General features: G+C 38.1%; 1 protein-coding gene across 8 annotated transcripts; it reads left to right on the top strand.

Moving 5' to 3' along the window:
• Positions 1 to 13,741: 13,741 nt before the first annotated feature.
• On the top strand, positions 13,742 to 57,003 carry Nf1 (neurofibromin 1). Of its 8 annotated transcripts, none has more exons than XM_073968718.1 (24): positions 13,742 to 14,207; positions 15,075 to 15,221; positions 15,293 to 15,819; positions 15,890 to 15,995; positions 16,058 to 16,524; positions 16,593 to 16,914; positions 16,986 to 17,538; positions 18,809 to 18,956; positions 19,022 to 19,501; positions 19,558 to 20,109; positions 20,172 to 20,306; positions 20,365 to 21,033; positions 21,103 to 21,329; positions 21,398 to 21,812; positions 23,730 to 23,921; positions 23,990 to 24,251; positions 24,318 to 26,141; positions 26,203 to 26,469; positions 26,530 to 26,805; positions 26,870 to 26,968; positions 34,276 to 34,365; positions 41,360 to 41,562; positions 41,626 to 41,981; positions 56,450 to 57,003. In XM_073968718.1, exons 1-24 carry the CDS (start codon positions 14,148 to 14,150, stop codon positions 56,455 to 56,457), a joined length of 8,385 nt encoding a protein of 2,794 aa, XP_073824819.1. In that variant the 5' UTR covers positions 13,742 to 14,147; the 3' UTR covers positions 56,458 to 57,003. The 8 variants fall into 8 exon arrangements, with proteins under 8 accessions (XP_073824819.1, XP_073824813.1, XP_073824790.1 ...); XM_073968712.1 differs by having other exon boundaries at positions 26,867 to 26,968; XM_073968689.1 differs by lacking the exon at positions 56,450 to 57,003 and adding an exon at positions 42,392 to 42,688.
• Positions 57,004 to 64,939: the final 7,936 nt, after the last annotated feature.

The following is a 64,939-nucleotide window of genomic DNA, read 5'->3' as shown; positions in this document are numbered from 1 at the left end:
AAAACGGACGCTACCGGTGAAAAGCATAGAAGGGAAGCATTCAACACAAGTTGACGAGCAACTAAAGAGATAGAGACAACACTTTATGGGAGTACTAAATGTGTACAGAGAAGATACCGTAGTAACCAACAACGACACTACACCAGTTCTTCCCATCGAAACCCAACCGCTGTCGAAAGAAGAAATTGTCGATGCCATTAAATCGTTAAAAATGGAAAATATGCGGGAATTGACAACATTTCTGCTGAAATTTTAAAATGTGACCCCCGTATTCTTCGGAAACATTTTACATCCACTTTTTCAACAAATTTGGAATGCGGAAGTTTTCCCAAGAGATTGGTTAAAGGGTATAATTATTAAAATCCCAAAGAAAGGTGACGTCACAAACTGCAATAACTGGAGAGGTATTACTATACTGTGTATAATAATGAATGTTTTCATGAAAATACTGCTGGAGCGAATCGTCAAACAAGTTGACAACAAACTGCGACCAGAACAAGCTGGATTTAGAAGCGTACACTCATGCATCGATCAAATCAACACCCTGCGGATCATTATCGAACAATCAATTGAAATGCGTTCCCCTTTATACATTCTTTTTGTCGATTATGAGAAGGCATTTGATTCCATACATCGAGAATGCATTTGGGCAGAACTAAAAACCCTGGGGATACCACAAAAAATAATTTCGATTATATGTAGCAGCTACGACAATTTCGAATGTACAGTTATGCACGAGGGTAAAATGTCAGAACCCTTTAATACAATCTCGGTGTTAGGCAAGGATGCCTTCTGTCACCTTTGCTCTTCTTGCTTGTGATCGATGCCGTAGCGAGAGGTGCCTACCATGAAAAACCTAGAGGTATCGTGTGGGACCCACTAAAACCTAACGAAAGGTTGGAAACTCTGGATTACGCTGACGACAAATGCGAACTCTCGCATAGGCTTTGCGATATGCAGCAAAAATTAAATGATCTTGCAAGAGAATCCAGCAAAGTGGGTCTTAAAATCAACACGGCAAAGACCAAAGAAATGAGAATAAACTCCACATCCACGGAACAACTAAACCTCTTTGATGCATGTGTAGAACGAGTACAGGAGTTCACGTACCTTGGAAGCTGCATATCCGAAGACGGCGGTGCCAAAAAAGACATTGAAACCCGTATTGGCAAAGCCCTCGGATCATTTACACAATTGCGGTATGTGTGGAATGCAAATAGTTATAGCACCAGGCTATAAGGCTTGTATTCTCTCTGTGTTATTATATGGATGCGAAACATGGTTTGTGACAGAAAGCATACAGAAGAAACTGCGTGCGTTCGTTAACAGGTGCCTACGTAGAATTTTACGTATTTTTTGGCCAAACAGAATATCTATCTATCGAACAGGGACGTACGCAGGGGGGGGGGCACAGGGGGCCCGGGCCCCCACCCCGAAATGGTTTGGTCGAACAAAATTTGTGAAGCTACTGTAACTACTTATTATATTTTTTTCTCATAAAAATGTTTGTATGTTTGAAGATTTCAAATTAAAACTTATGCTTTTCTTAAGTTTCTAAACAGAAAATGTTCATCATTAACAAGTTTTGTAAGAAAATATTTGAAAATTTTTTGTTTGTATGCTGTTTTTGAGAGAAACTTCCAATGAAATCTGAATTACTTCTTCATGTCATATCATTCCACTATCAAATGCGAATTCCATAATGAATATACTCCAACTTTATGTCATATTCGAACTATATATAGCTCTCGAAGCTTAAAACTCATTCTGTAACAACAAAAATAACGAGTTGAGTATTGTGGAAATGGAAGTATATGAAAAAATGTCTATTTGATAAAATTTATGATGAGTCGGTCCTTCGTGGACTACATCATGAAAGCCATTTACAAATTTGTTTTACTGGCATCGCTAAAATTTTGTTATCCTAGTTTAGACAAATTAGCTGCTAAACAGTATGAGAAAATAATGAAGACAAATGAATTTTTTGCGTCACTTTATTTTTTTCCTTATCATCACCGAAGAATAATTGTAGCCTCAGACTTTAAGGTTACGAGATTATATACACTAGGATACGAAACAAATAGGTCTCATCAAAATAATGAATTTAGACTCCACATATGTATGGACGATATTCGTTTCAGACAAGATGGAAGTACTTACCACCGTCCGTCCGTCTGTATCTCTGTTTGTCTGGCAGGTTGCATAACTCTCACACGGATCAACCGATTTGTTCCAAGATATGGATCTCGTAATGTTTTGTCCAAATTAAATGTAAGTTATATCGGTACCTCTGCCATAAAAGTTAAAAAATGTTAACTAAAATGGTGGAAGGGACTAACCGATTCAGTCTAAAATCGAACCTAGTATGGACTAATTGGTCCACTCGCAAATTTACTTCCAAAAGTACATCAAGTTCCAAGAGAATTTTTTTGGACAACATCTTCAGGTCCCTCATACAAGTCTAACATAACTGCAGTTTAAGGACTGTTCGAGGATCCTTTGGACATTTTGTAGTCTTGTTTACAGCGATATCCTATTTTTCGTGGACAAGTTCATGCTTCCTGACAAAAATGTAAATACTACGGTGACCAACTAAAAAAGCTTATGGGCGCGGTAACTGTCGAGAGGAGTGTCTCTCAAAATAAGATCCGTTTCCAAAATTAATTATCTTATTATTAGTGAATAATTATGTGGGGTTCAATAAGGATCGATCGTTATTTGTCAAAACTGTATAGAACTAAGTCCATCAAAGTATTTGTCATCGAGTCCAAAAACTTCTAATCGTACAATTAAGAAGAACACAAATTATAACGCTTATTTTGTAACATTATATAAAAAGTAAAAATAATCCTGGAATCAGACTCTATCTCCTCCGGTAAATAAGATTGTACAACATTTTTAAGGTAATCTTGTGCAAACAATTTGAAGTGAGGATTTTGTGAAAGTACAGACCCAAAATACAGAAGCCCTTTTTGTTGAGTCAGATCCAGCTCGGATTATCCAAACATTGTTAAATATTGACTTTTTAAAGCAACTCGGGGCTATATCTCTGAAACCAATGAAAATCTTCTTCTGACCTCTGAAGCCAATTTGTAGATAAGGGCCAGACCAAGGCAAATTTATATAAGGTATATGCATGAATTACAACAACTAACAAATTTACAAAAACAACATTGTTGTTATTGGAAATTAATTGTCAAAAATAAATATTGAATAATAGGGTCGTTCCAAAATTTTTTTCAGGAAAGAAAATAGAACAAATTTGAATAAAAATGTAAATATAAAGCATACCGAACTGTCGTAATTCATTGTTATTACACGTTTGTGGTGAAAAGAATAATTTTATAGTAGCGAATTTCGAAATTTCAAATTTCATGAGTAGACCTTATTACATTTTGAAAACTAAATTTACAGCCTTTACCTAATTAACTGCGTGTTGCGTGTGCGTTCAAAAATACAAAAACAAAATACATGTATTTCAAATTAAAAACAAAAACAAATACATGTATTTTGTTTTTGTATTTTTGAACGCAACACGCAGTTAATTAGGTAAAGGCTTACAAAAAAAGTAAGAATACAGCAGGTTGTCACTTCTACCTTGTATAAATATGCCTTGGGCCAGACTAAAATATTTGGAGAAATAATGAACTGGAAAAAGTACATTTGGAAACATATCAACGACAGACGATATTCTTAAAAATTAAGCTAAGATCATCGAAATAGTGAAAATCTTGCTATAGCAGAGATAACGGCAATTCTTTGTGTTTGTAAAATTCTGCGATAAACCATAACGTGGACCTATAGATTATATTCTATTTTCAATTCTAACAGCCTGGTCATGTATGTCGACCGAAAGTTTTTTTGCACTTCGGAAGTGGAAAAAAAGTCATTTTCTGTTCATGTAAACGCCTTTGAAACGAAAATATATGCTACCGACAAGCCATACGAAATAACACGTAAACGTACACTTTTCCATTAAATTTGTATTTAAATAAATAAATATGTATTTCGAAAGGACTGTCTCTTATAAATATAAAGAGAATGTCAAAATCACTCACTTGCTTTGTAGTTGCCGAGTAGAACGTAAACTCGGGAACAACACCGAAAATCTTAATACAAATTTATGCAACCCATTCTTGAAACAAAATAAAAATTGTATAGACAAAATAAAAATTGTATTGTATAATGGCGGTTTCATTCATTATTTTGAAGAAATCAATAAAATAAAATAATTCAAAATACTGACACATTTTATTTTTCAAACAAAACAAATCCCATATATTCCAATGCTTGTATGTATATGTGGATTTTGTTTTCATTTCTCATTTGGCTCTCATTTATAAACATAGTTGTACAAATGTTCATTCAAATTAGTAGTATATCGCATAGGATACGTAACGGCAGTCGCACGATAGTTTGCGAAATACATGAACGCATTTTTAGATGGAAGTGAGTGACTGCTTTCCTTTCGTACAGGTTTCCGTACGACATACATGAACAGGCGGTAAATATCCTACTCTGTAAATATTTAAAATTGTATCCTTAATATTATGAATTCTTTCTATTGAATTTATATGCTATGTATCAATATTTCATATAATATTCGAAAAATCTATTTTTTTTGGCTCATTGTACTTTAACATGTAGAATAGAATATGTGTCAAAATCTCCAGTCCATCGGACAAAAATTTACCGAGATATGAGCTTTCGAAGGGAAACATTTATTGTGTTTTGTATGTAGCATAGAAACTAAAAACGTCTTTTCCTCGAAGAGACACTTTTGAAAGCGGTGCCCAATGTAGCTCGAAAAAGGATGCTCCGGTCTTTATATGTTTTTGTGGGACTATTATACACATAAAGCATGTGATTAACCGAGAGAGTCTTTAAAAAACTGCTGACGGAGTCCAACAAAAATATCAATTTTTTACAGTTTTTTATTTTTGTTAAAATCGAAATTTCGATCTTAACTTTTCAAAAATGTTAAAAATTATTTTCTTTTTTTAATTCCGTTTCGATAATGGACAAGATTATTAGGTTCGTAATGATCCCATAAAAATATATGCTGTTCGGTTTTTTCTTTTTCAAACTGCAGTGGGTACCGTAAACTGCTTTAGTGAAAACAGTGCTTTATAGGCGGCATTTGTCAGAAAGATTTTTTCATAAAAAAAAAAAAAAAATACATAGAAGGTAACTCAAGGCTTAATAGATTTCTTAAACAAATGCATGAAAATGGATTCTTATAAGTGGCCATAACCCATTAAAATAGCTTTACGTAACGCTACACAACATTTTTTAATTTCATGATTTTTAGTCAAGTTGGGCCCCCCCCGAAATGAAATCCTGCGTACGTCCCTGCTAACGAACATCTGTGGAGGAAAGCAAATATGGTTGACATTAATATCGAAATCCGTAGAAGAAAATTTGGCTGGATTGGCCACACACTGCGAAAAACACCAGAAGAAGTATGCAACCGTGCATTAGTCTTCAACCCGAAGCCGAAAAAGGGGTAGACCGAAAACCACATGGAGAAGGTCAACGATATCAGAAATTAACTCTATGTCCCACAGTCTTGGAAGATCCTACAATAACATTGCAGAACTGAGTGAATTAGCTACAAACCGGCAGAGATGGAGACAATTTATAGACAGCCTATGCCCAGTATAGAGGCAGCTCGTAATCAGAAGAGGCGTTATATATATTTACTTTAATCGACGTATTCGATCAGTACGTTTAGGACTAAGGTTAAAATATTATGTTACCAACATCTTATCTATAACGATGTTGTTGTAGCAGCATTTCAACCTACGTAGAAGCACAGGTTTAATGCTGGGTTGGCAGCCGCTGGCCGAAACACTATGGTTTCGGGTCAATCCGGTACGAAAGAACCCGCTGCCGTGGGATTGTATCTATAACGATCGGCAGGTTATATGGTTCTTCTACTTGCTACATTATTTCAATAATTCGTTCAATCATGCTTTCAGTTCTGTTCATTTATAATTTCAGTAAAAACCTGTCGATTTTTTGGCTCTTGTATTCGCTATTTAAAATTAATGGCGCATTTGTTCTTTTGGTTCATTTTATCGCCGTTTCCATGAATGACACTAAGCCAATTGATAGCAATTACTATGTTGGCTCAGCAACAGGAATGATTTGACTTATTTATATCAAGCATAATATTGGATGCATCCTTCATTGGACTTTAAAGAAGAGAATGAGCCACATCGGCAGCAATCGGTTTTTATGTCTAATAATTTGGATATTTGTTCTATGAATTGGAATATTGATCAATCAATGAACAGCATACAAGTATAGATCGTAAAGCGCCATCTACTTAACTACTCGTTAATGTTTACATTAGCAGTGGCACCCACCAGTGTTCAACTAAACTTTTTTATTACTAAGTATAGAGAGATGGCAGCCTGGTTGTGAGTGGTGATGTATACTTCCTTGCACAGATGTATAATATTATAAGATGAGACATATCAATTGCTACTATACATCTGCAGATGGCGCTAGTGGTCTAACATAATGTGATGTTATAATATTGTGACATGAATTATGTTATATTTAACATAGTTCACATTGGTGTACGCTTTTGTTTCCGTTAATTGTCTGTCATACATAAACGCCCTCTATGCTTGAATATGAAAATTTAAAAAATTTTGCATGATGTCCAATCTTTAAGATTGTATGTCTTTGTTCCTTGTTACAAAGATATATAACACAATATGATGGGATATTTCCATTGCTACTATGCATCTGCAGATGGCGCTGGGGGTCTAACATAATGGTAGTTTACAATAGGTCTGTTCCTTTACTTCTGAAAATGGTAAAACCGGCAAAAGTAGCAAAAGTTGTAAACTGCCCCCATATGAATTGTATGGTGTCTGAAGTAAAGGAACGCTTTCCGAGTAAAAAGTGGTAAAACTTGAAGATTCTTGAACGTAAAGGAACAGAGCTAATATGTATGTCCAAAGACAGAAAATAGCTTTGTTCCTTTACTTTTTTAATAGTAAAAGTAGCAAAAGAGAGAAGTTTTCTCTTCTCTCAGAAAACTGTGAAAATTGCTCTCACGTAACAAGTTTTGCACAAAAGTAAATGACTACGCTGTCTGGTGTCTTCTACGCAGCCTAGAGCACGAGGAAAAGCATTTTCCTATTTTTTAATGCGTTTTTGTCACACTTAAATCACTATAACTTAACCATTTGTTACCCGATTTTTAAAAATTGTGGCTTTTTCGAAAGCAATGATTTTCGCTTTTTAAATAAAAAATAGGCTGCAAATTCCCACTGTGGACAAAATAAGTTATGGCTAGGGTGTCCAAAACCGGTTAACCGGTTTTGAGTTACAAAACCGAAATCGGTTTTCGCCAAAAACGTCATTTTCGGTTAACCGAAAAAACCGGTTATTTGTGTCGGTTAACCGGTTTAAAAAAACAGTAATATTTTTAATATTTCATTACAATTGTATTCTTGAAGGTAAACTAAATTAACTAACACAAGGTACGGCAAAGTTTTAAATGTCAGATACCTTTAAATTTGAAAAATATTGCGTGTAAAGTGTAGAGTTGTGCCAATTTAGTTCACTACGCAGTTCCAATGGTACACACCATTTGTATGAAACATCTGCGTATACGTTATATCACACGTTAGTTTTTATGAAGTTGCTCATACATTTTGGAACTAATGCAGTGAACTAGGAACTATAGCTATAGTATCTACAATATAAAACGAATGTTTGGTTCAACTTAGTCATTAATCAAATTGCCGCCGAATTTTCAATAATTTTACGATAATTTGAGATTGGCAAAGCAAGACGAAGAATCCGAACATAATAAAATGTAAACTCAATTCTTTTGGTACACAATTTTATATTTGTAAGAGCTTTTACTATTCATAGGCATGGTAGAACAAATACAAGGTAAAGTTAATACTACAACAAATACAACTCGAACAACAACCACAAAGGAATTTGTTTTTGTTTGTAAACCTTAGTGTCAACGTAAATGTAAACAAAACAAGGAAATGTCTATAAATTATTGGAATTTAAAAAACTAATATTTTTTCACATTTGATTGAATATTTTGGAAAACATGAATGAAAACTCGTTAGATTTTCAATTTGAATGTTTCCATATCATTCCACTAAATGCATAATTTCTCGCAGAAAGTAGAATACTTGCAAAAATGTTTCGGGTCGCTGGTAATTCATTGAAAAAAGAGAAGATGTTTCAATCATTTGCTTTTGAAAACAAAAAAGCACATGTTTATTAGGGCTTTATTCTTTTCAAGTTTAACAAAATACCACACATATTAACAAATATTGTACCGCCTCTATAAGCGATGTTTTAGTGTGCGGCATGTCGTTCGGACCTGGAGGAGGTTACATGTCAATGATATGAAGCCGTCTTTATGGGAAATAGTTTTTTTCTGATGAATAAATTTGTTCTTCAAAAATATATATCCCTAATATACATCAAACATAGAAATAAATACATAAAATGTCGAATGGAATTTGACACTAACACTACAACCCAGTTCAGTCAGCTGGGTATTGCTGCTACCTTTTCTTGTTCTACCATGATTCATAGGGCAGAATTTCGGTCCTAATTTTGCTGTCCCCACTTCGAGGTTTATTGTCAAATAACAAGGATATTATGAGATAATTATATAATAACGAAGTCGTTATACTTAATTTACCTCTTGCCGCACAATTTTAATCAAATATATATCAATTATGAGCAAATTTGTACCTATTTAAACAAAACCGGTTTAAACCGGTTAACCGGTTTTGAAAATTTTTGAAAACCGAAAACCGGTTTTTGAAAATATTGAAAATTTCGGTTAACCGAAAACCGTTTTGTTTGGAAAAACCGGTTTTTTGGACACCCTAGTTATGGCCGTTTAAAGTTGAAAATCCAAAAAACCCCGTTTTTCACTACATTTACCGTTATAAAATCAAAAAACGAAGTGACCCAAAGAAATCAAAGGTATTTTCGTCTTCCATGGACTCCCACAATACCGAATTTTTGCATCAGAACCCCTGCAAATTTTCACTGTAGCACAGTGTAATTACTCAGTCAGTTCCAGCAACCTCTCTCAGTGCAAGAAAAATTGCAGAAAGTTATCGAATAGCGTTTTGCAAAAACTTGCAAGAATGCCAGCTGTTTCCGAAAATGTATGAAATTTGTTTTTGTTTCTTTCGATATTTTAAACCAAACGGAACAAAAACATAAATTTTAAAATTGCAGTTTACTTATTTAATGCTTTAATCCTATCCACAACGCTTTACTAGGCGTTTAAACCAGACAGTTTGTCTTCAAATACAACTCTGATTTACTAACACATGCATATGGCCTGTTCCCGAACTTTATAAAGTGGTAAAAGTCGTAAAAGTTGTAAAAGTCGTAAACGATTTTCATATAAATTTTGTGTACGGGAACGCAAAATGCGTAAAAGTGGTAAAAATTGTAAAAACTTTTTAGTTCTGGAACAGAGCTATACATTTGTCGTTTGTCTCTCAGCTGTCCATCATTTTTTCACAGACAGAAAGGAATACAAATTTTTGGCATTTTTGTAAAAATAACTGAGATAATAATTGAAATGTGTTGAAAACAAAAGAACATGAACAAAAACAAAATATGAGAAAGGAAAACAAAAATAAATCGATGATTTTCATTCAAAATTTTACAACTGTTGCAGTTGTCGGGACGCCTACGTCACACAAGCAAGTTGTGGGATTTTAACAATCAATACATGAAGTCAACTGTCCTGTCATTTGTAAACGCAGGGTTAGAATCTAAAAAAATGTGCAATTGTGAAATTTTCTTGGCCACAAATCGTCGGTGTCATGCTTAAGTGTTCCATATGCCATTTTTGACATTTTGAGTTACAGGTACCTTTCAAAGTTTTCAACCCTGCTCTTTCTGAATTTCTAGTCGGTTTTCCTCAATCTCTTTTAGTTTTCGAGATATAGAAATGCCAAAATGTTCCATATCCACTTTGGACGCAAAAAAGTCTGCTTTTTTGTTCCATATCCATACCGTTTGGCGTATGGAACAAAAAAAGACAAAAACGAATTGTTCCTCACAAAAAATGATGGCGTTCGGAACAAAAAATTGCCCAATTTTGTCAAGTTACGAACAATGTGGCGTATGGAACAAATTATTTTAAAGGACTAGGTTTAAAAACTGAAGAAGAATAGTTTTTAAATCAAGATATTTTAAAATGTTGTATTGTTATATGAAACTAAAATTTATTTTTGCTTAAATTTAACGCCTCGCGCTTAATAAAAGACATGTAAGGTAAATAAAATGTCAGAAAATGAATTAAAATATAATTCTATTGCCACTACCAATAGTTCAAAGGACGATTATTGATTTTTTGAATGAATTAAACGATGAAATAAGACAATAAGAATAAGCTAATAAAAATTGTATTGTTCGATAGTGGAGGTGTCCACTCCTTAAATAAATGTAAAGGAAACATATAACAATGGTCCCTAAAGCATTTATTTTCTACTGCAACTGTCTTACTGAAGCCCCCGAATTTTCAGCTCACAGCAGCACTTCACATAACGGAGGTGGAACACAATTGATCAAAGGTTTGTTTGTTAAAATGTGACAAAAAGTATTCCATGTCACACAAATTGCCGAAAACACGATAAAAAGATCCTATGGAACAAATCTACAACCTTCTGCATTTATAAAAATTGGCTATAACATACCCTGTAGGAAGTGTGGGGTCATGTGTTGACATGTCGCCACTTTGTCTACTAATATGGTGACAAAGTCAACACTTTGTCACCAGGTTGTCAACTATTGATACCTTTACCTTTATAAGAAGAAGCATTGTGTATATTGACTGATGATAGCCCAACGAAGCATCCTTTCTTTAATTTTCTTAATTGTTTGGCGTACAATAATTTTTGCGGTTGGTGAAAAAAGTGTTTTTGTAAAAATCAATAAAATATCGTGAAAACTTAAAGCATATAATTTCAATAACAAGTATGAGCAAAAGAAAATATAAAAGACATGTAAAAAATAAACAATTCTATAGCAAAGTACGAATTCTGAGGCGACTAACAACATTTGTGGTGAAATTTCGACAATTAGACATTATGTGGAACCTTTAGAGAGGATTATGGAGCCTGATGTATATATTGTCCCGTCTCGCTGGAAATGCTGAATGCAACTAAACATAATAATGAATTACAATGTTGAAGAATTATTTGGCAAAACTCGATTGTGAGATTTTTCCAATGTTATACAGCTGTAATAGGCAAGGAAAAATTTAAGGACATATTTTATATTTATGTTTATTTATACATGTTTATTATTTTCAATTCCTAGATGTTATATCAACATTCAGCGAATTGCCTGATAAAACGTTAAGTGCAACAGAAGAAGAACTATTTTAAGCAGACAAGTGATTGGTGCGAATTGGCCAAGAAAATAAGACGAAAACGTTTTTTATTATTGCTATGTTAAAATCTTTAAGCAGCCTTGAAAACATTGCCGTTATTTACTAATTTCTACTTATGTGGAATCTTTGGCTTAGCCATTTAAAAAGATAAAAATACTGTAATACGCAATTTGTACATTTTTAGCATTTTCAAATAATTTTTTTATTCTTTAATGAAATATAGTATTTAAACAAATGTGTAGCTTCATCTTCTTATTAAACGTACTATATAGCTGTTTTATCTATGAAAAGTTCCAAATAAGCTAAAAAATTTAGTATTGAAAATCTGGTACTATTGACTCACTACCCCCAATGTTTATACTGACTCTCTACCTCCATTGTCTATACTGACTTACTACCTCCAATGTCTATACTGACTCACTGCCTCCAATGTCAACACATGGTTCCTCAGGAACTACTGACTTACTATTGACATACTAGTTCCATTGTCAGTACTGACTTTCGAATGACACGTTCATACAAAATGTCTATAGGAAATTACATTAGTTGTCTACAGTTTGTCAGTAGTACTGTTGACAATGTCAGTAGTAAGTCAGTATAGATTCACTATTGACATTTCCTACAGGGTATAGACTATAACAGATATCTGACTAAAATAAACTCATAATATATTCTTTGAGTTTAGTTAAGTAGAATTGAGCTCTTAAAGTATTGGATTTTGGCACCACATCTAGCCTGTATGGACTAAAACATTAACTTGAGTTTTTCTCGAATCAGGCAAATGGCGTATGGAACACTTAAGCATGACATCGACGAAATTTTAACATTTCGAGTTGTTTACATTGAACAGGTGATTAAAAGTCAGCTGATTAGACTTGCAAATTTTTGTGGGACAAATTTTCCCAGCAAAAATTTGCAAGTTCTCAGTCACAAAACTCTCCAAACTCGCTCTCTTTTGCTGGATAATTTTGTTATCGAACAGCATTCAGTAAAAATTTGTACGAATTTGTACAAATTTTTGGGTTATCCTACAGACCTATTGTCAGTTGCTTTGCATTCGTGCATGAAACTAGGGTTTCTTAAATCGAGTTCCATACTAGAGTAATTTTATGAAATTGTAGTGGGGAAATCGATTTAACAACCCCTACAAAGCAACTGACAATACGGAAGTCGGCCGCCAAGTACTACATAATTAATATGCAACCTTGCATTTCTTTATTATTGTACATAAATTATGGCTTGGATAAGCATGAATTTTCCATTCTGTTCGCACCTTTAGATCGAATTCCCCACTACAGCAATTTCATGATTTTACTCTACTATGAAATTCGATCTAGAAACGCATAATTTTGTAAAATTTTTTAATGAAATTTACGCTAGTGTGGCCCAGGACTTATAGTACGGTTACACTAGAGTTTTTTGCTGGGTTAACCCACTTAGAGAGGATTTAATTGACGTTTGCGCTATGGAATTGACATTTGAAATCCAAACCCACTGGGTTAATCCGTTTTAGTGTAACAGGGGTATTACAAAAGTCATTTCATTAAATTGTTGTAGTGGGAAACTTGATCTTGAAATTATTACAATGTGGCCCAGGTCATAGAGAATTATTTTTTTACTGTTGAAAATCAAAATCCTTCGAACAATAATTCGTAAAAATTTCAGGCAGTGGTCAGTAAAAGGCTTGCTGGCGTATATGTATTTCCACATATGTATTTCCATTAAATTTTAATCCCAACCAAATTAATTAAAGATAGTAAATTTCATTTAAATTTGTGTTATTAATGAAATTTATTTTCTTTTCGTTTTTTATAATTAACAAATTTCGTCAGTAATGTTTAGCATCTTTTCCTCTAGGTAAAAATTTTTGTGATATGTATGGTATGTTCCTTTACTTTAAAAAACTGTAGAACTGGCAAAAGTAGTGAACTGTTCTCATATAAATTGTATGCTTACATCAAGTAAAGGAACACTTTTCCAGTAAAAAGTAGTAAAACTAGATGATTCTTGCACTTAAAGGAACGAAGCTGTAGTTACGACGCGCACAGTTATTATTTTTAAATGTTTTAAATAATGCCAACAGATCTCTTTAATGCTTTTGTTTATTTCTTTATTCATTTTTATTTTATTATTTATTTTTTCTTTAGTTGTTTTATCCTGTTGTTTATTTTATAACTTACAAACGTATTTTTAAAATGCCCCTCAAACCCCCCTCAAAAATACAAATTCACCACGTAACTGTTGCAACAGCTGATTGAATTTACCCTGAAGTTGGTTGCAGTTCTTTACTCTCTTCTACCATCCGCACTGCTCTCCTTATCCACAAACATTCCACCAGCTGTCAAAAAACCAACAAAAAACGAAGAAGCAGAAGATACACACCAACTCGAAAAAGAAAAAAATCCTAACTCTGTGAAAATTGTGAAAAATTTATTGGAAATTGTACAAATTGCAAAATTCAAAAACGAAAAAACGAATGTGCTCTCTGCGGAGCACACAGCGAAAGTGGATGTGAATGTGAAGAATAAAGAATTGCACATAAAATTCCTATAGAAAAATACGCGTCATTTGTGTAGAAGAAAAATTTGTGCTGCATCTGCTTATTGTCTGTATATATACATCCGTCGTTGGTTAATATTTTCTATGGAGAAATTATTCCATTGAATTGTTGTGATTATTGTTGTTGAAAAAATGCTATAAAAGTTGATAAAATTATAAACAAATAATGGCTACACAAAAACCCGGAGAATGGGCCAATTCATTATTGGCCCGTTTTGAAGATCAGGTAATTTGGAATTTTGCAACATCTTGGTATGGATCCTCCCAAAAAAATTGCTTTGGTTGTATAGCAGCAAAAGAACGCAAAACGCAGAAAAAAACTGACAGCTTGTCCCTCAAATCGATTTAGAAAAAAATACATTTTGTGCGAAAGTGATAGCAAGAGTGTGCAAGTGAGACGGGACAACCAAATGTTTATTGTTTTGGGAAATTTTTTGTTTACGTTTGGTTGTGAGGGATTTTCATGAATGAAATGTCCCAGAATTTATGAATGAAATTTCACGTGTGTTTTGGGAAATTTTGTGTTTTGCTATTTCTCTCTCTGGCTTTGATTATTTGTTTGTAAACAAAACAAACTCTCTCTCAGTTGTAAAGGGAAAATTTTGTTTTGGAAATGAATGGCTGCGGATTTTTGGAGGAAACAAATATTTGGGATCAATGGCCCTATTTTGACAATACTACCTCTAATATAATTTTAACGAACCAGAGTCATATTCATAGATACATATACATATAAAGTTTGTTATATCTAACTGCAATACAGGGAAAGGGTCAAAAAGAGTCACAGATACTATAGATAAAAGCACTATTTCTTTCAGAAAGAGTCTACAGAAGCACCCTTTCTTTCAGAAAGGGCCTATAGGACCACTCTTTCTTTTAGAAATGGTCCACGGAATCACCCTTTTCTTTTAGCAATTGTGTACAAAAGCCAGCTTTCATTCAGAAAGTGTCTACATAAGACCAGTCTTTAGAAGCTCGCTTATTTCCAAAATGGGCTATATATGACTATATGACTTCCATCCCGAAGGCCTAATTGTCCTTTAAAATTATTCTTAATAATACAAAGTTGTGAAATTTCTTTTCATCATTTCAGCTTCCCAACAAAACAAATGGTCCTCACGGTACACAGGCTCGTATGAGCCAGGATCAATTGGTGAACTGTTTAATTCACATATCACGTTATCGCTTTTCATTGGTGATATCGGGGCTAACGAAAATGTTACAACGAGTTAATGAAGCCGTAAGTCAGAATAAAGTTCCCTTTAGCCATACAAACTAAATAATACTCTCTTCCCCTTTCTTTTTTTTCAGGCCATACAAAATCGTCACGAGACAGATCGTTGCTATTTTGAATCTCTTGTTATTATCCTAACCACCCTGGAAAGATGTCTCACAAATCAAACCAAGGATACAGCACGCTTCGAAGAGGCTATGAATGTGAAATTGTTATTACGTGAAATTACCCAATTTATAGATGTACAGAGTGATAGTAACCCGAATGCCGCCCAATTGAAAATTTTAGCCTCCAAAGTTTTGTTTGCCTTGTCGCAGAATCATTTCTCGGCTGTATTTAATCGCATATCGGCACGTATCCAGGAATTGGCTGCCTGTTCAGATGAAAACCCCGATTATTCGGATATTGAACTGATACAGCATATTGATATGGACATGACCAAGTTGACAAAATTGTTACAGGAAACTATAACAAAATTTCGTTCCAAACGGGCGCCACCTTTGATCCTATTAAATTCAATAGAAAAGGCCATATGGAACTGGATAGAATATCATCCGCAAGAGTTCCAAGATCTGCAACGGGGCATGAATCGGGATATATCAACGTAAGTGGTGGTGGTTTTGAATCAATTGGTTTTATATAGAATTTTATGAGACCTCCATTTTGTTTTACAGCTGCTGGGAACCTTTGCTGGATTTCGTGGAGGCCTATAAAGCTGAAAACAAAAAGAGCAAAACCACAGTTTGGCCCTTGCAAATGTTGTTGCTTATTTTAAATCCTGTAAGTATTTCCTCTTCAGATTCTATTTGGCAAATATTTTAACATTCTCCTCTTGCTTTTAGACCTGCCTGGAAGCCACCGTGAATGAACTGCAACAATGCGAAAAGGAAAAGGACAAAATGGCCTCCAAGACCCAGTCGAGAGACAAAGATTTCTCAGCCAAGCAATTTATAGAAAGTGTTAAACGTGGCTTGGGACCACATTCACCCTCCAAATTGGTCACTGAATCCGCAGCCATAGCTTGTGTAAAATTATGCAAAGCTGCCACTTATGTGAACATCAACGATTCGAACAACGTAATCTTTAAATTGGTACAATACATCATCAACGACATCAAAGCTTTACTTTTCAATCCTGTCAAGCCCTTCTCAAGGGGCCAGGGTTATAATTTTGCCGATATTGAGTTAATGATTGATTGTTGGGTTTCCTGTTTTCGCATAAATCCCCATAATATAGAGGCTCTAAAGGTGTGTCTGAATTTAAATTCACCACAGGCCTATCATTTTGTCATTGTTTGTTCGCTATTAAGGTAAGATGTCATCATCATACTTAAAGACCTCTCAACATCTCTAATAATTCCTTTCGATTTCTTTGTAGATTGGCCCACATCTATGTTGATTTTAGATTACAAAACAAAAATCCATTTCGTGTGGTTAATCAACCCAGATTACCATGGTGGCCACAAACCGATGTGGTCCACTATCGCTCTGCTGAAATGAGAGCTCTCTTTACCGATACCTTAAATAAGGCCACTCAGGGTTATATTGCCCATACGCCACTAAGAATGATTACCTCTTTAACTTTAAAAACCAAAGATACCCAAAAAGGTTTGGCCAGATCTGAAGAGGGTCCGGCCCATAAAATGTTATTGTTGTTGTTAGTACGTTTAATACATGCCGATCCCACCTTATTGTTAAATGTAAGTAAAACACACATTCAAATCCATTCCAATTAAAATAATTTCCTTTTGTTTTTGTTTTCTTTACCTAGACCCAGGGCAAAGTAGCACATGAAGTACAAAGTTCAACCCTTGAACTCATCAATGGTCTTGTTAGTTTGGTTCATCAACCGTCCATGCCAGATGTGGCCCAGGAGGCCATGGAAGCCCTGCTGGCTTTACATGCTCCCGAAAAGATTGAAGTATGGAATCCTGAGGCTCCAATCAATACCTTTTGGGATGTTAGTTCCCAGGTGTTGTTTTCAATATCACAAAAACTCATACAACATCAAATTGCGAATTACACAGATGTCCTAAAATGGTTGCGAGAGATTTTAATATGTCGCAACACCTTCCTACAAAGGCACAAAGATTATGCCCACGTTGGTAGCCAAATTGCAATATGTAAACAGGCCCACATCAAATTGGAAGTGGTATTTTTTATGTATCTATGGTCAGTGGATTTGGATGCGGTGTTGACCTCATTGTCCTGCTTTGGTTTGCTGTGTGAAGAGGCAGAAATTTGCTGTGGCTCTGATGAGCTTACTGTCTCAATGCTCGTACCGAACTATATGATTTATCAAGAGCTGGCGCAATTGTCATCTGGTAAGAAAGAACAAATTTTCCAAAAGGTGGTGTATTCTATAGATGGCAGAACTCCCAAAGGGATATTCTGTATCCAGAAGACTTCCCAAAGGGGTCTTCTGTACCTAGAAGGTCCCCCAAAGTCTTCTTTTTATCTAGAAGACTTTCCAAAAGGGTTTTCTATAGATAGAGGAACTCCTAAAGGGGTCTCTATAGGTAGAAGATCCCCAAAATGGTGTATTCTATAGAAGCCAGACCTCTCAAAGGGGTCTTCTGTATATTGAAGACCTCCTAAAGGCCTCTTCTGTATCTAGAAGACCTCCCAAGGGGACCTGCTATATACAGAGGACTTCCCAAAAGAGTCTTCTATAGATAGGAGACCTCTCAAAGGGATCTTATATATAGAAGATATTCCAAAGGGTGCTTCTGCATGTAGAAGAACTCCGAAAGGGGTCTTTTGTAACTTGAAGACCTCCTAAAGGCCTCTTCTGTATCTAGAAGACCCCCAAGGGGACCAGGTATATACATAGGACCTCCCAAAAGAGTTTTATATAGATAGGAGACCTCTTAAAGGGATCTTTTATATATAGAAGATATTCCAAAGGGTTCTTATGTATCTTGAAGACCTCCTAAAGACCTCTTCTGTATCTAGAAGACCTCCCAAGGGGACCTGCTATATACAGAGGACTTCCCAAAAGAGTCTTCTAGAAGACCTTTCAAAGTGGTCTTAGATAAAAGACCTCCCAAAAGGGTTTTCTATAAATCCCCAAAATGGTGTATTATATAGATGGGAGACCCCTCAAAGGTGTATTCTGTATCTTGAAGACCTCCCAAGGGGACCTGCTATATACAGAGGACCTCACAAAGAAGTCTTTTATATATAGGAGACCTCCAAAGGATCTATGTATGGGAGACCTCTCAAAGGGATCTTCCATAAATAGAGGATATTCCAAAGGGTCTTTCTGTATATAGAACACCTCCCAAAGTGGTCTTATACAGATAGAAGACCTCTTCTATATGGGGGTTTCTATGTAAATGTCTTTCATATATAAAAGACCATGGATGGAATACCTTCTATATGTCTTCTATATGTAGAAGACCTTTTATAGGTCTTCTATGGGTGGAAGACCAACTGTTGGTCTTCTATGGGTAGAAGGTATTATATGGGCAGAAGACCTTCTATAGGTGGAAGACCTTTTATAGGGTCTCCTATGGCTATTTGTCGAAGACCATCTATTATGCGCAAGACCTCGCATAGACGCTAATAAAACCAATTTATTTTATCTTTCAGCTGCCACGGATTCTCGGATATGCTTCTATGATAACAGTCATGGCAATGTGCTGAATCGACTCCACTTGCAGAAACGAATAATGCAGCTGCTAAGGAAGATTGAGCATTGCGTGCATGGTGTACAACCGGCATGGGAAGAAACTTTTAGGTAACGTTTAGCCAAATTCTTTTTCTATTCCTCGCATATCGCTTTAATCTCTCTCTACCTTTAAGGAATTGGGAAATTATGAGTAAAATGTTGCAAACATATCCAAAGTGCAAAACAGAAGATGGCCAGGCAGAACTATTTCATCGCGGTGTTGGAAAACGACGAGCCAGTCATCAAAGTAGTGAGCATGATATAGAAGAGCAAATAACAGAATGGGCAAATATGACATGGTTCCTACTCGCATTGGGTGGTGTTTGTTTAATAAAACGACGCCAGCAGGTTGTGGCGGCCCAAGCCTCACAACAATTTCTCGGGCATCCGGCGCCCTTTCATCCATACTCACAAAGTTTTGGTTCATTTCAGCAGAATATCCCACCACAAGTTCACATACATCAAGGTTCGATAAGCTCTCTGGCCCAGAACTCATTACATTCTCTATCAAGTTCCTCAAGTTCGGGTAGGGGATCACTGAATCCGAATTCGGTATCATTGGCTGGGGTACCACAGGGTCCACAACAGGAAGTTCAATATTGTCCGGTGACACAGTAAGTTCTTCAGTCCATCTCTTTCACCATAGTCTAATTTTTAATTTAATTTTCAGATTTATTGGACAACTCCTAAGGTTATTAGTCTGCAGCAACGAAAAAATCGGTTTGAATATTCAAAAGAATGTCAAGGAATTGGTTGGCGAGGAAATGTCCACCTATCTCTATCCGATTTTGTTCGATCAAATTCGTTCCATTGTTGAGAAATTCTTCGATCAACATGGCCAGGTCAATGTTACCGATATAAATACCCAATTTATCGAACACATAATTTATATTATGAAATCAATTTTGGATCCCAAGCCGAACAAAGATCCCAATAATGAACAACCAACAACATCTGAAAATCTGGGTGTAACCAGCATCGAAGGCATGATGTTGGGTATTGTGCGTTATGTACGTCATCTGGATATGACAGTTTATGCGATACGCATTAAAACCAAACTATGCCAATTGGTGGAGGTTATGATGAAGCGTCGTGATGATTTGGCTTTTAGGCAAGAAATGAAATTTCGCAATAAATTGGTAGAATATTTGTCGGATTGGGTTATGGGCACATCACATCAAATTGCACCACCCAGCTCGACGGATCCTTCGATGATCACAAAGTAAGTAGCATTGACTTTTCAAATCATATTGAATTTGATATTCATTTTAATTTTATTTTCAGTACCTCATTGATATTCCGTGATTTGGATCAAGCCTGCATGGAAGCTGTGGCTGCATTACTAAGAGGTTTACCTTTACAACCTGAAGAATCTGACAGGGGTGATCTAATGGATGCCAAGAGTGCTCTGTTCCTCAAGTAAGAAGCAAATTCAAATATGTTTTAAGAAATGCTAATCATGATTTTTTTCTTTTAGATATTTTACTCTGTTTATGAACCTCCTCAATGATTGCATCGACAGCTCCGAGGCTGAAAAGGAGCTTAACAATCCACCCTTGCTTCCACCACGACCCCGTTTAGCTGCTGGCAAGCTAACGGCTTTGCGCAATGCCACCATACAAGCCATGTCTAATTTGTTGGGGGCCAATATAGATTCCGGTCTTATGCACTCCATTGATTTGGGTTATAATCCTGATTTACAAACTCGTGCCGCATTCATGGAAGTCCTGACACAAATTCTACAACAAGGCACTGAATTTGATACCTTAGCTGAGACGGTATTGGCAGATCGTTTTGAACAATTGGTACAATTGGTTACAATGATAAGTGATAAGGGAGAGTTGCCCATTGCCATGGCTTTGGCCAATGTGGTAACCACATCACAGATGGATGAATTAGCGAGGGTGCTGGTAACCCTATTTGATGCAAAGCATTTACTTTCTCCTCTCCTGTGGAATATGTTTTATCGTGAGGTTGAGGTTTCGGATTGTATGCAGACACTATTTCGTGGCAATTCGCTGGGTAGTAAAATAATGGCGTTTTGTTTTAAAATTTATGGTTCTGCTTATTTGCAGCTGCTATTGGAGCCTTTGATAAGACCGTTATTGGATAATCCTAATACCTCATTTGAAGTGGATCCAGCAAGGTAAGATTAACTACACTTATAAAAGATCCATGAAACATTATGGGAGATTAAATTTAATTCTTTAAGCAGACTTGATCCTGGTGACGATTTAGATGTTAATCGCCGTAACCTAATAGCCTTGACGAAAAAGGTTTTTGATGCCATTACAAATTCAGCTGATCGTTTTCCTCCCCAATTGCGGTCAATGTGTCATTGCCTTTATCAGGTGTTGAGTAAGAGATTTCCCAATTTACTGCAGAATAATATTGGAGCTGTGGGTACTGTGATCTTCTTAAGATTTATCAATCCCGCCATAGGTAAGTGATAATGGAATATGTCTACTAAATATGATTCGAATATCCTTACTTTCTTTCTCCTATTTAAGTCTCTCCCCAAGAACTGGGCATTGTTGGCAAACAAGTCCCTAGCACGGTTAAACGTGGCCTCATGTTAATGTCAAAAATTCTCCAAAATATTGCCAATCATGTTGAATTCTCCAAGGAACAACACATGTTGTGTTTTAACGATTTCTTGCGCGAACATTTCGAAGCTGGTAGGCGTTTCTTTATACAAATCGCTTCGGATTGTGAAACTGTAGATCAAACCTCGCATAGCATGAGTTTTATATCGGATGCCAATGTTTTGGCCTTGCATCGTTTGCTGTGGACTCATCAAGAAAAGATTGGTGATTACTTGTCAAGTAGCCGAGATCATAAGGCCGTGGGAAGGCGGCCGTTTGATAAAATGGCCACGTTGTTGGCTTATTTGGGACCACCAGAACACAAACCAGTTGATTCACAGTAAGTAACATTTGGAGAAGTCGTCTCAGAGAATATAAACTTGAAGTCCACTAGCTCCCCTCAGAGAAGGCCAGTAGGTATTCTTAAAGAAGACCATTAGGTCTTCCCAGAAAAGCCCAAAGAATAGCTTTTTCTTTCTCTTAGTCCCAGGGGTATTTTAGGTGACCCAATAGAATATCAAAAGGTCTTCTCACAGCTGAAAAATAGGGGTTCATACAGAAAATCTACAGGTATTCTCATAGAAGACCAATATATGGTCGAATTTTTTCCTCTCGTATAAGACCAATATCTCTTCTCATTGATGGGTTTCTCATATAAAACCAATAGGCCTTCCCATAGAAGACTGATTTTCTCATAGAAGCCTAATAGTTCTTTTCAGAGGAGACCGATAGATCCTTTCATAGAATACTAAAATATATCTTGCCATTGAAGACAAATAGGCCTTCTTTTAGAGGCTTCTCATAGAAGACCAATGGGTCCACTCATAGAAGATCAAAATGTTATCTCATATAAAAAACCTATAGGTTTTCTCATAGAAGACCAACAGGCATTTCTATTTTTTTTCTTTCAAAGATATCAATGGGTCTTCTCATATAAGGGCAAAAGATATTCTCAAAGAAGGATAATAGGTTTTCTCATAACAGTTCAATACGCCTTTGAACGAAGTCCAAATGGTTTTCTCATAGAAGCAGGTCAACAGGTCTCTCGTAGAAGAAGTATAATGTTCTATCTGTAAGCTAATTGGGTTTCCCATATATGATGAGTGGGTCTTCACGTAGATGAACTATTGGTGTATTAAAAGAAGAACAATTAGTGATCATAGAAGATCAACAGGTCTTCTTAAAGAAGAGCAATACGTGTTCTCATAGAATAGGAATAAGGTTTCCTATAGAAGGTTAACTGGAAGTCTCCAAGAACAATCGGAGTTTTCATAAAAGAACAGGGGCTTAAATTTCCTTTAGAGGCACCTAAGGTAGGAAGACCATATTTCTATTCTGATTCCAACGGTGTATAACTTTTGTCCCGGAAATGTATACTTCCAGAGATATAGGCCTCGAAAGTTCCACCAAAACCCCAAGTTGGACTTAAGTTAAACACATTTATTAAACTCAATTCGTGTTAAAATTTTGTTAAAACGCATTTATTACACTCAATTCGTGTTAAAAAATTGAAAATTTAGGAGAAAATTTTGTTACCATTCCTGAGATTTGCACCTGTCCATAGGAGAAAGTCTTAAATTCCGGCCAAAGGCCTGTTATTTAGAGAAAAAATTGAAAATTTAGGAGAAAATTTTGTTCCCGTTCCCAAGATTTGCACCTGTCCATAGTAGAAAGTTTTAAATCCCCGGCCGAAGGTCGGCTATTTAAGGAAAAAATTGTAAATTGAGGAGAAAACTTTGTTCCCGTTCCCGAGATTTTCCGGAACTTTCGAGGCCTATATCTCGGGAAGTATACATTTCCGGGACAAAAATTATACATCGTTGGAATCAGAATAGAATGGGCTATATGTTGGGAAAATGCAGATTTTAACTAACAAGATTTCTGATTGAAGACGAATAAGTCTTCTCAAAGGAGGTAAATAAATTGAATAACCGCCTGTTTCTGTACGTCGATAGGAAAATAAGTGCGTACGAAATACTACCAAACTGGAGTGTGTTTTTCAAATTTGGTTTTTGTTTTGAAGTAAAGGCAAATGAAATATTGTTTCGAAAACCAGAGTTTGGTTGTGATTCACTTAACCATATTTTCGTTTCAACATACATAAACAGGCTTTTCACAGGTCGTCTCAGCGCAACACTTCCTCTAACAGTAGATAAGGGAATTTAGAACGTCACATTGTCTCCTCTTCTCTAGAAGAACTTCATATATTGTACATTATTTTAAGAAAATAATAATAATGACATCTCCCCCTTTACAGCATGATGTTCTCATCATATCCTCGATGGAGTTCCATTGATATGTCCTCTACGAATTTCGAAGAAATCATGGTTAAACATCAAATGCATGAAAAAGAAGAATTCAAGGCTCTAAAGGCTATGAATATTTTCTATCAGGCTGGTACCAGTAAATCGGGTTATCCGGTATTCTATTATATTGCCAGGAGATACAAGTAAGATCCATTTTAATCCAATAAATTTCCATTTCATTTTTATTTGTATCCCATTCTTTCCGCCTCAGGATTGGTGAAACAAATGGTGATCTTTTGATCTATCATGTTATTCTAACACTGAAACCCTTTTGTCATTCCACATTTGAGGTGGTCATTGATTTTACCCATGTCAATTCGGATAATCGATTTCGGACAGAGTTTTTGCAGAAATGGTTTTATGTTTTACCAGCGGTGGCATATGAAAATGTACATGCGGTTTATATTTATAACTGCAACTCTTGGGTAAGGGAATATACCAAATTTCATGACAGGATTTTGGCCCCGTTGAAGGTAAGTTCCTTGTCTTTATAGAACTGCAGATTTATATTTAAAATTTAATTATGTTCTTCATTTTAGGGCAATCGCAAGCTGATGTTCCTCGATTCTCCCAACAAATTAAACGACTACATAGATCCAGATCAACAAAAGTTACCCGGTGCCACCTTATCTCTCGATGAAGATCTCAAGGTATTTAGCAATGCCTTGAAATTAAGTCACAAAGACACGAAAGTGGCCATAAAAGTCGGACCAACAGCATTGCAAATAACCTCCGCCGAAAAGACAAAGGTTTTGGCCCATTCGGTGTTGCTAAATGATGTCTACTATGCCTCGGAAATTGAAGAAGTTTGCCTGGTGGATGATAATCAATTCACCTTGTCCATTGCCAATGAAAGTGGTCAATTAAGTTTCATACACAACGATTGCGATAATATTGTCCAGGCCATAATACACATACGTAATCGCTGGGAATTAAGTCAACCCGATTCGGTGACAGTACATCAAAAAATACGACCCAAGGATGTACCGGGAACTTTGCTTAATATGGCCTTACTTAATTTGGGTTCAGCCGACCCTAACTTACGTACAGCCGCCTATAATTTGCTGTGCGCCTTAACCTGTACCTTTGATTTGAAAATTGAAGGCCAGCTGTTGGAGACCCAGGGTTTGTGTATTCCCTCGAACAACACCATTTTCATTAAGTCTGTCAGTGAAAAATTGGCCACCAATGAACCTCACTTGACTTTGGAATTCCTCGAAGAATGTATACAAGGCTTTCAACGCAGTACCATCGAACTGAAGCATTTGTGCTTGGAGTACATGACGCCATGGCTAAAGAATCTGGTGAAATTTTGTAAATCTAATGATGATGCCAAAAAACTGAAGGTCTCACAAATTCTGGATAAATTAATTTGCCTAACCATTGAACAAAAAGAAATGTATCCCTCAGTCCAAGCCAAGATATGGGGTTCAATTGGACAAATACCCGAACTTATTGATATGGTTTTGGATAATTTTTTGCACAAGTCCATCATATATGGCCTAGGATCGCCTCAGGTGGAAATAATGGCCGACACAGCTGTGGCCTTGGCCTCGGCCAATGTCCAATTGGTCTCAAAGAAAGTTATTACACGCATGTGTCGTGTAATGGATAAGACCTGTTCGAATCCTGCACAATTTTTGGAACACCACATGATGTGGGATGATATTGCCATTTTGGGACGCTACTTACTTATGCTTTCGTTTAACAATTGTCTCGATGTGGCCACCCATTTGCCCTATCTTTTCCACACCATCACCTTTCTAGTCTGCTCTGGTTCATTGTCTATGAGGGCTTCCACTCATGGTTTAGTTATAAATATAATACATTCATTATGTACCTGTACCAAGCCGATTTTCTCGGAAGAGGCCCAGCGAGTGTTGCGCCTGTCATTGGATGAATTCTCGCTACCCAAATTCTATTTACTTTTCGGTATAAGTAAAGTGAAATCGGCTGCTGTCACAGCATTCCGTTCAAGTTGTCGTCACCCACCCGACAAGTGGTTGGGCAATGAGCGGGTATCACAAAATTTGCCACCCGATAGAGAACGACTTTCCTTACCGTCCCTAGAAGTAATCACCGATGCCCTGCTTGAAATAATGGAATCGTGTATGCGTGATGTGCCCGATTGTCAGTGGTTGCAGACATGGAATTCGTTGGCTCGTAGCTTTGCGTTTTGCCACAACCCAGCCCTACAGCCTAGGGCGTTAATTGTTTTCGGTTGTATTAGTAAAAGTGTAACCGACCAGGAAGTGAAACAGTTGCTGAGGATTTTGGTTAAGGCTGTGGAGTCGTTTACCGATATAACCCTTATAGAAGCTATAGTTATGTGTTTGACGCGTATTCAACCTCTTTTGAGACCGGTAAATACAAAACAACTTTTGTAGATTTGGTAGATTTAAATACTTAATTGTTTGTTTGCAGGAATCTCCCATTCATCGAAATCTCTTTTGGGTGGCCATTTCCGTTTTGCAATTGGATGAGGGCAACCTTTATGGTGCCGGATTGGCATTGCTGGAACAAAATCTACATACTCTCAAGTCTCAAGGATGTTTTGATAATGCCAATATAGCTGAGGTTATGATGGGTACCCGCGAAAAACTTGAATGGCATTTTAAACAATTAGATCATGCTGTGGGTTTATCATTTCGCAGTAATTTCCATTTTGCTTTGGCTGGACATTTAATAAAGGTAAGCTCAGAACTTTAGTGCCGAACCAATAAAGTTGCAAGTTCTTGTGATTTTATTTAGGGTTTCCGACATCCAACACCCACCACAGTGTCAAGGACATCACGCATTTTAACCATGCTTTTGGGTATAATTGCCAAACCCTGTAGACGTGATAAATTCGAAGTGACCCCCGATAGTGTAGCATATTTAACCGCCTTGGTTGCTGTATCTGAGGAAGTGAGATCTAGATGTCATGTCAAACATGCCCTACCCCGTTGGCCAGCTGAAATGCCCACAGAGAACGGTGGTGGTGCTGGTAGTACAGAACAGGCAGCTGCCGCAAATGGCGCACAAAATGTAAGAAGAAGTTAAAGCACAATGCATGTAATTGGCTACTACTCAATAAATTTGTTTACAGCAGGGCAGCAGCATGGCCTTATCAAGACGTCAAAAATCATGGGACATTCTAGATCAGTCGGCTTTGAATTTTGCCCGTCATCATAAAGTACCTGCACCACCGGTAAGTTTTGTTTATGAGTTACATAGTTTATAGTCCATATATAATATCACTTATATAACGATATTTTACAGTATATACTCTTAGCTTCTTTGAAGTTGATATCTTGATTATCGTGATATATATAAATGTTGCGTTTGTACATCTTTTTTGGTTTAAGACAATGAGATTGAGAGAAATTTGTGAAATGTGAGATTATGAAAAGAGATTTAAGGATTACTTTTATGCTTACATCTGTTTAAGGAATAAAACTCCGAGGGTATTACCAATACTAAAAACTTGGTTTTAGGACGCGCAGCTACCGTTGTTCGCAGCTACTTCACTCGGAGACCTTGAGGTTCATTGTGATCATCCTTAAAGAAGCTGTGTGTTGTGGTTGGTCTATTGCAGATTTGCTTATGTAAGCGGTTTGCTGTGATGAAGTAGAGACATGTGGGAGGTGGTTGCTTGTTTAGAGTTGAGTGTGTTGTTGCTGAGATTGTGATGATAGATGCAAGTTTTAATCAATTTGTTGTGTGTGGTGACTGGTCTATTCTAAAGTGATGTACGGTGGTTGGGCTATTGCAGATTTTGTTGATGTAGAGTGGTTTGGTGTGAGGAACGTGATGAGTAATGGATATGGGTGTGTGACTGCTGAGGTTGTGGTAGAGATGTTGATGTAGAGTTGTTTGATGTGATGAAAGTGATGTACTATGGATGTGAGTGTGTGTCTGCTGAGGTTGTGGTTCAAAGTTGAGCCAGTTTTTTATCCCCCTGTGTGAAGAAGAAAAAAAGCAAATTAATTAGTTATGTTTGCCAAGCCATGTTAGATTTTTGCAAATTGGTATATGTAGATGGGGTCTATGTCGGAGAAGAAAGTCAGAGTATTTATCTCATATCTACCGAAGAATCGAGGTCTCCTCGTGAGTAGCGAGGGGCACCTACACAGTAGATGTTCGACCATCTCTGTTTCTTCTGGGTCTTGACATAGCCCACAGTAGTCTACACTACTGTTGTCCCATCTAGAAGTTAGGGACCTGACCATGCTATGACCGGTAATGAGTCCTACAGTGGTCTTTATCCCTAACTTATTTAGTGAAAAGAGACAATTGGTTTTATATTGAGAGTAGCTAGGCGAGATTGCCTTGGATACCTTACGGCCAGGTTCCGTTTGCCATCTTTGCCCTGCCTTCTCAAGGAAGAGGCCGCGAAGTTTTCCGATGTAGTAGCACTTTAGTGGTCTGGTGGATGACTCAACTTGTAAGTCAATCGACTGAGAACCACCTCGTGCTAGTTCATCCGCCACTTCTTTTCCCTCTATATCACTGTGTCCTGGAACCCAGAAAAGACCAACGATATCACGTACTTCAAGCAGATCGTTTTTGCAGTCAAGGATAGCTTTTGAATTTATAGTCCACGACTTGAGGGCCTTAAGGGCCGCTTGACTATCGACAAAAATAGTCACCGGTCCTATAAGGCTGCTCCCAAGTTCTTTGACCATCTCCACTGCTTTCCTTATTGCAAAAATTTCTGCCTGAAAAACGCTGCCATTATCATTGAGTTTGAAGGATTGTTTAATTGGTGGGTTTTCGCAGTAGAACCCGGCACCTGTGCCATCCTCCATCTTGGAGCCGTCTGTGTAGATGGCCAGACCGCCAAGAGGAGGGCTACCACTAGACCAGGCATCCTTGCTTGGAATTGTAACATTTATTGGGTTGAAGTTGAGTACAGTGGGTATATAATCACTGATGTGATTGAGTCCACTGAACTCAAGTAATTCGGTAAAGGGAGAGAGGACCTTTGCATGTCCAAATCGTGAACACTGCCACACCCTTGACTCTCTAAGCCTGAAAGCCGTCCTCGCCGCCTGAAAATGGATAGTGATGTCCAGAGGTTGGAGATCAAGTATCAGATTCAGAGACATTCAAGTATCATAGAGATTAGCAGAGATGCGGCTCTTTGAACACTCGATAGTTTGGACAGAAGTACACTGTTACCGAGAGCATGCCACCAGACAAGCCCGCCATAGGTAAGAATGGGTAGAACCACCGTATCATTCAACCCGTGTATGATCTTTGGTCTGAGACCCCAACTTTCACCGATGGAGTTCTTGCAGGAATAGAGTGCCATAAAACCCCCCTTAGCCCTCTCCTCAGTGTTCCTTTTCCAATTTAGACGTTGGTCCAGGATAACACCGAGGTATTTGGCTTCCGATGAAGGTCTTAAGGCAACACCGTCCAGTTTTGGTAGCGGGAAATCGGGAATTTTGCGCTTCTTCGTGTAGAGTACAATTTCCGTCTTAGCTGGGTTCACACCCAGTCCATTGACGCGAGCCCAGCGAGACAGCTGCTCTAAAGCACGTTGCATAAGGTCTGATATGGTCGGCAAGAATTTGCCGCTAATAAGGATAACAACATCGTCAGCATAGGCTACCACCTTCGTCCTTAGCTGGTTGAATTTCACAAGGAGCCAGAGAAGGGGTGATAAAACTCCTCCTTGCGGCGTAACCCTGCAAACATTTTTCCTTACGGAACTCTCTCCTAGATGGGAGTTGATGATTCTGCTCTTCAGCATCTCATCAACCCACCTAACAAGGGTAGGCCCGTGCTTCCTGATATAATGGTCTAAAAGCTCTAAAGAAATCCTACAGTGATTGACTCATATTAGCTGATGGGCAGGATAACAATAGAAAGGAGTGACTGATATTGGTCCAACCTTCGCACATCCTAATATTTCCCATAAACTTAAATCTAGTTCGAAGATGGACAATATCGGATCATAATTTCCTATTAAGTGGAGTTAAAAGACTGTCTGAGGATTGTTTTGAAGTTTCATCGAACATCATCCCAATATTTAGGACCACTCTTTCATACACCTCTCGCACTAAAGTTTTTAGTATTCTTAGTTACAACACAATTAAATCTCTCTTCATTCTTCTCTGTTCAATCTGGCTCTGGATCTATCTCCAGTTCCAGGAAAGTGGATGCTTCGATGGAATGTAGCCACAGATAAACTGGAGTAAGATGGGTAGGTTTGGCGGGACAGTAGAAATTATGCTTTGTGCCGTGCGGTCCCATGCCGCATACTGGACAGATGTCTTGCACGGCGCGATCGTTTTCCGCCCAATAAGAATTTAGGCGACTGCAATATCCCGAGCGTAGTTGAGCAAAACTACTCTGGTTGTTGTTGTAACCCCTACAAGTAAAGATTGTATCGAAAGGAAAGAAATAGAAAAGAAGAAAATATGAAATTAATATCTAGACATCTAGGCATCCACATACAGTCCCAGAAAGCGGGCCGCTTCAACTGGATGTATCCAAAGAGACTCCGGCGTCAGGTCTGTCGGTTGTGCAGGACACGCGAAGAGGTGCCGAGTGATGTGTGGAGATTGGCCACATTTTGGGCATGTGTCAGTTATCTCAGGATTCAGGAGGGAGAGATAGGTTAGGTTTGGGGATGTGTAGTCAATATATATTGACTACGCCACTCGGAGACCTTTCGGTCCATTGTGATCATCCGTAAAAGAGGTTCAGAATTACCTGAAAAGACAAGAGAAGAGAAAAGAGAGAAGAATAAAGAAAAGAGGATGTGATTGGGAAAGTAATAATAAATGGATTATTAAAAGATGAAGATATAATAAAGAAAGAGAGGGTGGTTTATTTGGTGATGGTAGAAAACTGTCAGAGAAGTAGTTACGCTTATGGGTCGCGCCGTTCCAGCCAATTCAAATTTTTGATGATGTTGTTTATGATTGTTGGTTCCGTGTTTGAGTAGAAGGTTAAGCTTGGAGGAAAGCATATTCCTGCTAATCTATATCGCTTTCGAGTTAACATCGGGCAACGGCATAAAATATGCTCAATCGTCTCCGTTTCCTCCTCATCTTCACAGAGTCTGCAATAGTCCACGCCATCATCCTGCCATTTGCCGATAAAAGCTCGTTTGTTGCAAAGACCGGTAATGACTCCCGTCAATACCCTGATTTCTGACTTATTCAAACTTAAAAGTGAAGTTGTTCTCTTTGTTGATAGAGTCGGCCAAATGACCCTTGACACGTTGCACCTTGGTTCATTATGCCATAGTTCCTTGGCTTGTTCTTCAAAGAACGTCTCCACCTTCCGAAAAACGTGACATATGGGTGGTTTGATAGAATCAGTGATAGCTTGACTTGTTGATTGAGATCCATGTCTTGCCAGTTCATCTGCCTTCTCGTTTCCCACAATGTTACAGTGTCCCGGTACCCAGCAGAGTCGGACAGCGTTAGTGAGGTTCGCCAAAGCACTTCTACACTCAAGAACGGCCTCAGACTTGATATTGGAGGATTTGATGGCTTAAAGAGCCGGCTGACTATCAACGAAGATAGTCACCGGTTCAAAGATTTCAGCATCCAGACTTTTTATCAACTCTGCGGCCATTTTGATCGCGGAGATTTCTGCTAGGAAAACACTACAGTCGCTGTTCAACCTTTATGAGTATTGCAGGCAAAGCTTTTCGCAGCTCCGGTACCTTCTTCCATCTTGGAACCGTCTGTATAGAAAGCCAGACCGTCCAGAGGAGGGTTACTACGGATCCAGTCATCTCTACTAGGGATAACGACCTCAAAATCTTCAAATCTATGGATTGGTGATAAGTAGTCGCTGAATTTCCCCTGCAGATTTAAGCTAAGGTTTGGTCATAGCTCTCGAAGAATGCATGCATGACCATAGGTGCTGTCACGCCAACGATTCAATTCATGCAGCCTTAGGGCACTACGTGCTGCTTGACCTTTGATGCTAAGTCTCGTGGGCAAGAGGTTTAACATCGCATTTGCACCTTGTCTATGCATCTTGTCTATGTTGCCGGAGTTCGATTTATGTCGAAGCGCATGCCACCAGACAAGACATTCATAGGATAAGATGGATCTCACAACAGTATTATACAGCCAGTGTATAATAGCTGGGTTTAATCCCCAACTTTTCCCAATCGAATTCTTACATGAATTAAGTGCAATCATACCTCTCTTCGTCCGTTCCTCGACGTTCCTTTTCCATCTCAATTGAGAATCCAGGATTGTACCTAGGTATTTGGCCTCAGGAGATAGATGTAACTGCACTCCATCCAATGTTGGTAGCATGAAGTCGCCGAGCTTACGCTTTCTTGTGAACAATACCAGTTCTGTTTTCGTTGGATTTACACCAAGGCCATTTGTGGTGGCCCAACGGGACAGCTTTGATAAGGCTCCTTGCATAAGCTCCGAAAGGAGAGATAACTGTTGAGGTACCTAGAGATAACAGACCTGAGCTGGGATAGAGTCGATCTGGTCTCCCTAGGTAGGACCCTCTCATCCTCGCTTACAGGAGGGGGTCTCCCACCGAGCACAACACAGCTCGTATAGGAGGAGATTTGGTCTTTGGCGTTTTTTATGTCATCATTTGATGGATTATGGGGGATGGCGGGGGATATTCGGTAGCTCTTTACGAAAGTCGTATCCAATGGGTGTGGGTCTTTCAGAGGGGGGTCGCATGGTTAGGGTGGTCCTGTTTCTTGCATTTAATCGCGTGTTGTTGTGTTAGGAGGGTACAGTGGGATTTTACCGGGAGGAGTTTGGTTTCATGCTGTAGGTGGTTTTCTGGGGCCTTGGAGTGGCACCCTGTAGCGATACGCTAGGCCGTATTTTGGACCGTTTGGAGGTTCTTCCATTGCGTGTAGCTGATCGCCGGTGACCATATTGGTCCTGCGTAGTCAAGGAGGGGACGACCTATTGCCTTGTAGGTGGTCAGGATGGTCTCCTTGTCTTTCCCCCATGTGCTGCCAGAGAGAGCTTTAAGGATTTTATTCATTTTCCCTACACTCCCAGCCACCATCTCGGCATGTTTACAGAAGAGGATATATAGTAGTTAAATAACATCGGGGATAGTACGCCCCCTTAAGGTACTACTTGTTTATTCTTCCTGGGTTTGGATTTGTGTCCTCGGAACTCCACATAGGACTGTCTGCCTGCCATGTAGTTAACCAGCCATCTCTTGAGGTAGTTGGGGAGTGTTGCTTCCATAACGTCCCTCAGGAGAGTGGCGTGGTTAACCGTGTCAAAGGCTTTGGACAAGTCTAGTGCCACTAGTATGGTTCTGTGATGTGGCCTCTTGCTGTAGAGTCCTTCTGTTACCTTAGCAGTGACTTCACTGAGAGCTGTTATAGTGCTCATTCCGGCTCTGAAGCCGTGCTGATGGTCGGCAAGGTGGAAGTGTTCAGTGAAGCGCGGTCAGTTAATAGATTCCAGTATTTTTACGACTGGCGATAGCAGAGTGATTGGGCGGTATGAATTGCTCATGTGGGCGGGTTTGCCTGGTTTTTGGACAAGGATTATTTTACCGACTTTCCACATGTCTGGGACCTCGAAAGTGCTGAGACATTGGTTAAAGACGTGGTCAAGGTAATTTGCACTACTCTGGTTTGTCGTGGCAGCTGACGCTCCTCAGCTGTGATAGATGGGGCATGTACTCCGAGGACTTCATTCACACTATATTTGCTTATGGCCTTAGCAACTGCGTCTGTGTGAATGCTATTTAAACCAGCTTGATATGCTTGTTGGTCTAGTGGTTCTCTCCTGTATCGTTGGAGCTCTTCCTCTAGAGTGTGGATATCCTTCCTAATGTGCCTGAATGTGTCGGGCCTACCCACAAGATGGTGATTGGGGTGGCTCTCACGGTAACACCCAAACAAGTACTGAAATGATGAGGTCTGTCAGTGGAATATTTAGGTCCACTGCTTATAATACGTACCCTTTGTCACCCACCTTAAATCTCTTAACTTCACAAATTCTATAAGTTTCTTCTCAGTCTATTTCAAAATCATATTCGTTCGTAGCTTATTTATGTCGAATTTTCTCATTACTTTTAACAACTTTGTTCAAAGTAAAGCTCTATAATAATCAAACTAATTTCCATTTCTTTCTATTTTATAAAATTATTTTTTTATATAACTTTTTTATTTTACCATTTACCAATCACCTCCTCAACTATATACAATGCCTGCTCTGATTGGTGTATTTTGTATTTTGTTACTGATTCTCATTGATAAAATTATAAAATGAAATGCATTTAATTCCATATTTCTTCTTCCATGTTCTCACCATCACCTACTTACCCACCTAATTGTCATCGTGCCTCTAAATTTGTTGGAATAATTTTCTAAATTATTTAATTATGTTTTTTAATTTACTTGCATGCCCGAAAACAAAATTCTACTCCTCTGTCTCTTCCTCTCATTGGGTTTTATTTGTGTTCTGCGCTATTTTGAAAACGTTTTTTGTCGAACAAAAAAACCGAAAAACATGTTAAAATATTTCTTGACTGAAGAATGCGAGAGTTTTGTTCAAAACTCAACGCTCATTTTCGGTACCCACCACCAAAGATCCAAATAATGCGAGTGGAATCGAAGAACGTCAGGTATACAATGCAATTTTTGTTATAACTTCTTCCCTCTTTCTTTTACTATCCGCTCTACCTTATTTTGAAATCTGTTTACATTTTTTTTTGGTTTTTAGTTGCACATTAGATTTAACTACAAACTATTTAACACTTATAGCAACAGGTGAAGGGGACCTTGGGGTTTTATATCGAATTAAAGAATTAGATTAATCTTTAGATATTTATAAAAAATCTTTGAAATTTAATAATTATATTTTAAAATAAAAAATTTTATTCAGCTTGAGGTCAGAGTTGGTTATTTTTACTGTTTCATGTTTTTCCCAACACTGACCTCAAGCTCAATAAAGATTTATATTAAAAAACATACATTTAAAAGGTCGACTAAATACAAATTTATGAATTTTATTAATTATTTAACAAATTAATTTCTGTCCGGAAGTACTCGGTTTGTCACATCCGCATCCACCACTCTTAAACTTCGGTGATATGCAATAGATGCCGGGAGAAGTGCGTCTCAGGGGTTGTTCTGGACTCGTCCATGTGAACACAGCCCCAGTGAGTCATCATCATAATCAGACTACGATATTAACCCGAAGTCCCCCAACAGCAGACGAACACGTAGCAGGCATCCTTTTTACAATTTAATTGCCATGGTATTGCGATGTAAGATCGAGGAAATAGTGGACTTTATGAGTCGGAAGAAAATTAAGGTCGCGAAAATTTAGCTTACAACGAACTGAGGAAATTTCCTGTTGCATCAGTATGTTAATACAAACCAATCTCGGTTGAGCCGGGCCGCACATGAAATGCATGGGGTTATCTGTCAGGTAAAAAACTGACGAGGAAGATTTCCTTAACGTTTACATCCCGCCGATAAATAGCTGTGCTCCATGTTATGGACTTTATATTAGCGTTTTTTGGAAGGACATAATGGATATAGGGAATGCTTATTATGTGTTGTGTCACTCGGTCCTTGGTAATGACTAAAGCTTTGGCAGATATAACCATCGTGTCACCTAATGGACCACCTTCATGATGAGACGAAGATTTTACAAATGTATTAGCACAACAAGCTGTTGTCGATGCCAGTACCTGAGTTGATTGGGTGTTATCGTCATGAGCATCCCTGTCACAATCCTAGTGGGCAGGCTTCCCCCACTATGCAACTCAGCAGAGATGTTCTCTAACGAGAGATTCAAATGTACAAACGAGAACCTCTAGATCAACGATCCTATCAAGCAGACTTGGACAGCATTTACATTGATGTATTGCGCGGTAAGTACAAAGATACAGTGTGAATGGAGACCAGCCCATCCATCGCAGTAGGAGAACGGCAGCTTCCAAGGCAAACGCGAGTGGTTTTAGCTCAAATTACATCCCAACACATGTTTTGCATGTGGATTGGGACCACACAACCTGCTGCATTTGTTTAACTGACCAGCCAGTCCAGGTTGCCGAGTTTTTTAATCTGGGTATAGATAACTGAAAATATATTCGAAAGAATATATTTGCGTTGCTACAACAATAAAATCGACAAATTACATCACCTGACAATTACATCACCGACAGATCCGAAGAGGTGCGCTGGCTATTTCTGCCGACAATTTATCGAGAACCCCGATAGCGACCGGGCGAAGATATGTGTTTTGCGTCGTTTGCGATCTCTTCCAGCCGAGGAAGAACCGCCACAATTTACGATGGATGATGTTGCAGATGTTATCCGAGGCGCAAAAGTCATCCAAAGCGCTTGGACCTGACGGAATTTCTATGGTGATGCTAAAACAGCTGTATAGCCCAGGAGTCGAGTATTTAAGTAAGGTCCTCAACTTATCGCTAGCCACCCTAATAGTTCCCGATGCCTGGAAGATGGGCAGGGTGGTCCCGCTGCTGAAACCTGGCAAAGATGCCAGTAAAGGTGAGTCGTACAGGCCGATTTCGCTTCTATCACCAGTAGCAAAGCTACTCGAGGCATTTCTCCTCCCCAGCATCAGAACGTGTTATCCAGTTGCAGATCATCAACACGGGTTCCGAAAGCAGCACAGCACCACAACAGCACTGCACGTCATTTCCACATATATTGGACGAGGACTCAACCAGGACAAACCATGTCACAGAACAGTGATGGTAGCATTGGATCTGACTAAAACGTTTGATACGGTCAGCCATGCTAGGTTGTTCGAGGATATTGAGAATACTACCCTCCGGCCTTGTCTGAAACGCTGGGTCATCAACTATTTGTATGGTCGCCAGTCATACGTGGAATTCAGAGACAGAAAGTCCAAACCTCGTAGAGTGAAGCAGGGAGTTCCCCAAGGAGGGGTGATATCTCCGGAACTGTTTAACCTCTACCTCTCTGCAATTCCACGCCCTCCCAACGGCATTGACTTAATTACGTATGCGGATGATTGTACAATCATGGCGTCAGATCCCAATATCGATAACGTTTGTGACAGGCTTAATGCCCATCTCATTGATCTTGTAGAGTTTTTACACGCGAGGAATATCAAAATATCCACCACTAAGTCAACAGCCACACTGTTCACCACATGGACGGCGCAAATGAAGCTCCCACTGAATGTGCAGGTGGACGGTGCAATTATTCCGACCACAAACTACCCCAAAGTCCTAGGGGTCACATTCGATAGCATGTATAAGTCGACCCAGCATACTACAGTTATCTGCGATTAGCTGAGAAACATCGACAAGGTCCTCAAGTCCCTAGCCGGCAGTACTTGGGATAAAGAAACCTTGTTTACCACATACAACGCGATAGGTCGGTCTGGGTAAGCTATGCGGCGCCAGCGTGGTTTGCTAACGTAAGTGATACGCAATGGGATAAACTACAAATCTGTCAGGATGCTGCCCTGAGAACAGCTACAGGGTGTCACCTCATGTCTGCAGTGGACCATTTACATGAGGAGACAAAGATTCTTCCTGTGAGTCGTCACAACAGGATGTTGACGATGCAGTACTTGCTTGGATGCTATAGGCAAGACCACCCAAATCACCATCTGGTGGATATGCCTGAACCCCCCAGGCGAGTTAGGGAGGATTATAGAGATCTAGAGAGAGAGAGGTCCAAAGATATAAAAGAGAACCTCTAGATCAACGTGCATACCAGGCAGGTTTAAGAGACATTCATACTGATGCGGTTGCAGAGGCTCAACGCAAATCGGCCCGTAGATCTTTCGAAGAATTTTTCTCTCAAACACACCAAGCACTGCCTTATCTGCTTGCGCAAGTACCCATGCTTCGGAGCCATACATTAGCACGGGTAGTATCAGCGTTTTGTATAGTGTTATTTTTGTTCGACGAGATGTGGCTTTATTTTTAAATTGCTTACTTAAACCAAAATAGCATCTGTTGGCCAATACAATTCTTCTTCTTATTTCACAACTGATGTTGTTTGTTGTGTTTATGACAGTGCCGATGTAGACGAAGTCTTTAACTACCTCAAAATTGTAGGTACCAACTTCCACAGTTGGTCCGAGCTCTATGGACGCTTTGCGTGTAGACACCATCAATTTGGTCTTTTCGCCGTTTACCGCCAGTCCCACTTTCGCAGATTCTGCCTCAGTTACTTCCTTTACTGATCGTCCCATGATGACTATGTCATCAGCATAAGCAAGTAACATGTGGCTATTGGTGTAAATTGTGCCATTTCTTTTGACATTTTATTTTCCAGACATATTACCTTTTCCAGCAAAATGAATAGGTCACACGAAAGACTGTCTCCTTGTCTGAAACCTCTTTTGGTACAAAATTCTTCGGAGAGGTTCTTTCCAATTTTAACTGAGCACCTAGTATCAGTTAAAGTCATCTTACAAAGCCGGATGAGCTTTGCGGGGATACCAAATTCAGACATTGCATGGAATACCTTTGATCGGAGGGGAATGCTGCAATGCTGCGAATGCTGCTTTATAATCGACAAAAAGGTGATATGTGTCGATCTGCATCTCTTGAGTCTTCTCTAGGATTTGCCGCAGGTTAAATATCTGGTCAATGGTGGACTTGCCAGGTCTAAAGCCACATTGGTATGGTCCAATTATTTCGTTGACCATTGGCGTTAGTCGTTCGCACAATACCGCTGACACTATCTTATAGGCAATAGGGAGAAGACTTATGCCCCTATAGTTGGAGCATACAGTCTTATCTCCTTTCTTATGGACGGGACACAGGATGCTCAGGTTCCAATCGTCGGGTACGCGTTCTTCCTGCCAGATGGAGCTAACTAGCTGATACATACACCTTATCAGCGTGTCGCCTCCGGTTTTAAACAGCTCGACAGGTAGGCCATCAGCTCCTGCTGCCTTATTATACTTCAGCCGGTTTATTGCTGTCTTTACCTAATCTTGGCCGGGTGGTATACATTCAACAACATCTTCTGGGATTGGATCTGCGGTATCTTCGTCGACTTCGCTACTATTGGATACCAGCAGTTTGGAAAAAATGCTCTTTCCATATCCTTAGCACACTATCTGTATCAGTTACCAGATTACCTTGCTGGTGCCTACAGGAGGATGTGCCAGTTCCAAAGCCATCAGTTTGATGTTACACTCTTTGGTAGAATTTTCGGACTTCATTCTGTCTCCTGTACATCTCGATTTGTTCACACTCCCGCTTTTCCATCTATCTCTTTTTTGCTGAGGAAAAGACGTTTCTCCTCTCTCCTTTTCTCCCGATACCTCTCTCTTGCGCTAGGCGTTGCTACTGATTGCAAAGTAGCCCTCTATGCCGCATTTTTCTCTTCGGTAGCAGCACGACACTCCTGGTCATACCATGGATTCCTTGGTGGAGGTCTCTGGTATCCAAGTACTGATTTTGCGGCTGTTTGCATGGAGTGGGCAATATTTTGCCATTGTGTTGTTATGTTATCGGGACAAGGAGTGCTCGCGTTAAGCAATTGGGCAAGTTGAGTGGAATATGCTGTGGCTACCTGTTGTGTTTGCAGCATATCGATGTCCAACTTCCGCGTTGTGTCTGTTCGTGCTTTATTTGCAACGTTTAGAAGGGTACGTACCTTTGCTGCAACAAGGTAGTGATCCGAATCAATGTTTGCGCCTCGGAACGATCGTACATCCAACACGCTCGATGAATGTCTTCCATCTATCACAACATGATCAATTTGATTACTTGTTCTTTGATCTGGAGACAGCCAGGTGCCCTTATGAATATCGAGATGCTTAAATCTGGTACTGCTAACTACCATGTTTCTTGCAGCTGCAAAGTCTATCAGCCTCATACCATTGTCAGATGTTTCACTGTAGAGACAGAATTTCCCGACTGTTGGGCCAAAGATATTCTCCTTTCCAATTTGGCATTAAAATCGCCCTGAATAATTTTAATGTCATGGGCAGGACAACGGTCATATGTTTCTTCTAGGCGCTCGTAAAATATATCTTTGGCCTGTTCGTCCTTTTCTTCAGTGGGAGCATGAGCGCAAATAAAGCTGATGTTGAAGAATTTTGCTTTTAATCGAATTGCAGCGAGTCTTTCATTCACTGGGGTGAAGCTGGAGACCAGATGTTTTAACCTCCGACCAACTAAAAATCCGCAACCAATCTCATGCTTTGTGTTATAACAGCTATAATACAGTGCGTCACCTTTAGGTGCTGTTGTGACGCCTTTCCCGTTCCATCCTATTTCCTGTATGGCAGTAATGTCGGCCTTGTACTTTTCAAGTACATCTGTCAATGCGTAAACTGCATCTTCCCTATAAATAGTGCGAACATTCCAGGTGCAGATTCGCAGATCATGGTCCTTAAAACGCTTGCGGGGTTCGTCAACTTTAGAGGGGTTTGTTTTTCTTTTCTTTCGTTTTTTCATAGTAGGCTGTTTTTTCTAGAGGAGGGTTAGTAACCCGACGCCCAAACCCAAGTTTTTAACGTTCTTATGGGTGAACGCGCGGCGCATGTTAGCTCACTACCTTTAACGGGTGTTAAAGGCAGTTCCCCAGGTGACACCACGGGGAGTCAGTGTCCACTTGAGATGAAAGAGGGACCAAGATAAATCCTGGGCTTTGCCATGTTAAAACCGGTCAGGACCGTTCCTTGGTATCTTCCATCCCCTACGTCACCCCAAGCTTAACTCTAAACGAGAAAATTAATAAAAATCATTAAAAAAGATCTTCGGCTTAACAGGCAAAATTTCAAAAAATAACTTTTATTTCATTTAAATATTGAAAAAGGTCCCCCACAAACCACTTTTAATTGTTATGATATATGAAATAAAATTATATATAATATAAAATGATATATATGTAATAATAAGATGATAAAATGAGTGAGAAAAAAACGGTTATGTCATTTTGGTTATGTCGTGAGCCCTATACCTTGTTTTCAGTTAAATGTCTGCTTACAGTGACTTAAAAAATCAAAAGATCTGAAAAATAAAAACTTTAAAAGCTTTTTGTGTGGAAGCCTTTTTTATCAAATCACTCTTTATAATTAATATTCTATGTAATCTTAGGTAAAAACTCATCAAAATATCATACAGGTATATGGGGTTGTAAAAAAGTCATAACCCTAATATACATATATAGCATATTGTATATTCAGTAGATTTTGTAGAAATTGGGCTTCTTAGAAAGATTTTTAAGAACTTAAATTACGGTAAATAAGGTCGCAAAAGTCAGTATCAACTTTCAATAATTTTCAAAATAACAATTTGTACACTTGGAAAAGGAAATATTTTAACCCCGGGTTACAGTTACAACTACCAAACACATACATACCTACACAGAACATGGATATAACACATATTGGCTTCTATTGTTGCACCATGCGCACCTACTCAAACATTTCTACATTTTTGTAGCACATTAAAATTTCACATAACTATTATAAATGTCTATTGCATGAAGTCAATCGATCATGCTTTATTCAAGTCAAATTATGAAAAGTGCAATTATTCAAAATCCTTTAAAATTTTTAGTTGAAGTAGTAATACGTACCACATTGTATCCATAATATAAACATTTCAACTTTCTTTTCAACTTTTGTTTTGTAAACAGGAACGTGGTTCACGCACCTCAGTTTCAAATGAATCAAATGTTCTGCTGGATCCTGAAGTCTTGCCAGATCTATCGATACAGGCATTGGTATTGACGGTATTGGCCACACTGGTAAAATATACTTCAGATGAGAATGAGACACGCGTTCTCTATCAATATCTTGCCGAGGGTTCGGTGGTATTTCCCAAAGTTTTTCCCGTCATGTAAGTTTGAGCAGCGCAAATGTATTTTATATACGCATATTAATGTATTGTCTTTCTTTCCAGCCACTCTTTATTGGACCAAAAAATCAACAACATCTTATCGGTATCACACGATCAGGTGGTTTTAAATTCAGTACAAAGTATCATCCAAAACATGTTGGCCAGTGAAGATCCGTCACAGCAACAATTGCATTTCCTGCAGAGTTGTGGTTTTGGTGGTCTTTGGCGTTTTGCTGGTCCCTTTACGAAATACAATGTTATGGGTGAATCTTCGGAGCTTTTTGGAAATTGTCTAGAAGCCATGGTGGAGACTTGTTTGCCCGGAGATGAACAGCCAGCACCAATAGGTCCTTTGGTGCGACCCTACAATCTCAGTTCCAGTCTCAGCAGTCTAACATTGGGGTCGCCAACGGATAAAGGTTAATATTGAATGAAACATGAAAAATGCCTAAATTTTTGATTTAGAATTGGTTTCTATTTTGCATAAAGCTTGGGTTTTGCTCTTCCATTATTTGTAGCTTTTAAATAATTTGTAAAATTAGTAAGCAGCAGCAAAGCAGTGATGATTTTGATTTAATTTATAAATTTTGTATATATGGCACGAAATTATTCCACAAAGGCTAAAGCCAAGCATCACCACAAAATTCCAATTTGTATACACCATCCCCCTAACCTTGCAAATAATACTGATCCCAGTTTCTTCCCTACTCCACCCACCCCTCCCCATAGCGTTTGTTGTTTGTTGAGAGTTTGTTGTAAAGAAGTTGTTTCCACATATCTTTTTTTGTCTTCTTTTCGTTTTTCTCATTTACTTTCTGTATCTCTGTAGCTTTCTCATCGGAATCATTAGATCATGAATTTGGCGGCAGTGTAAGCTCTCTCCGCCGTGCATCACACAGCAAAGCACGTGCCAAGCACCGTCTCACCGAAAGTCCATCACATAACAATTAACAAAGAATCTGGATGATAGAAACACAAGCTCCCCTAATATACATCCGAGTTAAGAATTTTAAACGACTAACGATCATTCACACACATCGTCACTAAATAACCGATTACTAATCACAAATTAACCACCACACCACCACCACCAGTAGTAGAAGAAAAAAAGCAAAAAAAAAAAAAACATACTAAAGTTTAAAACACAATTTAATTTATTTATTGTTGTGCTGCTAATTTCTATGTACATCGATATTTAGCTAGTTAATCTTGAGATTTTTTTTTTTATTTTTCTTTAAATCGGTTTTATTTTCATAAAAGTTGGAAATGGGTCTTATGATAAATTTGCGCGTTTGTGTTTCATAAAAAATACCATGCAATAAGTTCCTTGAAAACTATTAAAAATTCCAATTTGACTGAATTACCACTACACAATACATACTTTTAAGCGTTTTGTATGTTATTCAAATTTATTGCGTTTGGCATTTCAATGTTCAATATGATTTGTTGTTATACATACGTCAAATGAGTATGTTGTTAAAGGTATATTTCATATTATTCTCTCAAATCAAAGATTATGAGACCTTATATTTTTCTCAATGACAGTATAAATAAGTCTGGATCCATCATGAACACGAAGATAGCATTCGTATGGTGAATCGTACAATGCGAGTGCTCAACTTGTTCATATATGATCTGGATGCATACGTCAGTTTTACTGAGAAGGAAATTTCTTATTATTCATAGGCAGGTCTCCTCATCCTGATCATGACAATATATAACTTCTCGAAATATAGACATCTAAAGTGTAGAAGATCTAAGGAAATATGGGTATCCTAGTAAAGCCTATAAAGTGTTCTGTGAATATAGTGCTTATAAACCTGCTAGTAAAATCCATATTTCTCATGATATGAAAAGTATGAAAGTACTTATCAACTGTACGAAGAAAAGTTAAAATTTGAAAGTCGTATATCTTCAGCCTAAGGCCGGGTATTTAGAGAAAATTTACAATTTAAAGAAAATAACATTCGCGTAGCCGAATTTTGTTCCTGTCCATAAGAGAACGTCCTAAATCCCGGTGGAAGTCAGACTATTTCGAGAACATTTACAATTTAAAAGCAAATATTGTTCGCGTTGTTAATATTTGAACTATTTGTTGTTTTTTGGAACTTCAGAGGCCCAAATGGACTTTACCCATAAAACTTTAACCACAATCCGATCTTAGCAGGTAAATTCAACTCTAATAAATCCTTAAAAATGGAAAATCTCCTAAAGGAGGCAAACAAATTATAAATTGGAGTCCCAAATTAAATCAATTTTTCAATCTTTACTAGAAAGCATTGACCTATACGACCAAAATTATATTTTCCGATTAATGACATTTACGAAATTATAAAACATCTTCTAGATAAAATTTATATTTTTAAGTTGTCCTCTATTTTAAGAAGACCTTTAGAAGGTACTTTGGGATGTCTTATATCTAAGGAAGGCGATTAGGCGGTCTGCTCTCTTAGGAAGACCGTTTAGACAATCTGCATGTCGTTTTATATCTTAAGAAGAACTTTAGAACTTTCAATAATAGGGCTTTATCATTGAAAGACCTTTAGACCGACTTCTATTTTTAGGAGGTCTTCCATCTTTTGAAAAACTTTATGAGGTCTTCCTTCTTAAGAACGCCTATATGAATAAAACCATCAAAATATTCTGTAAGTTTGGTAAACCAAGTAAAAAAGTATCAGTCGGCTTTGCCGACAGAGATATACCCTCAGCCTTTGTGGATTGAGATAATTTTTTCCAACATTTTGGGAGTATGAACCGACAAAAGTATGGATAGGAGCAAAGCTCCAAAAAATTGGGATATCGATAGATAGAGCTTTTTATAAAACTAGCCTACGAGCAAAACCTTCGGTAAAAATGCCCAAAGGATCCTCGAACAGACCCTTAACCACACAAAAATGTTGAACATTTGTGTGGGTGGTACCACAAGGATTGGACAGATAGGGCCCAAATTTGAACATAAACCAAGTTTCGACAGTATTTAGAGATCCAATGCTTGGACCAAATCGGTTGCTATGTCTATGAGAAATCGCGCGTACTATTTTAGGGCATATTTTCGAACTTTTGTGGGAGAGGTACCGGAAGGAGTAGACCTATAAGCACCACCTTCGAATTTCATCTAATATTCGAAGAAATATTACAATATCCAAAGTGTGGACGAACGCTGTATTCGGTTCGAGCTCTCTAGCCACCACATATGGTGCCATAGGAGTTTTTTTTTACAACTTTCGGGCTGTTTTCTCAAGAAGTATGGACTTGCCGCTGCAAAAACTTTTACTGTCGTAATTGAGGCAGCGAATACAAGTTGCTACAAAAAAAATCAAAGCGATTCGAGTGCAGGTCCTAAACTGAGCTTTCCCGAAATTCTGTGTGTGGGCGGTACCCGAAGGAGTGGACCGATTGAGTCCATATTGGAACATCATTTAAGTTTGGTAGATGTATGGATGGCAATGTATGGACCAAATCGGTTAATTCCTTCAAGAGTTATCGTTCGCACAAATTTTCCGAACATTTCCGAACTTTTGTGGGGGAGGTATCGGAAGGAGTGGACCGATTTGGACAAAATATTACGAAAGCCAAATTTTGGACCGAATCGGTTGATCCGTTCGAGAGTTATCGTGCGCACCAGACAGGCAGACAGACGGACGGACATGACTAAATCAACTCCAAATTGTCTGAAACACATTTCGTCCAAACATACTTGGGGTCTAAAATCATTATTTCGATGAGGCACATTTTGCCCGTATGAAAGTGTACAGTAGTTTTCACTTACCTGCATTAGTTTTTGCTGCGTTTTGGTTTTAGCTGTCCAATTTCATTTTTCTTGCGTAGAACAAATTGCTATTTTTTATCAAATTTATTTAAGATAACTGCATATTTTGCTTACGTGCACAAAAATGTCTGCAATTTTTCAATGTGCAGGTAAGCGAAAACTACTGTATATACCCTCGTTAGAATAAATGCTGAGGGTATAAATATTACGCTGTACTATGACAGAATTTTCACAAAAAAAAAAAAACATAATTTCGATGAGGCATATTTTAATACACTCTGCTACGATAAAAATGTGAATCATCGAAATAATGATTTTGACAAAATCCGTTTCAAAAAATTTTGAGTCGTTTGACTGGCCGGGACGCTCGATAACTTTCGACTGGAGTAACTGATTTGATTTCTTAAAAAAGATCGGATCGGAAGATGAACAATATAGGTCCCACATAATTCGGGAAAAGTGATAACAAAGGGTATGTCTCGGATCGTTTTGAAATACTTACCGCAGGTACTCCTTGTGGTCCTGTTTACAGCTATATAATGCTTTTCGTAGCCAAGTCCATGCTTCCAGGCAAATTTGCCCAAAAGCTCTAAAAAATCCTACGGTAAGCAACTAAAACGGCTGGGGCACTATTGAAAGGAGTGACTGACATTGGTCCAAACTATGCACATCGTAAAATTTGTTCTAAAATTTGATCTAGTATCAATAAAAGAAACCCTACATCGGGCAAACGCTATCAGCCCTATTCTGAACGCATGGGAGTTGGGAATTTTTTCCCATTCCCACATTTTCCTATTCTGAACAAAATTTTGTGGGAGTTTTTTTCCCATTTCCCATCTCCCCTCATTCTGAATGAAGTTCGAATTGGGAATTTGTTCCCATGGGAAAAAAGTATACATTCTCTATCTTGAATTGTGGGAGAATTTTGTGTCTTTTTGTGGGAAAAATCTCCCCAGCAAACAGTGTGGGAGTTTGAAAAAAAAATTCAAGAAATTTCATATTTTTATGAAATTTCATATTTTAAGACATCTACACGACAAAATTGTTGCAAATATTTATAATCGCCATGTGTTTGCTTAATAAAAGCATACAAAATGTACTGTAAAATATGTCATTAGTAGACTTCGGATTTTGCATATTCTTATATGATACAAAAACCTGCAAGAATCTAACATGTTTTACACCGATAAAAAATTTTCCTTTATGTTATCGAACAAAACAAAAAAAGTAGTAAAAATTAGTAGATTTTTGCAGTTCTGGAACAGACCATATGTATTGAAATACGAGAAAAAGAGTCATGGTTGATTCTATTAACGCAGAACAACAAGTAAAAACAAATCAATTTCAAAAGAATTTTTGGCAATAATTATTAAAATATATTGGAAAATAACCATAATATACAATCTTTACAACTTTTATTCATTTTCGTAATATAACTTTCGGGTTTTTTAAATCAGACGACCAACGTTCTATTGAAAACGTGTTAGTCTCCTCAACGACACGACAAAGATCACAGGCGTACATACATATATGCCAAATTATTGCAATGCTATTCCATTTTCCGAAATGCCTTTTCTTGAATAGGATCGTTATTTTTGAACGTAGAAGCTTGAAATTTTGCAAGGGCATGGGTTTTAGTTTTAGATTCAATCACAAACGTATTTTATTATTATTATTATTATTATTTTTTTTTTTTTGAGATACGTCTTCGGATATTTATGGTGACGATATGTAATAACAAGCAAAAATATGTAATAATCGAGAAAAATATCCGAACTTATCTTTTTCAATTTTTTTAAAAATATGCAAAATACGAGTTCTAGCGATCATTAGGAATAAGTAAAACTAGCGATATACTCGTTAAACCCCTAACTAAAATTACTCGGTATCAACATACAATTTTTAAATTCGTTACAAACTTAAAAAGTTCCTATTACTTTTTACATAAAAATTATGTTTGCCTACTAATTAAAAAATGCTTACACCAATTCGCACAATCTGAAGAAAATGTGCTTATTAGAACAACATCACACATCGTTGACTCCATTCACTTAAAAAATCCATAAATCAATGCACGGTTGATGAATTAAGTTGTCCTTTTGCTAATCTAATTCAAAAACCGCGAATTCAATGCAAATAGGCATTTTGTATTACAAAACAAAATTACAGCCCCCTAAAAGTATGCTATCATAATTTGGTGTAACTAATTTCGAATTTCGAAAATTCAATTCCCATGATTTGATGTTCCCACGTCGTTGAGAATATGGAAAACGTGGGAATGGGAAATTTCGCTCCCATGGGAAACAGTTCCCATGGGAATGTTCAGAATAGGGCTGTATGTGTACCTCTCTTGCTAAAGGGGTGTTTACACTAGCCATTAATGTCATATAACCTGAAAATTTCCATCGGTATAGAGTCGCAAATGTGTGCAATATTGGGGATTTTCCTTACGCCATTTACTTTTTGCGTTCACACCAGCAAAAATGCAGTGAAATTACGTCTCCACATTGTCTTTGTGGGCAGATATGGAATGTTTTTATTTCGGGTCATATGGCATTGATGGCTAGTGTAAACACCCCTTTAAGTTCAAATTGCTTGATTAAGTATAGTTTAAAGATTGTTTTGAATGTTTTCGTGGGCAAGTCCATGCTTCCTGACATAATGTCCCAAAACTTTTAAAAATCGTACGGTGACCAACTAACTAAAATGGCTGGTTGGCACGATAACTTTCGAAAAGAATGACTCCCAAAATTAGATCGAGTTCGAGTCGGTCTATTCCTTTGCAAAAATTTAACACTTTTCCGCTTTAATCTAGTTGAAAGCCACTTCTCGGATCGCATTGAAATTTAGTTAGTGGGTAGTCGTTGTGATCATTAGAACAACATTATAATTTGTTTGCAATATTTACTGATATAGGGACTCAAAATTTTCTCTAGCATTAAAGCTTTAGTAGTCATTGTTACAACGCTATCCGAATCTTCCAAAAACTCCGGCCAAGTCGTATTTTTGCAATATTAGAAGTTTATGAAGTCGGTCAGTGGAATAATTAGGAAAACTGTTTATGATTCAATTTATGATGCAATAAATTCTGAAAATATAAGCTGGAAACTTCTAAAACTTCTTTTGACATCTATGAAAATTCTATTTAGTTTTAAAATGGGGGATCTGTTCATTGTACATTCAGAATCTACAAAGCCGATTGATTTAATGTTTTTACTTGTTCATCTTATCAAAGTGTATTATATATCCATATATCCTCTTTAAGGCTGAGGATATAAAGATCTACAAACAAACTAAATAACCAAATTTTGAAATATGCATATCTCTGTGAAATCCGTACAGATAAAAGAATTGCAGAAGAATTGTACAGATACATATATATGTATCTGTTTCGAAGACTTTCTAAAGTTTTTCTACATTTACCCGCCTGTAGATAGAGGGACTTTTTGGTGCATTTCCAACATTTAATAACTTTTTAGTAGATAGAAAAATTAAAAAAAAAAAAAAACAAATTCAAATTCAAATTAAAGCACAACAAATTAAAACTAATCAAAAAGATTAACACATTTTATTCTATGCAAATTAAATTATTAGAAAATTAACCTGCAACGTAGTTAAAGAAATACGACCACCATGACCACCAATAACAAATTAATCTAAAACACAATGCATTTAATTTACAAAAACAAAAAACTCTTTTGTTAATATTTATAAAACATTAACTAAGTACCTTTAGTAACAATTTTTGTCCCTTTTCGCTTATTAAAATAGTATAAATATATATAAATATATTTTTTGATTAAATTAAATTATACACAGTGAAATCGCATTTGACTCTAACTCAAGGGGTCTGCTTTTAACATACTAAGGGCCATTATAACATGTGTTCTTTTACTATCTGATGGATTTGAAAACGCAAAATAAACCAATTTGGAGGCATTACAAATACAATTTTTACATTGAAAGTTAATTCCAAGAAGCTCCTTCTTGAAATTCAATCATCACTTTTAACTTTAAGTTAACCGGAACGCTATAAATCTGTGCGGTAAATCCAAACTTTAACAAAAGAATACTTATAATAATAGGGGTAAAAGAATCTTGAATATAATTTATGCTTCATAATTACCCTTGAAGTTGTACATTTAACTTAATTTTTAAAGAATTATTGTTATAGTTCAGGCCATTTGATTGAACTAGTTGGTTTATTCCCCTGATTCGTCGTTCGTTGTATCAGGAAGAATTACTGACTCTGAATCGTTCATTTATAATTTCGTTTGTGTATTTAAAATCACATACCATCGATAGGAAATAAACAAAAGGAACTAGTACTACCGTATAAAAATGATAAAAAATGCTTAATTAGAAATTATCCTAATCCAACATTCCGTTAATCATATTAGTTCATGTTCATTTTTCAATAAGCAGTTCAATTGAAATATTTCGTTCGTCCTTAAAATGTATGTCATTTCAAAGCCAATGTAATATTTGTAGAAAGTTGGAAAATGAAATCAATAGAAGAAAATTAAGGAAATTATGTAAGGCCTACATGTCTTACCGGATGAGGAAGGCTTGGAATATGGGAAGAGGATGATCTTGTGTATATTAGGGATAAAACCAAAAAAATACCACGCCAGTACCATGTGCGGAATATTGTCCTGATAACGAAAACGCGTGTTTTAGTTCGATACGGTGAAAAAAACTTCCGCACCGACTACGATTACTAAAGCCCTTTTGATATTTTTTCTATTAAAAAATTTAAATTTGCTTTACGAATAAATATTTATGGAAAACAAATACAATTCTCACAGGCACAGTCATAAAAAACAGACTTAACTTTCGCGAATTCGTTGCAAATGATTACATATTCTCGTGTCCGATAGGTACAATAAATATAAAAATAAAATCCGCGAGTTTATAAAGAAAAACAGAAAATTTCGATATTGTCAAAGGTGCATTAAATGCTCAGAAATATCGCGATTTGATAACAAATTGGTCCAAAATGGTTTGATATTGATTTTAAATTAGATTCAAACTATTAATAAGTTATTACGAAAAGCGTATATGTCATTATGCCAAATAAAATTAAATAATGCATTACTGAACTTCAATGCATTTGGTGTCACCGTTTTTCATCTACTAGTTTACTAGATCTTCCCAAGTTCATAAATTCACAAATAATTTTCTTTAAATTTCTTCTATTGATTTCATTTTCCAACTTCCTACAAATATTACGAGGCGCACTAGAAAACTTTCTGGCCTCGGCCAGACGTCATTTCAATTTGTTTTTGGAAATTTTGACAGTTTTTAGCCTAAGCGTACTCAGGACAGTTTGACATACTATCATGTGTTGGGTTGTTTTCCACGGCTTGATTGAGACACCTCCAAAACATATTTTTTGAACGCTTTTACAGCATCTTCTGGCGATGAAAATCGTTGATCACGCCTTTTCTCTTGATGTGCTGGAATCAAATGAAGTTATTGGATCTCCAGTCAGGGTTGTACGGCGCATTACCCATCAATTGCCGTTTTGCCTGCCAAACAGGTGCTGGGGGGTTACTCTGTATTGCGATGCGTAAGAAAAATTGTACCGAATCAAGTAATTGGTACTCTCTAATACGTTTTCGCATCTCCTTTCGCATCTAATTTTCGCAAATCTTGTATCACCGCACTCTGTAACACGAAAGCGTATGTCAAACTCGTGCGATAAGCGCAAATATCTTGCGTTAACAAAACACCAAACGCAAAGGAAACAAATCATGTAAGTTAGCACAATTAAATGATTGTATTTACATCAAAATTGTTTATTCTTTTCGGGAAATGTTGTTAAAATGTTGACGTTTAATAATTTAATAAATTATTATTAAAAAAATCAAATTACAATTATTAATTATTTGCGGCATTGGAAAGTACTCTTCGTCGAGTCTCATATTTCATAGGTTTTAGTAATAATGATGATGCAAGTAAACAAGTTAAGACCCATATCTCGGGAAGTATAAACTTAGCTCTGGAAAATTAAATATCGTTATAATCAGGGTACCAAGGGCTACCTATGGTAAAAATTTCAGACCCATGCGAGAGGTGCTTCTAAACGACACTTGTTCCAAATTCTTTATTTGTCACCCAAAGTAGTAAGCAATGCTAATTTTTCACTGTATTTTTGGATATCGTAAAAAACACTTTGTATCGTTAAATGAAATATTGTTTTGAGGACCAATAGCAAGAGATTTGCACAAGAAACCGTATAGCATTTACATAATTTGTTGCTATAAACGAACAATTAAAATGAACATTTTCAAATTTTGGTTTTTGCAATACATTAGTTGTCTAAATGTACATAACCGCATCTTTATTGAGACGAAAACATTTTTTCTCCTTGTAATCCGTTCCGCCACCGAATCCATAATTTTTTTTGTTATAAACGAATAGCAAGTTTTAAAAACGCACGTACCGAACAAAAATTGTTTTTAAATGTTTTTATTTACAATTTTTTTGACATTTCTTTTTCTCATTCTTCGTTATTATTTACATTGTGCAGCCAGCGTTGCCATATTTTCGATTTATTTTGCGAAAGCGGGCCATATTTTCAGTTTATTTTGCGGAAGCGTTTGCGTTTGTGATACAGAGTACCAAATTTCGCATCGCAATACAGAGTAACCCCCCTGGTTTAAATTGATGTGCGAAAGCTCGCATTGTCATGATGCAGAAGGATTCATCTTCCCTTGTTCTTTTTTCAAATTTCTCAGGAGACTTCAGGCAAACAAATTGTAGTGTAACACTTAGAATTAACCGTCCTATATTTCTCAAGTCATAGTCACCACATGGTCAGTTTTGCCGAAGAAACAGACGACCATTTGCTTCGAAGGTCTTCTTTCATGAACACCTTTCGTTGGTTTTGGCTGGCTTTCGAAGATCCAAATGGTCGATTCTTGTTTTGTTTTGGGCTCCTAAGCATAGATCCCAGATTCTTCGTCTGTGTTGATATTATAAACATCGTTGGAAGCACCGCGATTGTTTATACCCTCAGCATTTATGCTAACGGGCAAAATGTGCCTCATTGAAATAATGTTTGAAGACCCCAAGTATGTTTGGACGAAATGTGTTTCAGACAATTTGGAGTTGATTTAGTCATGTCCGTCCGTCTGGCTGGCTGGATCGCTCGATAACTCTCGAACGGATCAACCGATTCATTCCAAAATTTGGCTTTCGTAATATTTTGTCCAAACTTGGTTTCAGTTCGAAGATGGGTTATATCGGTTCACTCCTTCCGGTACCTCCTCCCCAAAGTTCGAAAATGTTCGGAAAATTTGTGCCCACGATAACTATTGGAGGGGAGTTACCGATTTGGTCCACACTTTGCGCATCGTGAAATTTCTACTAGACTTACATGAGGTTTCGATATGGACTAAATCGGTCCACTCCTTTGGTACCACCCACACAAAATTTCGGAAATGTTCAGTTTAGGACCAGGTCTCGAATCGCTTTGATTTTTGTTGTAGCAACTTGTATTCACTGCCCCCCATACGACGGTACAAGTTTCATCAGGGGCAAGTCCATACTTCCTGAGAAAATAGCCTGAAAGGTGCAAAAAAAACCCTATGACACCGTGTGAGGGATTGGAGCGCATGATAACTCTCGAACGGATCTGCCGATTCGGTCCAAAATTTGGCCTTAGTAATATTTTGTCCAAACATAGTTTAAGTTCGAAGATGGGTTATATCGGTTCACTCCTTCCGGTACCTCCTCCACAAAAGTTCGAAAATGATCGGAAAATTTGTGTCCACGATAACTCTTGAAGGGAGTAACCGATTTGGTCCACACTTTGCGCATCGTGAAATTTCTACTAGACTTAGATGAGGTTTCAATATGGACTAAATCGGTCCACTCCTTTGGGTACCTCCCACACAAAATTTCGGAAAAGTTCAGTTTAGGACCAGGTCTCGAATCGCTTTGATTTTTGTTGTAGCAACTTGTATTCACTGCCCCCATACGACGGTACAAGTTTCATCAGGGGCAACCCCATACTTCCTGAGAAAATAGCCTGAAAAGTGCAAAAAAACCCTATTACACCGTGTGTTGTGGTTGGAGCGCTAGATTAAATATCGAACGGATCTGCCGATTCGGTCCAAAATATGGTCTTCGTAATATTTTGTGCAAACTTAGTTTAAGTTCGAAGATAAGCCATATCGGTCGACTCCTTTAGGTACCTTCCCCGCAAAAGTGCAAAAATGTTCGGAAAAATTGTGCACACGATAACTCTTGATGGGCGTGACCGAATTGGTTCATTCGTTACACATCCTAATATATCTACTAGATATAGATCAGTTTCGAATATGGGTTATATCGGTCCACTCCTTCCGGTACCTCCCCCACAAAAGTTCGAAAATATTCGCTAAAATGGTACGCGCGATATCTAATAGATGTAGCAACCGATTTGGTCCAAGCATTGAATCTCTAAATACTGTCGAAACTTAGTTTATGTTTAAATTTGGGCCCTATCTGCCCAATACTTGGGGTGCCACCCACACAAATATTCAACACTTTTGTGTGGTTAAGGGTCTGTTCGAGGATCCTTTGGACATTTTTACCGAAGGTTTTCCTAGTGGCCCTGTTTACAGCAATATTATGTTTTTCGTAGGCTAGTGTGGTAAAAAACCTATCTATCGTTATCCCCACAAATTTTTGAGCTTTAATCCTATCCATATTTTGTCGGCTTATACGCCCAAAATTTTGAAAATCCCCTAAACACATATGTTTTTTTTTGGGGGGAAAAAGGAATTTCAATCCACACAGGCTGAGAGTATATCTCTGTCGGCAAAGTCGACTGATACTTTTTTACTTGTTTTATTCACAATTACATTGACTCACTAGAGCCTTTTTTGTTTTTACTCACTAGAGCCTTTTTTTGAACGATTGACCAATTTCGCTGGATCTAGGGAGAAGAATCCATTTGCGGCCAGGTGTTCATGCAATATCAAAGGGTGCCTCGATCTCACGATACATAACATGGCGATCTTGCATTATCCGTTCACGCACGGCTTTATTTTTTTCTGGCACAACGTCCGATTTTGGGCGACCTTCACGACCTTTGTATTTTGGCGAGTGTCGGCCACGATTGAATTTATTAAACCAGTTTTTCAGAGTGCTATAGGATGCTCCTTTATCAACATACAAAGATTTAATTTTATCAATGCACTCTTGCCGATAATCACGGCCGAAAGTTGTGAAAAATTATCGGACCAAAATGTTCACAAGTAAATTGCATTTTTTTTGCAAAGTGATTTTTTCGAGTCACTGTAAACAACCCAATAGATTGTCGTATGTTAAACCGTCCTGTAGTGGGATTCTCTAGGGCATTTTTTGGTTACCAACAAAAATCGGTTAAATTAAAACGCAAAATTATGAATGAAAAGTTCAAATAAAAGTTGACATCAGTGTTGCTATCGGTAGAACTTTGCGAGTACTTTTTATTGGTCGCTAACTTACCGAATAATTTCTTTATTTACCGATATTATAAGCATTTTAATTTGAACGATTTTTGTCGTTAACCAAAAAATGCGTTAGAGAATCCCAATACTGAGTACGTTTATGCTAAAAACTGTCAAACTTTCCAAAAAAAAATGTCAAATGACGCCTGGCTATGTGTTGCCAAGGTCAGAAAGTTTTCTAGTTCCCCTCGTTATGTAAGACACTCATATAAACTTAGCGACAACTGCAGCGATTTTCAGGTAGAGTGTGTCAAGCCTATGCCCTGATTCTTCATCGACCGCCAAAATTTTTGCAGGATCGATCTGAATGTAAGGTATCGAAGTCAACATATCCGACAATGCCAGGGCGTAGAACTGAGTCCCTACTCTCACTTTACCGGGCCTGTCGTGTAAGATATATGACAAGCAAGTGGGTTGACAAGAGCATTGAGTACTGCAGGCCCTGTGAAGACGAGGAAGAGACTGAAACGATGGAGCACCTTCTCTGTCGATGTCCTAGCCTGATGAACAAAAGACACATGATGTTTGGCGTCTTCGAGATTGCTTCTCTTTTTATTTATGTCTCTTCCATAAAACCCCGTCCCACAGTGGTGCCGCTTCCTTGTAAACGTGGACAAAAATAGAAGGAGTTGACCTAGGATGATGCATTTTTGTACATGTACTTATGAGGGCATAGGAATGAAAAATGCCAAATTTGGTCAATATCGGTTCAGATTTGGATATAGCCCCCATATATATATTTTAAGAGAATAGCCTTCAAATTAAATATCTGATATTTTCGTAAGCCGATTGTCGCAGGACGATTGTCCTATTTGAAGTGTTCTCAATAAAAAAAACCATAAAATTATAAAAAGCCGACAACAAAATTTTCGATTTTTGTCCACTGAGACACAATTGTGCCTGTTAAGATCCTATAGGATCCTTAAATGTCTCCGGCCGGTTCATTCCATCAAAATTCATTTTATTCAATTTCGATCAAAAATACGAATTTTTAGTTAAAGGTAAAAAATCTAAAAAATTTAATTTTCAGTCGAACGTAAAAATCGGAAGATCCCCATCCAAGAATGAGAAAGAGAAGATCGATTTCACTGTAACATCACCTAACAAAATTGCATGTTGTTAAAAAATTAAATTATAATGCAAAGCTTTTATGTATAAACAAATGAGTCTATGTAATTATTAATATAAATGTTATTTATAACAAAAAAACTTTTTTAGCTTTTAAACGAAAAACAAATGCTTTAAGTAAATTATCAACACGAAACACTTGTAAAGAACATAAAGAAACGTATACAAAAAAGGAACGAAACAAAATTCATCTACAAAATTACAATGATTTGTTTATTTTTTTACATTTAAAATAAGTTAAATTTGTAAATTTGCTTTATTTTGAAACACTTGACATGATGAAAAAATTTGGATTTTTAGTAGCATAGTTCGTTCCATTACTAACACAGTTTTGTGAAATGTTTTGTTTGAAGTTAACTAAAAACCCCTAATGTTCCAAAATTGCAATAACAAAATTGAGTATCTACTACCTTAAATGTAATTCATTTTATATGTTTTCCTTAATTCCTTTGTGTCTCTCTCACTTTATTCTTCTTCCTCTTGTTTCTTTTTTGTTTACTTTCAGCTGCATGAATAACAACAAATCAGCCACGCACTCGACGTACAATGTTCAGGAATTTTTTACGTTTTTTAAATCTTTTCAAAAAATGTTTTTAAAACTTTTTTATTCGCTATGATGAAATTCGAAATGGTAAATATGTTATTGCCCAGGAGAAAAAAAAAACCAAAAAACGAATAGATCCATAATTTTTCAAACTCTTGTGCCAGATATTGAAAATATTACATCAAATTTTTTGAACTTGTAGTAGAGAGAGGAGGTGAAGGAGCTTCCTTCTTACCCATGAATTCAAATCATTTTCATGAAAATTTTCATAGTCTGGCACAAGATAAAGTTATGAAAGCAATGAAAATTGAAATTTCCCCCTATTATTGTTACTATAACTATTTCTCATCCTAGACTACTATTCCTCAAAGTAAACACACTAACAAAAATTGACGTCAAAATGCGTTGGTCTAAATGTATCCATTGGTCCGACCCCACAATTTTTGGTTAATTTATAATTTTCCATGTTTTGTTGGCAGTATCGAAATAAAACAATGAAAATGTAAAAATGGAAACGAAAGTGCTGAATGAGGTTAAAATCTTGGAACCTAATTCTGGAATACATTACATTTTATAAAAACTTACAAACCGATCGATCGGATCTAATATTAGGTAAATTAAAAAAAAAAAATAAATTGGGGTTATTCTGAACGGAAATTCCCCGTAAATGTTTTCACTTTCTCCCTTAAGATGAAACGGCGGAAAGACAAAAACTCACGTGCAATTTTCGTTCAGAATAACCCCCCAATGATTCAGTAAAACCACTTCTAACAATAGCTTTAACTTCCAACATTTAATGAAGCAAAACTTGGGGATTCTTTCAGGTCGGAAATGCACGCAAAAAGTAATTGGCCGTATATGTGTGAGAGCTCGCATTGTCATGATGCAGAACGATTCGTCTTCTCTTGTTACTTTTTCGAATTTCTCAGGATACTTCAGGCAAACAAAGTGTACTGTAATGCTCAGAATTAACCATCCTATATTTCTCAAACCGTATGTATAGTCGCAACTGACCGTTTTGCCGAAGAAACAGGCGACCATATGCTTCGAAGGTCTTTTTCCATGAACAACTTTCGTTGGATTTGGCTTGTTTTCGAAGACCCAAACGGTCGATTCCTGTTTTGCTTCGGGCTCCTAAGAGCATAGATCCAAGATTTTGTCGTCTGTAACGATCATGCAAATGTCATTTGAAGCATCGCGATTGTTTTTCTTCACAATTTCTTTGCACAAATCCGCAAGAGCCTTTTTTTTGAGCGATTGACCTCTTTTGCTGGATCTAGCGAGAAAAATCCATTTTTTCGGCCAGGTGTTCATGTAATATCAAATGTTAGATGGTGGAAGAAATGTCCAAGGACGCCACTATCTCACGGCTTAATTTTTTTCTGATACAACTGCAGATTTTGGGCGACCCTAATGGCCTTCAGTTTTTGGCGAGTGTCGGTCAAGATTGAATTCATTAAACCAGTTTTTCATAGTGATATAGGATGGCCCTTTATCGACATACAAAGATTTAATTTAATCGATGCACTTTTCCGTGATAATCCACGTAAAAAGTTGTGACAAATTAAAGGACGAAAATGTTCACAAGTAAATTCCACTTTTTTTGCAAAGTGAGGGAACAAGTGTCGTTTAGGGGCACCTCTCGGATCGGTCCGAAATTTACCATAGGTAGCCCTTGGTACCCTGATTCCAACGATATATAATTTTCCGGGGGGAAGTCCATACTTCCCGAGATATGGGTCTTGACATTTCAGAAATTTCGTACTTTCACACCTTTAGGTTGTTTAGGGGCACCTCTCGGAGCGGGCTGAAATTTTAACAGTAGATAGCCCTTGACATATTGAACACAACGATATATAATTTTCCGGGGGAAGTCCATACTTCCCGAGATATGAGTCTTGACATTTTACAATTCTAACGTGGGCAATATGGGTATCGTTTTAAAGCTTATGGGGAGTACTTTTATGCCTATTTTTAAACTTTTTATAGGAGAATGTATTAAATTCCTGTTCAAAGCCGGCTACTTAGGAAACTTTAAATTTACAAGAGAGTTTTGATCGCGTAGCCCACTTTTGACCCTGTCCATGGGAGAAAGTCTTAAATCCCCGGCGGAAGGCCGGCTACTTAAGAACTTCCCCCGGGAAATTATATATCGTTGTATTCAATATGTCAAGGGCTATCTACTGTTAAAATTTCAGCCCGATCCGAGAGGTGCCCCTAAACAACCTAAAGGTGTGAAAGTACGAAATTTCTGAAATGTCAAGACCCATATCTCGGGAATTATGGACTTCCCCCCGGAAAATTATATATCGTTGCATTCAGGATGCCAAGGGCTATCTACTGTAAAAATTTCAGCCCGATCCGAGAGGTGCCCCTAAACAACCTAAAGGTATGAAAGTACGAAATTTCCGAAATGTCAAGACCCATATCTCGGGAAGTATGAACTTCCCCCCCCGGAAAATTATATATCGTTGTATTCAGGATGCCAAGGGCTGTCTACTATAAAAATTTCAGCCAGATCCTAGAGGTGCCCGTAAACGACATTTAAGCCCTAAAAACTGTCAAACTTTCCAAAAAATATGTCAAATGACGCCTATGTCAGAAGGTTTTTAGTGCCCCTCGTATCTTTATGGATGGATGTTCGATTTTGATTTTACAAAATCACCCACATGCTATATTTTGCATCGAAGTTTTCTCAAATGTCCACTCACTCTGCTTAGTCAGGCTAAGATACCATGGATCCCTGTTTCTAGGTCTGTGCGAGGTTTGATGGGGTATCCTAATGATAATTTATCTGAACCTCTATTGTGGACTTAATGGACGAGTTTTGAACGTACTTTCAAGGCTTGCCATTTTTTACGGGTAGAAGACGGTTGTTGCTTTATTCTGAATCAATTTCGCAAGGTTTCACCCCAATATATTGAGGATGATTTAATGCTTTCTTTGTTGTATTCGTTCATTCATTCCCCACATTACAACCAGCCCAATTATGAATATCAGCTCCCCGTGAGTTTTCTCATTTTTCCTTTAAGTTGAAACGACAGAAAGACAAATCTCACGGAGAGTTTACATTCATAACACTGTGCAACACGAAAATTATTAACCATATTCTGACACCGCAGCGTGATAGAAGACCAAAAAATAGAAGACACGTGTCTCGCCGTTTTTCCCTATCTTATTAACTTTCGAGTTTGTAGGCCTCCAAAGGTTTGAGACTTTGATGTAAAAAGGGTTCATTTTTCAAGACTATATCTTCCAAACCTTTAGGAATTTTGAATTTATCTCAGAGGCAAAGTTGTAGATCTTGTCTTAAGGAACAAAACTTGTGAACACATATAATCCATCAAACTTCATATGAAATGTCAAAATCGCCAAGGTCAAATTTCTTTTAAAAAATTTTCTCGGGTTTTGGTCTGCAGCTATCAACCCGTTCAAATTTGAAGCAAACAACCAACTAAAAAAATGTACCTCAGATCCCAATTAACATCTTTCTAGAACATATGAACTCGGTATAGACGGTTCTTAAAGGTCAAAATAACAAAGTAAATGGGATTTTTATCTTGTTTTCTCTGGTTCTGATCCACAGATACTAAACCGTTCAATATTCAAGAAAACAACCAACTGCAATAATGTAGCAAAGACATCAATGAACAACTTTCTGGAACATGCGAAATGTCTATGAACGGTTCTTAAAGGTGAAAATGGCAAAAAAAACCTTTGAAAATATTCAATTTATACACTTTTATCTCCGATTCTGGTCCAAATATACCCAACCGCCCAAAAATTAGGGATACCGTCAACTACAAAAATGTACCTAAGATTTCAGTAAACAACTTTCTAGAACATATGAGGATTTTAGATTATGTCTAACAAATATTGTCCGAGGCTACGTCTCAGACGGTCTATCCGTTGAGTCCAATTTTCAATGACTCGTTCAAGCTTTTCGACTGGTAAATGGCGAATGGCACGTGTGATTTTTTCCCCCAAGACCGGAATCGAAACAGCTTTATCCGCATAAAATTTTTACTTTACATATTCTCACAGGAGAAGGTCTAACTGGTCCAAACCGTGCTCACCGAAGTGTTCTTCTAATGTCGCTGAGATTACGAGCTTCAATTGCAGACATTAATAGATGAAGTCCTAACCGGCATAATTTTGAAGAAATAGGGTCCGACGATTCCACCTTCCCTCAAACCGTTATTTTTTCTAGATGAGGTGACAGCTCTCTTTAAGTTGCTCTTCTTCTCAAACGTGGCAATTTTGCTTCTTTAAATACCTATAAAGCCAGAAATGTGCCTCATCACCGAACAAAATTAGGCTCGAAACACACTCCCCACATAACGCGAATTTTCGCAATAAAGTTGAAAGATTTGTAAACGTTGTAGAGGCGTAAGCTCTTCCATGATAAATTGTCAAACAGTACTAAACAAAAATAACATGAACACGTGACACGACTCACGCGTGATCTGTCAAAAAAAGGCTGTTGAAAAAAGTACGTCTTGTTGGATCACCCGTTATATCATAGCGGAATATACTAATTTAGGCTATGAAGGTAAACTAACCAACCATTCATTACCCCATTAATAGAGTTTCACAGATCTTTGACCGTATAAGGCTATCGAAGGCAAGTTCCAATTAAATGGTATGTACTTTCCTGGCAGATAGAACCAAATAGTTGATGAATACACATTCCGAAATTTGGCAGAGGATGTTGGTTTAGGTCTTTATAGCATTTGTAGCCGTTTATGACTCCGGAGACCGCATTCGGTTTCAAGGATACCTTATGTCCTTACAAAAGTAACGGGCAGGTGAATCTTCCATCACTAAATGTTAGGATGGCACGACAGATAGCATGCCCGCAGAAACTGCTTAGTCATGGAGGTGGTACAAATGTCCATATTAGTTGTTGTTGTTGTAACAGTGTTTATTATGTTTGTATGTTTGTTTCCCTGTTCAATCTCTCCAGTTCCAGGAAAGTGGCTACTTCGATGCGATGTAACCACAGATCCACTGGAGTTAGATGAGTAGGTTTGGCGGGGCAGTTGAATAGGTGCTTAGTATCGTGCGGGCCCATGCCGCATACTGGGCAAATGTCTTGCACGGTGCGATCGATTCCCGCCCAATAGGAATTTAGGCGACTGCAATATCCCAATAGTAATTGAGCCAAAACTACTCTGGTTTGTCGTAGCAGCCGACGCTCTTCAGCTGCGATAGATGTGGGATGTACTCCGATGACTGCATTCACACAATAATTGCTTATGACCTTGGTAACTGTGTCCGTGTGAATGCTATTCAAACATGCCTGATATGCCTGTTGATCTAGAGGATCTATCCTATATTGTTTGACCTCCGTCTCTACATACATACATACATATGTTCCCATAACATCCCGGAAGGGACAAGGAAGACTCCTCCGTCTCTAGAGCATGAATATCCTTCCTGATATGCCTGAATGTGTCGAGCCTAGCCAGCAGATGGTGAATGGGATGGCTCTCACGGTAACACCTAAGCAAGTACTGCAACGAAAGCATCTCATTGTGTTGTTTTACTGGAAGAATCTTTGCCTCCTCATGTAGATGGTCCACTGAAGACTTGAGGAGGCACCCTGTTGCTGTTCTCAGGGCGGCATTCTGGTAGGTTTGAATCTTTTTCCAATTCGTATCACATAATCCCGGGGACCAAACTGGCGCCGCATAGCTTACCACAGACCGACCTATCGCTTTATACGAGGTCAACAAGGTTTCTTTATCTGCACCCCAAGTGCTGCCGGCTAGGGACTTGAGGTCCTTGTTCCTACATTTCAGTTTATCGCAGATAGCTGTGGCATGCGAGGACGACGTGAAAGTGGTGTCGAATGTGACCCCTAGCATTTTGGGGCAGTTTGCGGAATACTGCTACCATAGACCCTGATATTCAACTCTCTTCAATACTGCCCATGTGGTGAACAGAGTGGCCGTCGATTTAGTGGGGGATATCTGCATATCCCTCGCATGGAAAAATGTGGTAGGGTCGGTTAAATAGGAGTTCAGTTTCTCACAGATGTCATCAGGGTAGGTACCTGACGCCAGGATCGTTCAATCATCCGCATACGTTACGATCTCAATGCCGTCTGGTGGGGACGGAATACAGGACAGGTAGAGATTGAACAGTTCCGGAGATATCACCCCACCTTGGGGAACTCCCTGTTTCATTCTACGGGGTTTGGACTTCTTGTTACTGAATTCCACGTACGACTGACGTCCACACATTTAGTTGACTATCCAACGTTTCAAGCTTGGCCGGAGGGTTGTCCGCTCAACGTCCTCAAACAGCGTAGAGAGCCTGACTGTATCAAAGACTTTTGATAAGTCAAGCGTCACCATCACTGTTCTATCACACGGCCTTCTCTGGTTGAGTCCTTGACAAATATATGTGGAGATGGCGTGCAGCGCTGTTGTCGTGCTGTGCTGCTTATGGAATCCATGCTGATGATCAGCAACTTGATAGCTATTCCTGAAAGTGGGGAGGACTAAGGCTTCAAAGGTCTTTGCTACGGGCGACAAAAGCGAAGTCGGCCTGTACGATTCACTTTGAAAAGGTGCTGCGTAGTATGCGGACCGGTGCCGCATGCTGGGCAGATATTCCGCATTATGTAGAGGTTCTCTTTTATATCTCTGGACCTCCCTTTCTAGATCACGATAATCCTTTCTGACTCGCCTGGGGGGTTCAGGCATATCCACCAGATGGTGATTTGGTTGGTCTTTCATATAGCGTCCAAGCAAGTACTGCATCGTCAACATCTTGTTGTGTCGACGTACCGCCATGTAGCTGTAGCAGCATTCTGGCAGATTTGTAAGTAATCCCATTGCGTATCATTTACGTTAGCAAATGACGGGTTGCCATGTCACGTCATTCGTCAGACCGGGTGACACGATGGATATGACAGACGAACTGTGACAGTCCCCTCTAATACTGGTGGGTACGTTCTCGTTCGCAGTGCAGAATGTGGAGCTATCGATTTGTTCAGCCAGATCTGTGCCTCTCTGGTCATTCCCTATGGCTGAATGTCATAACTCATGATGCGCATTGAAATTCTCTAGGACCAGCTGCTTATAACCTCGCAACAGAGATCTGATGTTAGGCATATAATGCGGGGCACAACTATTGAACGGCGGTATATACACATTCAGCAGTTTTATCTCGGCGGTTCCACACCTTACCCCTATCCCCCTACACTCCAAGTATGGGTCCCTAGAGTCTAGCTCAGGCGAGATAGGTCTGTACTGGACAGGCTGGTGCAGTAGGAATGCAACCCCACCCACCTACCCCCACTTCTCGTACAATCAAGGCGACGAACGTTGTATCCATCACAACTCCGAAGTTGTTGTTCAGCTTCGTTTCCTGAATCGCCGCGACCATTGTATTTCTTCGACTCATAAAGTTCATGATCTCACTGATTTTGGTTCGAAGACCATCGCAGTTAAACTGCAGGAATGTCACATCCTCAGGAACTGAAACAGCAATACGCGGTGTTAACGGCTGCGGCTGGTACTGCTGTTGGGGAGATTGCGGCGGAGTTTCATAATCCGATGATTATGAAACTGGGGATCATGTTGGCGCAGAACGTAATACTCCCTCAGGAAGGTTAGTCCTGACATCTACCTATGGTGGATGAGATGCTGACAAACAGTAAAAAACCATGGTCCGGGGTTACTTTCTATCCCGGCACGGACCAAAAAAATCCGGAGCAGGTATACCGGGACCTGCCGCTTCCAAAATAAAGATGAACACGAATAAGTAGTTGCTGAGGTGAAGGCCCCGGTCCGAGAAGATGTTTCCTCGGGTCAATCCGGTACATAGAACCGGCCGTCGTGGCTGGTTTTTCGTGGCAGCTGGCGTTCCTTAGTTGCGATAGATGAGGAATGTAATCCGAGGACATGTACACGATAGTTATTTATGACATCTGCGATCTGTGTGAATGCTTTTCAAATCTGCGTGATGGGCCTGCAGGTCTAGGGGTTATTTCCTACATCATTGGACCTCTCTCTAGATCATGAAGGAGCAAGTACTATAATAAAAGCATACCATTGTGTTGCAGGAAGAATTTTAGACTCCTCATGCTGATGGTCCACTAATGACATGAGAAGACACCTTGTTGCAGTTGTCTTGGGCGTCGTTCTGACAGGTTTGAATATTTTTCCATCGCGTTATACTTATGTTCGCGTACAACACTGGCATAGCTTATCACAGACCGACCTATCGGGTTATATGTTGTTAACAAGGTTTCTTGGCATATAATGCTAGTGCTGCCGGCTAGGGTCTTAGGGAAATTTTTCCTACATCTCGGCTTGTCGTGGTGTAGCTAGTGTTCAGTGGTTACCATCGACCAGGATATTCAACTTTGTGCTTATTTCCGGAGTCCATGGGGTGAACAGAGTGATCGAAAACTTAGTGGATGACATATTCATATTC

This window comes from Musca autumnalis, unplaced genomic scaffold, assembly GCF_047663935.1.
Source record: "Musca autumnalis isolate F117 unplaced genomic scaffold, ASM4766393v1 scaffold_1, whole genome shotgun sequence".
In the NCBI taxonomy this organism is placed as follows: Eukaryota; Metazoa; Arthropoda; class Insecta; order Diptera; family Muscidae; genus Musca; species Musca autumnalis.
The sequence above is the reverse complement of the archived record's forward strand: the minus strand, read 5'-3'. Positions and strand labels throughout refer to the sequence as shown.

What these genes read in the sequence shown, in the direction of transcription:
- Nf1 (XM_073968682.1), top strand. Translation starts at nt 14,148, where the DNA reads ATGGCTACACAAAAACCCGGAGAATGGGCCAATTCATTATTGGCCCGT. An exon ending in TGGCCCGTTTTGAAGATCAG is followed by an intron (nt 14,208 to 15,074) that starts GTAATTTGGAAT and finishes TCATCATTTCAG; the next exon opens with CTTCCCAACAAAACAAATGG. An exon ending in TATATTGCCAGGAGATACAA is followed by an intron (nt 23,922 to 23,989) that starts GTAAGATCCATT and finishes TTTCCGCCTCAG; the next exon opens with GATTGGTGAAACAAATGGTG.